This window comes from Amblyomma americanum, chromosome 7, assembly GCF_052857255.1.
Source record: "Amblyomma americanum isolate KBUSLIRL-KWMA chromosome 7, ASM5285725v1, whole genome shotgun sequence".
NCBI classification, from domain to species: Eukaryota; Metazoa; Arthropoda; class Arachnida; order Ixodida; family Ixodidae; genus Amblyomma; species Amblyomma americanum.
The window spans coordinates 44836456-44897403 of NC_135503.1; the positions used below are offsets into that span (position 1 = coordinate 44836456).

At 45.5% G+C, this 60948-nt stretch overlaps 1 protein-coding gene across 1 annotated transcript; it reads right to left on the reverse strand.

Annotated features, from left to right (window-relative positions):
- Positions 1-4458: 4458 nt before the first annotated feature.
- Positions 4459-40954, reverse strand: LOC144098998 (SEC14-like protein 3). Its single transcript, XM_077631988.1, has 12 exons — positions 40809-40954; positions 28753-28822; positions 27049-27092; positions 25450-25512; positions 24222-24315; positions 17806-17900; positions 16741-16819; positions 15085-15165; positions 11530-11616; positions 8335-8441; positions 6837-7125; positions 4459-5423 (listed from the first exon to the last, which is right to left on the reverse strand). Exons 1-12 carry the CDS (start codon positions 40845-40847, stop codon positions 5311-5313), a joined length of 1161 nt encoding a protein of 386 aa, XP_077488114.1. The 5' UTR covers positions 40848-40954; the 3' UTR covers positions 4459-5310.
- Positions 40955-60948: the final 19994 nt, after the last annotated feature.

Sequence of the window (60948 nt, forward strand, 5' to 3'; positions counted from 1 at the left end):
GGTGTGCCTCAGTTTAATCTCATTCATATCAATTCTAGTATACCAAACAGCTAACGCTCGTCACTTCAACGTCTTCCAGACGGTGGCGGCTTCTCTTTATCAGTATCCGTATTTGCTGGTTCGGATTCGGGTTCGGCGCGGTTCGGGTGTCCACTGATATATGTGAGACAGGCGTCATTTCCTTTCCTTAAATTGTCCAACGGGAGAGGCGTCGTGCCGAACAGGCGATGGCGTTCCGTGGAACCCTAAATAATAATAATAATAATAATAATAATAATAATAATAATTGGTTTTTTGGGGAAAGGAAATGACGCAGTATCTGTCTCATATATCTCTGGACACCTGAACCGCGCCGTAAGGGAAGGGATATAGGAGTGAGTGAAAGAAGAAAGGAATAATAGGTGCCATAATGGAGGGCTCCGGAATAATTTCGACCACCTGGGGATCTTTAACGTGCACTGACATCGCACAGCACACGGGCGCCTTAGCGTTTTTCCTCCATAAAAACGCAGCCGCAGAAAAAAAAAAAACTCCACCGTCTCTTCATAGCGTGGTAATCAGTCGATACAGGCCAAGTTCACTTTGTCGTCCGTTTCCCTTTAAACCGCCTTGCAGTCTGGACTGAATAAGTAACGCTGCACGAGTAGGAAACAGCTGCAGCACAGATCATCGGCCCAATATTGTTGGCAAAGACCCGGTCCTACAAAGGTCCAGCCTTTGCCGACACATTTCCAATATTGGGCCGATGACCTGTGCCGCTCATTCGTTGCGAATGCAGTACAAGGAGCGAGCGGCTTCAGGGGGTCAACGCCACCGCTGCCGCAGTGAGGGCGAACATTTGGTGCGGCACGGCAGAGACAAAGAGCATAAAAAAAAAACGAGAGCGCTTTCACCGGCGTCTAATACCTAGGTGCGGCCGCAGCGCAGCTCTTCGGCCTAATTACGTCACATTCCAGGAGCTCCTTTCTCGTTCTAATAATAATAATAATAATAATAATAATAATAATTGGTTTTGGGGGAAAGGAAATGACGCAGTATCTGTCTCATATATCGTTGGACACCTGAACCGCGCCGTAATGGAAGGGTAAAGGAGGGAGTGAAAGAAGAAAGGAAGAGAGATGTGCCGTAGTGGAGGGCTCCGGAATAATTTCGACCACCTGGGGATCTTTAACGTGCGCTGACATCGCACAGCACACGGGCGCCTTAGCGTTTTTCCTCCATAAAAACGCAGCCGCCGCGGTCGGGTTCGAACCCGGGAACTCCGGATCAGTAGTCGAGCGCCCTAATCACTGAGCCACCGCGGCGGGTCCTTTCCCGTTCTTCGGTTTTGTAACCGCGGCGGCACTAATCAGCGTGTACCGCTTTTAACTGGTCAGTGAACAAGGTAAGACCCCGTTCATCGACTGGCGAAGTGAGTGATGTTCGAGCGGAGTGCCTGCCACCTCAAAGCGCGTATGCGTTTCGGGTACTTTTCTCTGAATAGTGCTGTAGAAAAAGAGAAGTATTAAAGTGATCCAACTTACAAGGACATGTCTGCTAACATTCACAGTCATCGGTAAACGGGATTACAACAGAAGAGCTGTCTACGTTTGGGACCTTTCCATAAAGAAAGCAGTGCATTTCTGCTGGGCTCTTGAGTGCGCGTGCGGGCAGTGTATAATATATCCGGCTGATTGAGCGAAGGTGAACCAAAATGTTTAATATAGGCTTCTTCAGGTATGAAGGCTGCTTCTGCGGCACAATAATACCCGCCTTGGCAGAAATCATAAAACATGTAAATAATGTTAACTAGTTAGCCGCTTAACTAATTTCTCATCCTTAACTTTTGAATATAAGATTTAGGCTACTGGTTGCAATTAGAGACTTGTAGCCAGCCGTTTAGTAAAAGCCATATCAGTTTTTAGAATTTCGAAAACTCGATTACCCTCGCCGCTGTGGCTCGGCAAAATTTGGGTTTTTCGAAGAGTTACGTGCACTTACGTGCCTGCATACTTTTGAAAGCGCGTGTATTTTCGGACAATGCAGCCAAATTTTGATGCCCTTCGCTAATGAACATAAAACGAGAAGGTGATATCCCTCGTCCCTTCCTTGGCTTCAAAGCCTGTTGTTGTCTTCTTTAGAATATATACATGCAAATAAACGTAGAAATTTAGACTTAGTTCGCAATACCTGCGACCAAAATTCTTGCTGTGTGCGGTTGATGCCGTTACTTACTGTCACTTTGGTAGAAGTGGATGAGCATTTTTCAACCGATTCGATAAACTCGGCTGCACTGGCCGTCGCACTGCATCTTTTGCTTGTTTCTCGGCCTCGCTTACGGAGAAATAGAGCTGCCGTGTTAAGCAACTGCGCAGTCTGTTCTCGCGGCAGACAGAGGTATAATGGGTATCTATGTTCCCGTGAAGCATGTATTGCGTATTAGTTCTCCTTGTACCTCAAATGAACATCAATTAGCGCTTGCTTCCGCTCTTTTTGCTAAGGCCCCGTAGTTGAACCATGAAGGGTTCATTTACATTTCCCTGCATGCAGCGTGAAGGCTATTGGCGTAACGCCTGGGGCACGCGCAGGAGTCGTACAAGGAAATTGTCGCCCACCCGGTTACGCTTGGCAACCGCGCCACGGTCGTCGGCGCACCCTCCGTTGAAAGTCCTTCGGCGGAAGCATTCGTGTCTGACGACTTCGGCTGACTTGCACGGCAGGTTCGCTATCAAAACAACGTGTCGTCGCCCTACCGACCGGTTTTCTTTTCTTTATTTTTCCCTCTAATCCACGGACACGCTTAGCGAGTTGCGGTCGCACGCTAGTCTATTTTTGACGTCACGCATAATAGCTTGGCGATATATTTTATTAGTACACCTCGTTCAGTTTGCACATATCAAAACAGGGCCGAACAGTGAACGGCTTCCTTTTTCCTTTCTTTCTTTCTTTCTTTCTCTTTCTCTCTTTATTTCTTTCGCTCTGTCCTTCTTTCTTTCTTTCTTTCTTTCTTTCTTTCTTTCTTTCTTTCTTTCTTTCTTTCTTTCTTTCTTTCTTCCTTTCTTTCTCTTTCTTTCTCTCTGTCCTTTCTTCCTTTCTTTCTTTCTTTCTTTCTTCCTTTCTTTCTTTCTTTCTCTGTCCTTTCTTTCTTTCGCTCTTTTTCTCTCTCTGTCTCTTTATTTCTTTCTCTGTCCTTTCTTTCTTTCTCTCTGTCCTTCCTTTCTTTCTTTCTTTCTTTCTCTCTGTCCTTCTTTCTTTCTTTCTTTCTCTTTCTTTCTCTCTGTCCTTTCTTTCTTTCTCACTGTCCTTTCTTTCTTTCGCTCTCTTTCTTTCTTTCTCTCTCTCTTTCTTTCTCTCTGTCCTTCTTTCTTTCTTTCTTTCTTTCTCTCTGTCCTTTCTTTCTTTCTCTCTGTCCTTTCTTTCTTTCGCTCTCTTTCTTTCTCTCTCTCTTTCTTTCTTTCTCTCTGTCCTTCTTTCTTTCTCTCTGTCCTTCTTTCTTTCTCTCTTTCTTTCTGTTCGTTTCTTTCCTTCTTTCTTTCTGTTCGTTTCTTTCATTCTTTGTGTCCAAATGCGAAACCTTCGCTGTGAAAACACAGTATGCATGCAGTGAAGAAGCCAGTTGCTACGCACGTGCTTTTCGAGGGCACAACATCGAACATCAGAATGCCATTGAGAGGGGCAGTCCGTCGCCGATGTCAGTTTGCCGTCTTCTGCTGTTTAGATCACACAACCCGAAGCGATGAAGCCGCTATCTGCGGACGTACCTTTCAGGCCCACAACGTGAAACATCAGAACGCAATTGACATCGGCGATTCCTCGCCACTGTCAGTTAAGCGACCGCGGGAGCGGACAGGGTGGGTGAGGGAACAAACGCGCGGCATCCTAGTCGAAATCAAGAGGAAGAAATGGGCCTGGGCAGGGCATGCAATGCGAAGACAAGAAAACTGCTGGTCCTTAAGGGTAACGGAGGGGATTCTAAGAGAGAGTAAGCGTTGCAGGTGGCGGCAGAAGGTTAGGTGGGCGGATGAGATTAAGAAGTTTGCGGGGATATGGTGGCCGCAGCTGGCAAAGGACAGGGCTAATTGGAGAGACATGGAAGAGGCCTTTTCCCTGCAGTGGGCGTAGTCAGGCTGATGATGATGATAACGCAACGCACTGTGAAGAAGCCAGAATCTTTGCGCATTACCTTCAAGCGCAGACCATAAAACATTTGGACATCAGTGACAGTGGCGACTCTTCGACACTGACGAGTTGCCACTTTGTGCTGTGAGAATCGCACTACATTCTGCAAAGAAGCCGCGGTTGTGCACATTCTTTTCATGAGCAGAACGGCAAACAGAATATCCTTGATAGTTGCGGCTCCTCGCGCCTGACGGCTTGTCACTTTGTGCTGTGAAGGTCACACAGCACTATACCTTGAGCTTGGCGCTTGATGGCCTTAGTTGTCTATGTGCCATAAAACCCAACACATCACAAAAACATCACAGAACACTCGTTTAATAAGCTATTGGCAATGCAAATTCCTTTCAAGGGCAGAACATCAAACATTATAACAACGTTGACAGTGATGGTCGTTACTAGCCACTGTCAACTTTTTATTTTTTGCGGGAGGATCACAAAAGGTAGTGTGAAAAGGTCGACAGCTATGCACATGTTTTTCACGGGCAGAACATCAGAACATCGTTCACAGTGGTGATCTCTCGCCACTGACAACTGCTACTTTGTGGCGTGAAGCTCACACAGCAGACAGTGAAAAAGCCGCCGGTTATGCACATTCCTTTCAAGAGCACACCACCAAACATTACAGTGTTGTTGACAGTGGTGATTTCTCGCCACTGTCAACATAATACTCTTCGCTGCGAAGATCTCACAACATGATGTGAAGAAGCTGGTAGCTATGCACATTCTTTTTGAGGACGGAACATCATACATTAACGCTCCGCCACAGGGAGATCCTTGGACACTGACAGTTTGTCAGTCTGTAGTGTGGATATTGCACAGCGTTCTATAAACAAGCACCTTGAAATGCGCATGCTTTCAGAGGGCGCAGCAGCAAACACCACAACACATTGGCGTTAATGGTTTGAAACTGTTCGTTGCGCCCAAACATTGGGATGTCTGAAAATCACTCGCCGATCCTTTTTGAGAAACATCTCCGCACTCAATCGGGGACGAGCACTTCTACCCTTTATTGTTGCACGCAGACGATATTTAAACAAAATAAACGAAGAAGGAAAAAGAGAAATTACATTAAACGAGTCTACAAAACACTTCAGAGGCCGATACGGCCGAATATTTCTATACAGTGCCTGACTTCGGGCCAGGAGGCTTACATCAGCACCTGATGGTCTCTATGCTGCTGACGATGGTTTCATGGTGCACACGTATCACGTAGGATAGCTGCTTCCCATTAAACCAGCTGAACCTGTTGTCGAACGTGAAGGTGTCTGAAATGAAACAATAGTAACGGTCCAATGGTCACTTCATTTATAGATGCGTCAGGTAGCTGCGGCGCATTTACAAAAAGGGGAGACAGAAAGGCCAGTTCAAGCAGGTAACATAATTAATGGTCAATAATTGCTGATAAGAGAGTCAGAAGAGATACGGATGCTCACAGAAGTTGCAAGAACATCGGAGCCACGAAAAGAAAACAACATGTCCTCGCTTCTTCGAAGCGCAGAGTGACATGCAATGCAGGCTGAAGTGACTGTATCACGAAAACGTGGAACTTTGCATTTTGTTCAAGTAGCGTCACTGACAAGTGCGCTCAAGTTCATGCTCCTATGATCCGCGCTCTCCTAACCTGATATCAAATTTATTTGAAATGTTCTTATGTTTTTCTGCCCAAAGTCAGATCTCACAGCACACGGATGTTTTTACATTTCGGCTCCAGCGAATTACTGGCCACGGCGGCCGTGTTTCGGTGGAGGCGAAATACAAAAACTCCCATGTGCTGTACGACGTCAGTGCACATTAGAGAACCGCAGGTGGTCGAAACTAATCCGGAGCGCTCCACTACGGCGTCCCTCAGAGCGCGTGAGTGCTCCGGGACGTTAAACCCCGCAATTTACAAATTTACGCTAAGCTTCGAATTACCACACCATGTATATTTCTAAATCGCCCTATCCCACTAACAAGCTAGCTCGTTACACCAGCCCGCTTGAGGAAGCGAAACGCAAAAGGCGCCCGTGTGCTGTGCGATGTCAGTACACTTTAAAGATACCCAGGTGGTCGAAATTATTCCGGACCCCTTCACTACAGCACCTATTTCTCTTTCTTCTGCCGCCGCGGTGGCTCAGTGATTATGGCGCTCGGCAGTTGACCCGAAAGACGCAGGTTTGATCCCGGCCGCGGCGGCCGGATTTCGATGAAGGTGAAATTCTAGAGGCCCGTGTACTTTGCGATGCCAGTGCACGTTAAAGAACTCCAGTTGGTCGAAATTTCCGGAGCCCTTCACTGCGGCGTCCCTCATAGCCCGAGTTGCTTTGGGACGTTAAACCCCCATAAACCATAAACCATCCTCTTTCTTCTTTCACTCCCACCTTCCTCCCATCCCTGATGGCGCGGTTGAGGTGTCCACCAAGAAGTGAGACAGTTATTGCTCGATTTAATTTACTCAAAAAACTACTAATTTGTCGTAGCATATGAAAAAAGCTATGATTAAGCACGGTAGTGTTATCCTGGACTCCTAACGTGATAACTCATAACGTAGTGTTGATTAAATACGCTTCTTCGCTTTTTTTTCCGCACACCTTCACCACACCTTCACCCTCCTGCACCCACATCATTTTGCCATCCTGGAAGCCGCAGAGGGAATGAACGATAACAAATGTATAGGACCCTGAGCACAGAACACTCACAAGTCCCAGGCTCCTCGCAGTGCATCTGTCCGCACTCGGGGTCCTTATCGCAGGCGACCCTCCTGGGTGCCAGCAGCTGGACGCGGTCATCTCCACTGTTTCGCCACAGGGCGAAGGCCACGTCCCGAGCCTGGAACTGCCAGTGGAGCTTGGCGCCCGCCGCCTCGACTTGCACCGGAACCTCGAGGCAACGACCGCGTTCCAGGAAGCAGCTGATGGCGTCGGGGTCGGTGGCCAGCGCTCCGCCGCCGCGGGTAACGGCAGCCGGAAGCTCACCCGCGGGGCCGATCTGCAATGTCGATTGCAGAGACCCCTTTGTTAAGTTACCTCTGGCTGAGTGAGGCGGACCACCCGGAACCGCTTGTGATGTAACCTTATGAAACCCCCGATGCTATGGAGGCCATAACTAAAATAGTCTATAACAAAAGCCCGTATCTATACAGACTCCTTAGGCGCCATAAAACAGCTGAAAAGGGTGGCAAAGACACTATGTGTAGCTCAGGAGATCCATGCGCTCAATAAGAAAACAAATAAACATGCATCCATATACACTGAACACAAGACGATGCTGAGAACAGTGAGCAGAGAAAAGTAGACGAACTTACACACCAAGTTCCCAACACTTACGCATCCTCCACGAGGTTCCCTTTTGATGCCCGCTCCGCTCTCCCCATCTTAGCATCATCTTTAAGGAAATGCGCACGTGCCCTCAGACGCCGGAGTCCAGCGTGTCTTCTAGCCTTTTGGATTTCATGGTGCATGTGTCTGGGGATAGGGCCTGGGCGAAGGTGGGTGCGGACGGAGGCGCCTAAATAAGTGAGTCGCTTTGACGCGTGCAAGAACCATAACGGCAGGAAGTCATGACTAGCTAGGACCTCAAAATGAGAGGTACAACACAAGCTTCAATTCCGCGTAGTTTTCTTATGCTTAAACAGTTGCATTTGGAGAATTTCATGATGCTTACAGCTTACAGGTTGGAAATACGATTCTTTACGTTCAGAACTCAGCCTAACTTGATCTCTCCAAGCTTTGGTCTTACACCCACGGCAGGCTTACACCCACGGCAGGGCTCCTCACATCGCCTTACATACCTGCCCGGGCTGATATTTTTCAGTGTGTTTATATTCGTTTTCTTTTTGAATTGACATTTCTTATTCCCGTATTAAAAATGTGGAAAGATTCAGGGAAGCCAGAATTGAACACGCCCTTGTAAGTTTTTCTTCAAGTAACGTACGCTTGTATCCTGTATGACAACGAATACGTAAGTCAAACGCACTCTAAACAGCCGCTTCCATAAGTTGGAAGATATCTCTTAGTGGTCTGGACTGTTTTCTACGTACTTCTGGTATCCGAAACTACGAGTCTGTGACTGCACTCGTATTCTGATCGCAGTGTGCATGTACCATCGTACGAAATCACTCTACGAACACTTCAGCAATGAGCAGCCCTGTTGTAATTCCGACCGCAAGTCAAACTCCCAGCAGATGGGCACACGTACCACGTGAGTGCAGCGGGCGCCTCCCACTGGGTCCACGATTGTGCCTCCCCAGTGCGCCGGCAGCTGGCTGGGATCCACGTACTCCAGAAGAACAGGCAACCATCCTTCTACAAAGAGGAACAGGAGAGCCCTTGTGGTTAAGACTTTTATCTAGAAAAAGATACGTGCTCCACACACATGACAATTGCTAAATTTATCCAATATAGTGAACAACAGACAATAAGTTTAAGCGCACAACCAGACGAGCACGGTGAATAAAAACGGGGTGACACAGGTGACGCAGGTGACTGGTTGTGCGCTCAAACTTTCATGTCATGTCATACCAACACGCTCGAACTGCAATGTTAGTGAACAACGGAATCGCAGGCACGAGAGCCACGCAAGAAGGTTTAGCACCGCACAATGCCGCTTCTTGGCTACTTTTACAACCTGTGCTGCCATCTGGCGAATGCGGTCAGAGTCGCATCGTGTCCCTCCTCTTGGAGAGCTCTCAAAAAGTCGGCCGTCAACGGGAGCAAAATTTACGGCGGTGATCAAACAGCATTAAGCACATTCACGTGCACTTCGACACGCTGTACAGCTCTTCTAGGCACCTCTTGGCACTTGTAACAGTGAAAGCAACGCGTGAAAAACATACTTGAGCGACGAGGGCTGCAACTTTTGTGTGCTTGGGAAATTTGATATTGTACATTGGCCGACACGCAACCAAGAGTTCGAAATGCAGCGAAAAATATTTCAGTCGTCTTTCCGGACTCGAATCATCATGTACTGAATGTTTGAAAAGGATCGGTGAAAGAAAGAAAGCTCGCACCCCGGTGACCAGTTTTATAGCACCTTCACAATACTCCTTCGAATCATTTGATGGAATATTTTGTTGCAATAACTAAACGGTTCAGGCAGTGTTGGTGATTTTTGAGGTCGGATCGCTTCCTACACTGCTGTAGGTTTTTAAGTAGCGGGCATTAGCTGTACATCATGCCTCGTTAGCCCTGAAAGAGTTGTGGACAGAAACGGACGCTCCATCCGAATTCTGAGCTGATTTGACAAATAATGAAATGCAGTGCTTGCGGACCTACGCCCTGTGTCGTTAAGACGATGAAGCGCTTTGGAGATAATAGAGTCGCGGAATCAGGCGCCTAATTGACAAGCTACTTAAGTGCAAAAATAGTAGCCACTTAGTAGGCGCCCGGATGCTGACCAAGCGTTGCGGCAAACCGATGGCCAAATGTTTTTTTTTTCTTGTCCGAGCTGTTTCCGCGAGTTCTGTTCTCGATTAGCTGTTTGTTGTGCTCACGGTGGCAGGTTTTTGTGTGACATAGCTGTTGCTACAGACGGCCTGTTTTATGTAGAGCAATGACTTCTCGTAACCAGATGATGGGCAATTAAAGAAGAGAGCAGAGTCTTGTAGTTGTTGTTGTTGCTATGACCGCTCCGAAGCAGTGCCTCGTTTCTGCTTCGCAATGCACCTAAATAATTTTGCACACCTTCTTCTACGACGTGGAGTCCTGCCGAAAACTCCGCATCGGAATGTGCCTTCGTGTGTACTATCCTGTTTCGCGAAACGACCATGCAAGAAGTGATTCTGAAGACATAAAACTACGCAGGAGACAGGACAAAGAAAAGATGCAGACTGCATCTTTTCTTTGTCCTGTCTCCTGCGTAGTTTTATGTCTTCAGAATGTCTTACCAACTAGCCTCTCATCACACACTTCTAGAATGCAAGAAGTGAATAGAAGATTAGTAGAACTGGAGAAATTCGGAGCAACCAGACTGACCCCTCTGACGTTACAGCATCGTTATGTGGTTATACCCGTACCTGTGTGTCTGTGCGCGTGAGTTGCATCATCGCAAACTTTTGCACTCTACTTTATCTCTTTTCTGCACATTACTGCCTTTCAACGCCTTAAGGGTATGAAGCGTAGTGTTAATGGGTTAATGCCGATATATGCGGATTTGATCGTTCTCGACTTAACATTCGTAGATCGCTGGGGGTCCTCACACCCCTTTTGGCGCAGTGGTGTGGCGGTTGAAGGATGCGCCACTGCCCTGCGATGGCAGGTGCTCCCAGCGGTGGGCCTTGCACTACTCGCATGCTGTAATGCGCTCCAGGAACATGTGTTTTGATCTGAAGGATCAACATAAAATATCTACTTTGACAGCGTATACACACCAATTATAGTTACTCAGATTAGACCGGCCTATAAAGGTCTCACAATAAAGAGCTGAATTCAGTTTTTACGAGTTCTAAAAATTACAAACTGTCAAGACAGTGCACATAACAATAAAATAAATTTTCTCTCTCTGTTTTGGCAATGTTGAAAGTAACGTTCGCATGCCATTTTAGCAGGTGGCACAAGGTTGATCAGTGCTTTTCAGTATACCTTTAACACTGGATGAATGATGGCAAGCCTAGGCCAATATAGACAACTTTCTAGAATGGCACAGGCGATTCTGGCAAACAGTGGGGTAAACTCTGGTTAACATGTCCCATGATAGCCATGATTCTAGGATGGAACTGCCAGCAATGGTGTAAAGTGAGAGAATTCTGGCCAACATAGCCCAGGACATCCAGGATTTTATGACTGAATATCCAGTACTGGGAATGCAACGGACAACGAGGGCCATCGTTGGATGTGTGAATAATTGGCATATCGAGTATCAGGTACTCACTGGCAACTGTGGACCTACTTAGGGCCACTCTTTGCCAGCGGATTTCTAATATTGGCCCGCTGTCAAGTGCTGCTACCTCGGAAGTCACTTAGTCTTTCGCAACACCACAAGCACCATTACAGTACGCACACATTCGCCTTTGGAGCCTCTTTCTGAAGAGCGCTCCTCTACCCCCCCAGCCACGATATGCACCCGTCACATGACTCCACGGGCCAATCACAGGGTAGTGCAGACTTTCCACACGCTCCGACTGCTGCACATCTGACACCCCGCCAATCCCTCAACTCTGCGTGCCTGACGTCAAACATATCGCTCTCATTGGCTGACTGTGGAGTGACGTCACCTCTGCCGACCAATCCTGAAATAGTGTGACAACGCGCTCGGCTTTTCCTGCAAAGGTTAGCTCTAACACTATCGTGTTAATAAAACAAGAAAAATCAAGGGCCCTACAGCACAGTATGTTCATATTGTTCAACACGACGGCGTCCGAGTGCGTTTGATACGGATGCAACGAATAATGCTCACCTCGCGAGAAGATCTTGACCTTGCGCGATGTCCGCTCACTGAGGAAAGGTTTAATGAGCTTCCAGAACACAGGAAAGAAGCTGGGTGCTGAAACAAGAAAACGAACTTCGTGAGAGGATGAATGGGGTGTTTCACAAATAGACGACCAAGGTCGTCTTAGCCCGGGCGGCTTCACTTGCTAGCCTACGCTCAACATACATGTTTCTTCTGACGATCGTAAGTCTGGGTCTCAGTATGCTTCAAGTGATGTTGTCCTTGTAAGCGCCTCTTTCCGTCGCCACGCAGGCAAAAAAAAAAGCATGCGATAGTGCATGAAGTTAAAGCATCAGCATGTAACTACGTATACTGTAGCCTGTAGTTTACCTGTTATTCTACCGATTTCAGGAGGCGCTTTAATTTAATCTCAGATCTGGGTGTGGCTATCTGGAGCAGTGTCTCATCCCTATCCGAAGACTAAGAAAGCCTTCGGTTGACAAAAAATAGACATAATACGTAGCACCTGCTCGAGAGGAAAAAAATATTAGCACTTGGTAATACAATCGAACCCTCATATATCGAACTCTAATGGGATCGTGAAATAGTTCAATATATCGATAATTCGATATACAAAATGGAAGTAGATAAGCTTATCTGCAAGCTAGAACCAAAAATACTGTGCACCCACGCATTGACCGGCTTCTTGCACCAGGCAGCACAAGCCTGATAGGTGTTGGCAGGCCTAATCTGCTTTGTACACAAGCCGGAGAGCACTATTCTTTGCTACTAGCCACTGCCTGTTACCAGTGGCTAGTTCCTGTTGCCAGTAGACTATAAATAGAGTAATCGCGCATTAAAATTAAGATATCGTTGATTTCGACTACGACAACTGCCGCAATCCCGCTAGGCGAGAGCAGCCGTTAGGCTTTAGTTAGGTCGGCTGCACCACATGAAAGTAACGTTAAAGAGAGGGCCAGTTGGTTCCGCATATTTGTTGCAGCGCGCTACAATATAACAACACTGACGATGACACAGGCCAGGATATAGAAGTAAAAACAAAGCGCACCTTGTTTTTTCGGTCATGTCAGCGTCAGTTAGTGTTGAGTAGCAGCGCGCTCTAGCAAAGACGTATGGCAGTGCTGATATGTGAAATGAGTACACGAGACCGAAGGTCACCCTCAAGCACACCTCATGCTCACCTTGCCCTACGATTTCACAGCGCTAGCGATCGAAGAGCGTGATCGAAGAGAGTCGTTAGGAGAAGTGCCACTTGCAGAGGCGCGCCGCGTAGTTCGATATATATCGAATGACTTTCGGAATTGGAGTTGTATATACTACGCGACTTTCCTATAATTTTACACATGATTTTCAAGGGGGTATTTAATGTTCGATATAGCCAACAATTCGAAGTATCCACTTTCGATATATCCGTGCTTAACAGTACTGGCTTTTTTTTTTCTTCAGCCCTGCAATGGCTAAAAGAAGTGACAAGCGGCAGAGAACCAAGCGAACCGGTGCGATGGAAAGCAGTTAGAAGAAGGAAACCAGCGCAAAGACGAAGACACAGGAACAAGGAACACAGGACACCGCTGGACTATCGACTGTATTTATTTGAGACACGATCAGATTTATACCCTTCAGTTATCAAGCAAGCTTGCGCACACATGACAGATTAACAAGCCAAGGTAAATAGCAGCGTCACATACAACCGCGTGAGTTCATAAATCTAATTTCTTTATCAAATAGACTAACCGTCGTGTCACTTACACATAGATGTCTTTGATTAACGATATGGTATGCCTCTAGAATTTCACGTTGGCTCTTAGTTTTACCGCGTCCAAAAATCGTAGTCTTCTTGAAGAGCGGAATGCATTTGTGCTTTCTGCAATGTTTTGGCAAATTCGCCCCGTCATCTGTGGAAAGCAATCTTTCATGTTCTCTGAGCCGGGTGTTAAGACAGCGGCCAGTCTGCCCGATGTACACATTCCCGCAGGATAAAGGTAAGCAGTACACTACCTGGGTGGCACAGGTGACATATTTGAATTCGTGCTTGATCGTGCACTGTGAAGTTGTACTTTTCCTTTCGTCAATCCTTCTGCACAAACTGGCCAGTTTTCGCGGGGCTGAGAAGACTACATCAACACCGTGCCTACTTGCGACTTTCTTTATATTGTGTGAAAGTGCGTGCAAGTAAGGCATCACTTCACACTTGCTTTTGTCCTTCCTTCCTTCTGTCAATTTAGGTTTGGCTTTCATTTTTTTGAGAAGCTTTTCAGAGACACCTTTTCAGAGACACCAGAGAAGCTTTTCAGCTCCTACCACTCCAAACTTACCAAGAGGGCTATTGCAACCTTATGCCTCAGTAACGCGCTGGAGAAAAGCTGCTTCCATACAGTACAAGAAAGCTTTCTGCAACAACAGAAGAGACTAATAGAAGCAGGCTTTCCTACGCATGTTATGAAAGGTGTCTCTGAAAAGCTTCTCAAAAAAATGAAAGCCAAACCTAAATTGACAGAAGGAAGGAAGGACAAAAGCAAGTGTGAAGTGATGCCTTACTTGCACGCACTTTCACACAATATAAAGAAGGTCGCAAGTAGGCACGGTGTTGATGTAGTCTTCTCAGCCCCGCGAAAACTGGCCAGTTTGTGCAGAAGGATTGACGAAAGGAAAAGTACAACTTCACAGTGCACGATCAAGCACGAATTCAAATATGTCACCTGTGCCACCCAGGTAGTGTACTGCTTACCTTTATCCTGCGGGAATGTGTACATCGGGCAGACTGGCCGCTGTCTTAACACCCGGCTCAGAGAACATGAAAGATTGCTTTCCACAGATGACGGGGCGAATTTGGCAAAACATTGCAGAAAGCACAAATGCATTCCGCTCTTCAAGAAGACTACGATTTTTGGACGCGGTAAAACTAAGAGCCAACGTGAAATTCTAGAGGCATACCATACCGTTAATCAAAGACATCTATGTGTAAGTGACACGACGGTTAGTCTATTTGATAAAGAAATTAGATTTATGAACTCACGCGGTTGTATGTGACGCTGCTATTTACCTTGTCTTGCTAATCTGTCATGTGTGCGCAAGCTTGCTTGATAACTGAAGGGTATAAATGTGATCGTTTCTCAAATAAATACAGTCGATAGTCCAGCGGTGTCCTGTGTTCCTTGTTCCTGTGTCTTCGTCTTTGCGCTGGTTTCCTTCTTCAATCATGTACCGACTCGCCCAGCTCTCCACTCTAGGAAAGCAGTTAGTGCCGAAGACAGTGTTAGGCACCCTTAGTACGCTAAATAATAAAAAGAAAACAAGCATGTGGTCAAAAAACAGAAGAAATGCATGTTTCACCGCAACGGAAGCAGTTCAATATTATGCTTCAAAGAAGCGTTTATTGCTGTGTTAGAGAGGCAATAATGAATAGTTCGATTAGCAAGGACCGTCAGATTTGATACAGAAGAAAAAAAAATCGTTGAGGTCAAGCTTCCTCCAGAGAAACGTCTGTGCAACAAAAAATTGTGTACCTTTTCTCTGCATTGTTTTGTTCGTGTGTAAGCAATGATTAATTTACCAACTTACTGTTCACGAGGAGCGCAAGCTTCAGCGTCTCTGGATAGTAGTTCTCGTAGAGGCCGACCAACGCTCGAATGTAGTCCACGACTGCAAAGTGCGAAACACGGAATGCAGTTAGAGCACGCCATCACAAGCCGCATTTAACACAGTGCTGCATAAGCCGCAGTGAACAATAGCGGTGCACGTTACAAGCGTGGTACGGTATTTGTGGTTTAACGTTCACGATCTGCACATGTGCTATGAGAGCTGCCGTAGTGGAGGGCTCCGAATTAGCTTCTAATGTCCGGGCCTGACCGCCATCACACAGCACAGAGGCGATTTAGCAATTCATCTCAATCGAAATGTGGTAGCCGCGGGGCCGGGATTCGACCCCATGACCCTGAGCTCGGCAACCGCACGCCATATATCCACGCATATATACACTCAGACACCGTGGCGGATTACACCTTACAAGCCACCAAGAGCGCGAGAAACACCCGTACCACAGCCATTCCCTTCAGTGCGGCATCACTGGAGGGCGCCTTTTTTTTTTTTTAGTGACGGCCCTTTCGTGTTGTTTCGTGTACTTGTTAAAGATGAAATCATGTGAGTGCTTTCTTAGCGCTGTGAGAAGCATCCTGGTTGAAAAGCTTTAATAAACATCTTTTTTTTTTTTGAAAATTGCACACAGAAGCAATGTATACAACTGACAAGATGTTTCCCAGGCACTGATTATGTCACTGGTGTGGTATATATATTTTATGAGAGGCTCACAATAGATGACATTGATAATGTGCAGCTGGTCAGTTAATTTTTGTTCGCTCCAAGATGTGGCAAGGTGTAGTGGTTTCAAGTGCTCTGTAAAGTTCGGTTCCAAGGCGCTCGAAAATTGATATGAATATTTGAGGCACAGCTGTTGTTTGCTCCCTTTCTATGGAAACATGTCCTTCCTTGGGGAAAAGTTTTTGAGGGAGGGGAGGCGCTTTACCCCATGGTCAACTTCGGTTTCCGAAATAAAATATCCGGGCTACACAGAAAATGATTTAAGCAACTGCTGCACCATGTATGAAAATAATTCTTGCACTTAAAGGAAAAGAACTTAACGACTGCCAAACGCAGAACATCAACTTAAGTTGCCGATTCAGTGTTTTAAAACACGGAACTCAAAATATTATCACACAGAATCGCGGTTTCTGAAAGTTCGAAACATTTTCTGGCTCTGCAACCACTACGTTTCGACTGTGCTTGTCTATTTCGACTCATAAACATACATTAGTGTTTGTTCGGTAATAACGTTCTATTGTACTCTATATTTGTACGGTGACATGTAATATGCAATAATAATATGCAATATGTATATGCACTATGTAATATGTAATAATATGTAATATATAATATATGTACACTGTACAACGCTATCTGTACCTGAACGTGGTTTACGACAGAAAGACACAGTGATGAGTTGCTGGCTGTCTTTGTACTTCAGTGGCAGTGCAAGAGTATTTAAAATTAGCGCTGCGAACTTAAGACACGTCGGTATGCACTGCAGATATGAATTGGAGGCCTTTTGCTCAGATTAAAGCGTGGGTAACTACAATGCTTTAAAGACGTGGGCTTTCTTGAGCTCCCCAACTTGACACACTAGCATGCCTGTAGGCCGGTCAGCACCAGCAATCGACTCGCCTTGCCACGAGTAGACCTGCTTCAGGCTGAAGTTGTCCCAGTCAAAGAGCATGACGGACGTGTCCAAGTGCTTCCCGAGCTGCACGCAGAAAACAAAGGGTTGGACAGAACACGGAGTAAATTATTCCGCTGGTTTGCCTTGTGTATGGTGCGGAATCACCATCAATGATACTCCGAATTTACAGTATGCAACATAAAATATACCAAAGTTCCTTTTTAATCATACGCAGCACCAAGCAGATAGATAACCTAAGTTTCTCCAGATTAACTTGATTGAGAAAATACATCATTGTATATGAGAGTTTCTTGAAGAGCGCTCCAGCCAGAGCAGGTATGCGGGCAATTTTAACTTTGTGTTTGGATCGGCTTAGTGTTTAATCAAAAACGTAAAATCGGTAACATAATAATAGCTGCTACGTGATTCAGTCTATATTACACAGCTTAAACACTATGTTCAGCGCTATGCGCGTAGTGCCGTGCGCAAACGCATATGAATTTTTTTTGGTTCCCGGGTGTTCGAGCTTCTTTTTGAACCAGTCCAAGATTGCGAGCTATAGAACTGCTTGCACATATGTGAGCCTCTACTGTCTTTCATACTGCGCCCTTTCATCCGCTCTTAATTCTGAGTCAGTTCAAATCATTCCTTCTGCAGTTTGTTAATAATTATTTCAATTACTTTTACGCTATGGACGAGACTATTACCATTAATGATGCACCGTCACAACCACTACCACCACCACCCAGTTAGGGCTATGTCCGCAGCATTAGAACATCAGGAGCCACGCATCTCTGAATCGTCCAACAGGTCTCTAACATATTGTTCAACGTGTATAGTGCGGATGACAACTCCTGTCGCTACACGCCAGATCCAGAGCAGCAACAAAAGGGCGTTCATGAATGTTTCGGTGCCGTAACGGATCTCTCACAAGCGCGGCCATCGGCCTCTCCATGGAGAAAGGAACACGCATTCGTAGCGGAAGCTGGAAACGGCAGTTTCACACCGTATAGGCTAATGAGAAGCGAGAGAGCAAAGGGTCAGGGCTGTTGTCGGGATGGAAGACATACCTTTCGTGACTGGCTTTCCCTCTCGTGCTGAAGCCGTTCGAGCATGTAGACCACGTGCATCACCATCTCTTCCTTGGACTGGCACTGGAGCATACCTGCGCGATCACCCCGTGCCCGTACGTAATGCTGGCACTCAAGCTGTATGGCTATGCTTTGCGACACGACAGAAAATCGGCATCAATGCTTGCGTAGCAAAGCACAAAGCAACGAAAAGTAGAGCGAGACGATTCCAGAAACTCAACCTTTCTTTTGGAGAAATTCTGCCTTGGTCACTGGAACGGTATACTCATTGGAGTGTTAGTGTCGTTCGCTTAATTACTGGAGCACTATATCTCAGCGCACATTTCATTGTTTAGCATTATCGTTTCCATAGCCTATACTAAGTGCTTTGAGGGTAAGAAAAACGGACAGTGGAACTGCCACCGGACCACTGTTCAACTCGCACATCTTGAGAACAAAAGTCATTGATTTCTCACTGCGAGTTAACACGTCTCCTCTCCTTTTCTAGACGGCACGATACGTTTGGGTTGTGTTAAAGGGATACTAAACCACTTTCCGTCCAAGGTGCCTTTCGATCTTTGCCCTATAGGTTTCGCTAGGACTTTCAGTGGCGGCAGCTGGCGTAACCACCGTATTCATCAGTAACATCGCGTGGAGGAATGGTTAAGCGACGAGATAAAGCAGTAAATCACAGCATCTATCACGGTCACCAGGTAATTTTTTGTCTACATCCTCCGTTGTTTTGTAATCGTTTCGAGGTCAGGTTACCTCTCAGAAAAGTGCTCCTTTCTTGTAGCTCTTTCTAATGTAGCTCTGTTGCTATCTACAGTGCAGAGATTTCTGTTATTTTGACGGGGACACCCCTCTCACCCCCCTCACCTGTTTTGCTTCACATTCAATTCACCCCGTTCTCACCAGGAACGTTAAGCTTTGTTTGGTTCTGTTGTATATTTCTTTGTTAATTGGAATACTGACGATTCGTTATCGGCTTTCTCGGCGCTTTGATAGCACTTTGTTTTGTTTTTCGGTGACGCATACCATATTTAACCGCTCAATGAACGCACGTTTTTCCACCATAAAGATGACTCAGTATTTGAAGGGTGCATGCATTATGTGGGATAAAGCATTCAGAAAAAATTTTAAGTGATAAAAACGACACAAAAAGTACAGCTGGTGAATAAATACTTTATCCGGTGTTACTTAACCTCTAAATAAATAAAACGCACTCTCCGGTATACTTTCCGTGTTCGAGAACATAATAAAGAGCATTTGTCTTGAACTCGCACGTATGACTCACGTAGCGGCGCGAGATACTGTCCAAACAGAACACAGCTATAGAGTTCACTCTAGCACAGCTCACACCGTTCAACGTGAAGCTTAACCGCAAGAAGCAGTTACAATCCTTAACATGGCACATCTAAGAGAGAAACCCTTTGTGACCAGGCGTGGTTTCTATTTAATCTCGTATTGCTCGCGGAGCATTCTTATCGGCAGTTTGTCCCGGGAGGTAAGGCATATAAGTCTTGACATGTGGCAGATGGCGTGGTTGGATCGGAGTTCAAAAGAGGTCGCCTGCTAACATTTACTATCAACATAAACAAACTACATGCCAAAAGAATGGGGTGCATTCATTAATAGGCGGAAAATAAATTCTATTTTTTGGCAGCCAAAGTATGGAGCGCGTTCATTATGCGAGTAAATGCGGTATTTATTCTTTGATGGAATCGATTTCAGCGGAAAGAAAGCCTCGACGCATGGAGGACGACAGTGAGGAAAGCAAAAAGAGCGAAAGAAAGGAACGACAGTTAAATGCTCACAGAAGTGTTTGAAAGCCTGTTAAGCATTTAATTTGTACTCTGTCACTGTAGGCGTTGGAGGAGAAAGGGGTAAGGGGTTTGCATAGTGAAGCGGGCAAAGGTGTTTTTCTGCCGACAAAAAAAGAACATCGCAGGCTGAACGACACGGAGTTTCCTCCTCTTGTAAAGAGGAAGAAAACACCATCTTTCCTCAGCGGCAGCACCCAAACAACTTGTTTGCCTCTTCAGTATTTCGCACGCTCACTTCTCTTTCGCTCGTTAGATGGCTCTAGTGTTGCACGGACAATGCAGGAAGGTGTACATGGTAGTGCACAGTTCACCCTTCGTTTGCTTCCTGGTAGTGCTCGAAGGGGCAGAGTAGGCAGCAACGGCAACGCGAAGCGAATATGTTGGCGACAGCACTTGTAAAAAAAAAAAGGAAGAAAAGAAATTTAGCGATGGAAATAAGCGGCAGCGGCAGACCGAAGCGATAAGTCGACACAGTAAGCGAAGACCGCAATGCATTGTGCGCACGGTCGTCCGTTTCTGCTTTTAACGAATGTATCGGGGAGTTTGCCTCTTTATTCTTGTAGACCACTGCGCTTCAGTGACACAGAGAGCTAAAAAAAAGCTTGATCTGGCGCCAAATCAAGCACCGAGAAAGTCTAAGAATATGCAGAAACATTTTATTAACATACATGACGGAGGCCAGAAGTCACTGAAAGCAAAGAGCATAGGGGATTTTTTTTTTAATTTGTGGTGTTCGCATAGAACGATCAAATAAGACGCAGCAAGAAATCTATCGGGAATGAATTTTTTTTGGTGCCTGTTACAAGCGGCGTAGGTATAAGTTCTATTCCATTCCTTTAGACTGTCCGGGAGGAAAAACATTTGCGCCAACTGCTCACATATTTGCGTCTGCTGAAGTTGGGCTTTCTATCTGCCCCAGGAAAAAAAGTAGTGCTCAGTGCAGGCGCATGTATTCTGGATCTCGAGTAATAGTTACTGAAAAAAAAAAGAAATACGGAAAACGAAGTAAGTAGAAATGGTAGTCCGAAGCGATTAGTCGACAAACCATGCATGGACTATTCGATCGACGTTGTTTTATTCATTCTCATATCAAGAAAATCACACCGGCCACTCTAAGTGACGGTTCCCGTTCCTCAAGATAAGCTGTGCCTGCTATGTTAAATATCTGTGTATGCTTTATTTTGGTGCATAAGCTATATAAGTACATATTGGTGCTTTATACGGGGTGTTTTTTAACTTTTACAGATTTTTGTTTTAAAGATTGTGAGAGATACGCCGGGGCAGTCTGCTGGCTGGATTGTAAATCAAGGCGGTCATTATGTACCTCATATGAATCAGTATTAGACGATTAATGAAATTAAATTATCTATAAACTTTCTTCATTTTGATTTCAGGCGGAAAGGTTATATTGCGAAATTGATAGCCATAAAAATCGAAGGTGAGACCTGTTTTTTAATCTTCTCAGTCGGCAACGGGGTTTGAAATATCGAACGTTAGATATAACGAATTTTGAAGCTTGTGGAGTTGGCTTTTCCGCAATACCTTATGATAAAATTGCGTCTTGCGTGTGGTATCGTCGGCGAAATCAAGTTAACTTTTTTTCACCTTCAAATGCACCAGCTGCGCCAGTATTTGATGCACAAGAAGTGAGAGAGAGGCCATTTTATAAATAATAAATCCGGGAAAGCCAACTCAACCAGTTATCAAGTGCGTATTTTTGACGTCCGATATTTTGAACCCCAATGCCGATTAAGAATATTTAAAAACAGCTCACCTTTGACTTGACGGCTATCGTTTTCTCATTTTAACCTTGCCCCCTAAAATCAAAAGTAAGAAAGCTTATTAGTACTTTTATTTAATAATTGTTTTTTTTAGTGATTCCTATGAGGTACATAATCTCCGTATTGCTGCACAATCCAGCTCAACAGATCGCACTGACGTATCTCTCACACTTTTTAAAATAAAAATTTGTATAGGTTAAAAAAAAATCACCCCGTGTAGTGTGATGGCACAGCGTTTATTAAAGCTCGAAAACATAAGGTATATAAACGCCTCTTCAGGGTGCATAAAGTTGTTTTCAATTACCGGCTACAATTATATACACGTTATAAGTGTAGCGGCTTGTAAATATTACAATACACAAATACGTGCCATCACGAAAGCCACATAAAATACTCTGGGCCTCTTGCAGTTCGTGGCCCTATACTATGAGCGAGAAATGCGGAAATCGAGGCAGACGGTCGTTTTTATGAAAATTGTAGTTGCTAGCCCGGCTTGCGGCCTCGCTTTAAAATGAGGATAGAAGGCAGGTATGTGACACAATTCTGCAGCGCGCACAACAACAACCGCAGCAGCACACACGAGACAGTTATTTGTGGAACGCAGTCAAAGCCTGTGTCCTCCATGAACAGACAGAGATCCCACGAACAGAGAACATGAACAGAGAGATAACACGGAGCACTTAAACCGACCATCAGCTAACTGACGTGGTGCATGCCATACGAAAGCTTTGTTTTTCGGAAAAGATTAATATTTTTGACCCTCACTTTTTTTTAGCTACTTCTTAGAATATCAGCGAAAAAGTCGGCTCCAACAAGTGGGCAGCGCCCAAGGTACACTGAAGCACTTACAGGTGCTTATATGCGTCGCTAAGGCGACAGTTTGCTTTGACAAGAATTCCAAAAATACAATTTCTTCATCTTGCAAAAGCGTATGTTATATATCCTTATATGTAGCGATGCTAACTGCACGCGCCATTTTTCTCGGAAAGTAGATGTGCAACCAGCGAGTCCTAGTAACCTTGCACACTCTGTGTTTCCATTTATTACACGCGGCTGTAGTATCTGAATGCAACCACAACAGGTAGGCAAAACCGTCACATTCATCAGCTAAAGTAACGAAAGCAGCCACAGCAGCGACTTGTGCGCGGCTCTTCAGTACCGGAATAGGCCTCACTTAAAATGAACTCCGGTTAACACGAATTATTAAAACCTGAAGCCAGGGGACAGTCTTTATGTTACGTCTGCGCTTCTGCATCATCTAAAACGAGCCACGAGTAAAATTAGGTATTAAAATCTGAAGATAAGGAACTTCATTTACATGCTACTCTTCAGCGACGAATTCAGTCTCGTTTTTGAAAGAACTTCGATTAAAATAAAGTACTGTATTTTGATAGTTGATGACTCCCGGCCGTGGTAAACAGGAGTTCGGCTAATGAAAGAACACCTCAGGTTGGTAGCGACCGGTGGACCTTGCACAAATGCACCATTCGTATTTGACATGGTACGCCCCTTTGGTAAATTTAAAGGTGTGTTCTTGCACTCACCAGACGTGAAATTAGATGTTTCGAATGCCCAAGGCGCGCATTGCGAGTGCTCAGTACGAAGGTCAAATACGGGAAAATAGAGAAAAGTCAGTGGAGCCAACCTATTCCGCTGTCGAAATCAATGTGCGCTGAGCATAACAGTGACGTCACAACATCGCCGCTGAGGTTGCGTGAGCGCAATGGCAACAGTGAAGGGTTGTTTTGTCAGAGGCCGCTTCGCTCACGGTCGCACATGTATGACCTCGCAGCCCGTATTAGCGATCGGAAAAACAAGGAAATTCGTGACGGGACTGCAGCGGGAGAGGATTGATGTTGCAACGCTGCGAGGGCGCAGACCAGGAAGTAGAGCCGCTCTTCGTTTGTGTTTAGCGCCGTCCCGCCATTTTTCGTCATGAATTACTGGCGAGACCAAGACGGCAGCACTGTCTACCTTCCAAAGGCCAGCGCCTAGCACACGGTGATGAGCACCTAATTTTTGAAAATTTTCTTACAAGCTTACGCGAATTTAATTCCGAGCGGCTTAAAGAAATTTCTCGCACGGTTCTTGCTATGTATGTGCTTTTGTTTGCGCTCATATTTGTTGACGTGCAGAAGCGGTGTTTTTTGCGCTGTCTAGAAAATGCAGTCTTCGGCAGATGTCAAGAAGCCACTGGACATGTACGACAAAAGCTGGCACCAGACCGATGTATTCGGTTCTATGTGGCATTATGGATCTATAGAGACTAAAGGGTGCTCTTGTCAGGGCACATAGTTTCTTAATGATCTAGAAGTCCGATGCCAATCTTCCAGGGTTCAGTGACTCTTATATTTGCAATACGAACTACACAAACGTTTACGAAACGACATTCTCGTAAGTTTTCATCGGTGTTTCATTGTTATGAAGCTCGCATATATAGCCAGCATGCGGCGGAATGGTAGCCACTTGAAGGTTTCGGACTGCCAATCCGATTGCGACAGCGGTTAAACATTACTGCAACACTTGCTTCAATGTTCAACACTTGCTTCAATGTTCAGAACTTTCTCTAGCCTGGTTGGTTATTACAACTGAACATATTTTCTTAGCGCATACTAGGGAGAAATGTGTTGCGCACTGCTACGTGTTCTTAGTTTGCGGAAAATACGTTGAATCAAAGTAAATTTCCACAATTCTTCAACGAGACTGTCCCCTGTTTTAGAAAACAAGAAAAAAAACGCACTCTACAATACGTTGCGCGCGATGTCAGCGCTTTCATAAACCAGAGTATGGTCGAAATGGCTCCGCTCACCTTTGAAGTCGCCGTTCCCGATTGGAATGTAGTATACGGGGCTGCCATCCCTGTCATGGTTGAATATTCCGCCCGGAAAGTATTGCTTCAAGATCTGCGACCAAAGAACAAATATTAGGTTGGGGCAACCTAAAAAAATTGAAAAATAATAAGCCACTGCCTGTACAGTACGCACTATTGCCAAAGCGATTCTAGCCTCGACGAGCCCTTGATATCGACGCTGTGAGCGCAAAGGGGCTCAATGCCCGCAAGGCTGTCGAGTGTGACACCATGAAGTGCGTTTGACTGCAGGCAGGTCTGCTAGCAGATGCGGGAACTAATTAGACATCAGTCCTGGCTAGGCTATCAGAGGCGAAATCGCAACAAGGCTCTGTCATGATGCGTGCAAGCTGGCGTAATGAAAGTTATGCAAGTTAATTTTGTTACTCAACCTTAGATTACTGAACCTTAAATGAGGTGAGCTAATTGAGGTGACGGGTCAAAAGGCAAATGACTTCTGCCTGACGAGGCCCCGCCACCCGTACTCTGCTCAGCAGGATGACATAACAGTACCATAACCATAAATTCTGGGCAAAAGCATTTTTGAACGGGAAACCATTTTTAAACACTCATATAATGCAAGATTCCACTATGACAATCAACATAATCTGCAGATCCCCCGACGGCACTCTTCATTTTTTTCTTCTTTTAACGTTTTTGCTATCGTCAATAGTGTTCCTCCATTGGTTTCCTAAGAAACTTCTCGATGCGACTGATGAAAACAGTTTAAGAGAAAGATTTTTCTACATATCAGAATAATAGTTCATTACCTTCAATATTACCGTAAAAATATCTTAGAATTTTGCAATTTTCAAAATTTTTGTCCGAAATTGCTGGACATGTTTGCAATACGACATACAATTTATACACAAGTAAACAATGATGCACGAAGCAGGAAATTAGACAAAATCGTCGTATACTATTACATCTTTAGAAGAAACAAAAGCAAGAAACAGAGCCAATAACATTTCAACGCAAACAAAAAGGTAATACGTATTTGTGGAGAAGAAAATGCAGAAAGGGATTATGGGAAACATGTACCGACGTCACAGTGGCGGCCATTTTGTGATGCAAGTAGCGTGGAGAAAGGCTGCAGGCATATCTAATCGGCTTATCGCCACCTGCTGTAGCTGCTCGATGTACCACAAAATGGCGCCCGTTACGTCATTTGAATACTTCAGATACTCACAGGGTGCCACTCATACCGCTCGATTATGGTGTCGATCTTATTCTCTTCTCTCCAAAGCAGGTTCTGTCGAGAGAGCAACAGACAGTTTTTTCTGTGCGTATTCGATCAAATACAATTCTATGCGACCAGACAAAAATGATACATTATATTCGTTCATTATTTTTAAGACACCCCAATTCAGTAATGTTGACGTAAACAGATAGGCTTACTGGATTCTGTCCTCGCGCATTTATTCCTGTTATCGAAGTCTGAGCAGCATGTGTTGCTTTGCTGCTGGCAAAACTGCAGCTGTACAAAAGCGCTGATTATCTCTCAGGTCATCTCTCTAGTTGCTTTTGGCCTGCACCTTTCTGTATTCTCTAGTTCTGTGCCATGGATTTCAATGTTCAACTGGTTCTTCATGGTAGAGCAGTAGCGTTATTTTCTTCAGGCAGGGCCCTTATACCGGGTGTTACAAGGAAGACTAAGTAATTTTCAAAAATAGGATTTTTGATGTATAAATATGGGTTTCATGGCATGGTTATGCTAGGGTTGGCGGGCACCAGAAAACAGGTGAATCATATTAACTAGTAAGCTGGTTAACAACTTCCAGTAGTTAACTTTCTAACTATTGGAGATAGGCGCCTCTAGCTGTTCGCAATCGCAAGCTGACGTCCGCAGGTCAGCACAAACATTACAGGGCGTTGCTGATAGCATCACTGCATTTTTCATAACACGCGAATGATCATACGCCGCCGAAACCATACAGCCACCAAGCAATGCATTCTGCGTCTCAAGAAATTCCGGGCAGGGTGATTTAATCGTTAAACTTTGTTTAGTTTTACCAAGGCCGAGAAAAGCGACTGTTAGATCCGATACGTCGAGAAACGACATCGCACGCTGATCCATTCTTCCATCGATTGTCCCTATGTCACACTAGACCTGACTCTTTCAAAGCACTAGACTAACATAACTAGACATAATTTGACGGTATAGAAAGATGAGATCCTTGACAATAGAAAACAAAGTGAGCAAGGGTTACTGACGATGAACTACAGCTACAGGCGATGAACAGACTTCAATAATGGACATGCTTAAGCAGCAGCAATCTCAGCGCGTTATCTGTACTTGACTGAGTGCTTCGTTAGTGTATGTTCTACTGCAATAAATGCACTGCATCTCGGCTAGTTCGCGTACTAAAGAAAGTAAGCCAGATTTGCACTGAAAGCTTGAACCTCTGTCCTGGGCGCATCAAGTGCAAAGTTTAACTTCGCGAAGTCAATAATTATTCCCGTGTTCATCAAAATAAAAATAAAAACGAAACTATCCCGTCTTTTTCCCTTTGCTCTTAGATATACTGACCTCAAAAACCACTTTTTTTTTTCCTTTTGGACAAATCAAGGCGTTTAACAACAACAACCTCGAATAAGCGATACGAATATTTCTGCGAATAACCTCGGCTACAAGAAAACGAAAGGTCGATTGCAGAAATCTCTACGGTGAAGTTGCTTCGGCAGTGTAAGGGTTCCCTCAAGGGCGCGGAAGTTTTACGTACAGGGACACCGCGAGCGCCAGTTCCGGCATTCCCTCCTCTCCCTCGTTTCCCTCACCCCTCCTCACCTTGCGCAGCAGGTCTCCGGCCTTGGCCACGTCGAGGTCTCGGGCTGCGAACGGCACGAACCAATTAGGAAGCCATCCACGTGGACGTTTGTCTCGTGCACTTATTTCCGAGTCTGCTTTCGGCGGCTTTGTTCGGAGCACTCTTTCGTAACTCATAGCCCGCTCATAGACGTCGCCAAGCAGCTGCTTTGAACCAGGTCTACGCATTGTCTCACAACGCCTCGCACAGTTCCAAGGCAGCCTTCACCGAGCAAACTAAACAATACATTTGCGAGTTCGGAAGCTGAACTTGTGTTTACGAGTATGAAAGTTTCGGATAGTTTGTCTAACATGATTCTATTAAAGGACTATAGACACCTAATTTTATTGCGCTTTTTTTCCTTCAGACGATGCGTTAGACATTATAATACATGGATTACCGGTTGGTATTTGCTAACAACAACTTAATAATTACTAATTTAATTTCTTCTCTCATGCTGTTTCGGTTCCGGTTTCATCGACCGAACGACAACTGTGACATCAAGTTGGCATTTTGGTCACGTGATGCACTATAAAAACTGTAATATAATTGCTGATATATAGTTTTAATTCACTATAACATTTAATCCAGCCTCTTTCAAGACCTGGAATAACAAAAATATGACATGTCAGCGATTATATTACAGTTTTTCTAGTGGATCACGTGACCAAAACATCAGCTTGACATGACAGTCGTCGATCGGTCGATGAAACCGAAACCGAAACACCGTCGAGAACAAATTCAGCTATAAATTAGTTAGCGGTCGTACACGAATACCGTAGGGAGCTTAATGTATAAGAATGTATAACGCATCGTTCGAAAGAAGAAAGCGCGCAAGCAAAAATTTGGTGGCTTTTGTCCTTTAATAAAGGATCGTGGCGAGACAGACAAGGGGGTATGGAGGACATAGACCAAGAGCTAACTTTATTTTTAGTAGCCCAACCGTAGCCTCTTCGATGTTTCTGCGCGTTGCCATTGTGCAAAAACCGAAGAGCGAGGATTGAACAAGCCGTGATAAAAGCAAACCACGAAAAAGGGGCAAAGTCGTGCGCAGTAAGAAGTATTAAGCCAGTAAGTCACAGCACAGGACGCGAAAACAAAATGAACTTAACTCGAGAGCACTACGCAGTTATTATCGGTGAGGAGCAACGTCATTGTCAAAGGGTTAAAGCGAGCTCCTAAACCAAGTGCTCCCGAACTTATTCACACTCAAGCTGAAACTCATGGAGATTTCCAGCATCGCAGAGGGCAAGGGAAAGTATGTTTAGACCATGATAACGTAAGCAAATGCCCTAAAATCCACGTTAACTGGTTTCAACTAATTTCTTTAGTCAGTTCATAACGCAACTAAAGTCGCCCTTTTTTACCGTAGGCAACCATCGTCAATGCCGCATCGACGTGAAAGCAACCTAAATGTTCAGGTTTTTACGTTCGTATTCTCGGAGCCTTCGTACACGGCAGCAGTATGTTTTCGTCCTATAGCAGAGGGAATGCGTCTTTGAGGAACGCAGTTTCCTTACACGGTGGCGGCATAACAATTCATTATTCAGACGGCGTCCTAGCAGCAAGGTCAATTTTCACTCAGCCTTGTTTCTAAGCCCACTATTTCTTTCCTGCCTTTCGCGCGATATGTATGCGGTAGGCGCGTTGACTAACTTGACTTGTAAGAAACAAGCTTTACTCACCTCGGAGCCATCGCAGCAGATAGGCGTCAGTGAACTGCTCTTGCCACACATCTTGCAAGGTCACCTTCAGCTGCGTAAGCCAAGAAGAAATCTCTAATAATTAGTAAAGGGTGGAGACGGAAACATCAGTGAATAGCAGTCAGAAGATGCTTTTGCCAGGGTCATTTGCTCGTGCGTAAATTGAGCGATAACTTCGTAACTACAACTTGCTTTCCTTATGCACCTTAACCAGCATCTTGCTATGCAGCTTAAAATACTTATTGTTTTAATGTGATGATTCGGAAGTAGTGCTTTAATTAGCTATGTGGAATTGAGCATCGCTTCGCTTTTGGGCGGATCGCGAATGCTTCGCGGACGACTTAAGTAGCCGTTGGGAGCTTATAGTGCTTAGCTTATCATGTTAACGACCCCCTATCTGATTGGTGCACCTGCGACTGACGTCATAAGGCAAGAGACAGCCTGCGCTGTAATGACACATTCTTCATCCCGTCGCTTTCGATTCTTGTTTCAACTTTCTCGAGAATGGGTTCGCAAGGATCGGATTATACTCTCGTGTACATAACGCGTGTGTGTTTGCGGCGCGGTGCACAAGGTGTTACACATGATAATCTTTGCGCAACTAAAATATGGCCTGGAGTGCGTGGACCACGTAGATTTTCCTCCAACTTCAAGATTTCTAGATGTTTCCTTCAGCAATGAGCACGGGCCGAGCTTAAACCGGGCATTCTTGTGTTTTGACTTTGACTTGAGGCGGTCGCAGAGGCCAAGGGAAATAACTGTCTGGAACACAGTCTCCAGGTGCGAATTCCATGATTCGAAATCACTTCCCCAGGTTTACATTTTTTATGTTTAATTTTGGATGTGCGTGTGGTCTCCTCGCTTGAGACGCGGAAACAAACATTTTAGTGCTTTATGCCGCGCTACGATTTCCTCCTCATTATGACGTAAACGAGGTTGAAGTGAGTGATCCGGAAAGCAGCACAGATGCTGCTAATATCTGAAGCGTTACCAGTTTTGGATAGTAAAGAAAGAAGTCGGAAGCGGGCGAAACGACGAAGAAGAGATTCTAGGATCGGCAGCTTATTAAAATGATGACTAGCTAACAACAAATCACAGACTATGTTGCGTTCTTGAACTGTTCCAAGTAGGAACGCTACAGTATTTCTGGCGCAGCCAACAGGATTTGAGCCGGCGCGGGAAAATTTGACTTCGATACATTTTGACTACCATCAATTCTCTTTTTTCTTCCTACTGTCTCTTTAGCAGCGTCCTAGTGAATGTGCTCCCAAACATAATCCCTTTCGCCAGGACACCGACTATTGTAGCGCTGGGTATACCTCCGGCAAAGCCGTGACGGTAGCGTAAATGCCAACGGAGGCCGCACGATAACGTAACCTCCGGCAGCGAAGGGCGTCCTCGAGGAAAGTAATGGCAGTGTTTTCTTTGCTCGGCTGCTTCGTTTCACCTTCGGAATACCGGATTTACTCCAGGCTGACAGCAGTCAATGAAAACCTCGGCTCCTGGGCGGAACGATAAAAGCGCTCCAGAAGGAGAAATTTGCACTTTCGATCTCTATTCAGGGTAGCGTACTTGGGCCTATTCACGGTACGTTGCCTTCCACGGGGAGTGTGATAACGGAGGACAACGATTAATGAACGATGTCGATCTTGTGTCCTCTACGGGCTCAGTGGTGAATGAGGAGGACCAGAAATGGATGACTGACTTTAAGCGGAGTGGTACTATGCACTATCGGCGACTATGTCAACCATGTTTTTAAACTGAAAGAAGGAAAATATTGTGAGCTATTTTAAGTGGCCTTAAAATCAACTATGTGTGCGTGTGTGGTCAACCAAGTGCTTTTCTCACGCACTTTTTGTAAGGTCGCGCAATTCATTTTATAAATTATCTCGACTCCTTTGTAAGGTCGCGCAATTCATTTTATAAATTATCTCGACTCGTCCACTTGCGATAACTGACGCTACGCTACTCGAAATGCTGAAATTTTTATTTACACACAGTGTGCATGCTGCAGACTTGTGAAGTAGATTTCTAGGTGGAACATTATTTAAGTTCGTAGGGAAACGCACATGACATTCATTCTGCACAAAAGCTGCGCCTGTCACTATACTAACCTATGTCGTAAGGAAACCCTTTTTAGAAGAATATGGAACATACGGACAAAGTATATTTATTTTCCAAGTCGTTCAAAACACGCAAGTCATCTAAATGGCTTCTATTCTGTGTCGGCCTTTTTCTACATTCTGAATTATTTGAAGCTAAGAGCGCTTATTTGTTGCACACTGGTGTGGTCCCTCCCTATACAAAGCTGTAGCTCTCTCAGGTCGTTTTCGTTCAATGGCGCTTCTTATTTAAAACTCTGCAACATTGCTTGTTGAAAACGGCGCATGCGGCAATGGGAGTTTGGCCTGCGTGCCACAATGATCGCTAGCTCGCAAGTCCGATGTTAAAACAAACTGTGCGTGCTGTTTCGAGTGCAGAGTATCACCAGCTTTCAAACCTAATGTTACCGCGATGAGAATTGAAGTAGCACGCTAAGAAGCAGTATACTGCAGTTTGTTTGCAACGAAGGAATTATGCATGCAACACAGAATCACCTTTCTCCAGAGCATTTCTGCGAATCAATAAATCAACAAATCAATCAATCAATCAATCAATCAAATTAACAAGCGAGTAATCATATATTCAATCATTTTATTTTAATATTTAATAAATTCGGTCATTTGAGCAGATGACTCATCAGCTGAGAGAGCGGTGAGCTTCAGGATCGTGTAGCACAAAAATAATGTCACATAGAGAGAGAGAGAGAGAGAGAGAGAGAGAGAGAGAGAAAATAAGCCATTTCCGACGTTTTATTAGTTTTTACATACTGCATTCGTAACTTTGCAAATATTTATTCACCCTGTCTTTAATATCTGTTACCAGCTCAGCTTACATATACTCGACGTAAACAATTTGCGAAACTATAGACAAGAAGTACGCCATTTGTATATTCCTAACAGAATTTTAGCGACCTGGTTACTTTAATAGCTCACTGCTGTTTTCGGCCCCACATTTTCAGTGATCGCCGTGCGCATGGAGGCAGTAGCGTGGCCTAATTTCACGCACCAGGAGAGGCCCTCTACCAGGCAAATAAAACAATATGTTTATCAGATTCCAAGTCGAAATACAAGTTGAATCAACATCAAAGGCAATATTTTCATGGCCTTATGGCCGAAAAGAGATTAAAGTAATTTGGTCCTTGAGTACGAGTTAAAAGCTTTCATCCATGCGAGTATACACTGTTAGTACGTGTGCATCCTTAGCACTAGGCATCGGCTAAAAAGAGAAGAGAATGACATTTCTTAAGCCAAGTAAAGTGTGACTAAAACAATGTATTAGTCTGGAACTGCGGGCTGTTGGAACTGTTTAGCAAGGTTCCACTTAAATGGTACAGCTGAGCTTTTACCTGCGTGTGCTGGGTTTCTTGTTCGTGCTTGGCGTAAAAAAAACAACAACAACCGGAGCGCAAAAGCAGGGACGTAGAGAGAAGGCAGGACTGCCGTAGTCCTGCCTCCTCTCTGTGTCCTTGTCATTGGTTTGCACCTTTCTTTCTTGTCACAAAGGTATACCTGCAGCCCGTATACTAGAGCAACAAGCCTCTGCAGTGAGTCGCACAAAAAAGAGCATTACACAGTTAATGGGAAGAAATAAAATGCGACGAAAATTACAGGGTTGTGAAGAGAGCTTCATACAGTTGCAAAACAATTGAACTGTCGATGACGCGAAGCACAAGCTGCCACAGCTTACGGGTAGCTGGAGTGTAGCGGTAGCGCTTCTTTTTTTTATTTTATTGCGGCAGCATACCTTCTGGCATTAAGAAGTACAGGTGGCCGCAGAGGGCCAATACGAAACACGGGAGTTGTGAAAAAGCCGTTTGCACTTTGCTCTCGGCGTCCTTGTTACGAAAGGCTCCGCCGTAGGCTGAGATTTCGAAAGACGCGTGAAGTGACAACACACTGAAGCAGCTCGGGAAAAATGCATTCAGCTCGTAAAAGTGGTGCCTTGCATGGACGCGAATTTCCACGTTCACGTTACACGTCTGGAAAAAAAAAAAACAGCGCACCTTTAGACACGGACTGAGGCAGATATAACGACACAGCGTCTGCCTCAGTCCGTGTCTAAAGGTGCGCTGTTTTTTTTTTCTCCAAATATGAGCTACCAACTAGCCCGTTTGACCACCCTTGCACGTTAAACGTTGCACGTTATGTGCGCGTGCAAAGTTTAAACGCCGGGGTTGGATCCCCAGTGCCGCCGGGTACCCACCGGTGATACAAAGTGGGTATAAGCTTTCCCGTGGCCTGGTGCTCGGCTTCTTTAGGGTGAAAATGCTTGGGAAATGGGTCTTTGACCCCACCTTGATAAATGGAAAATACCTGGTGCCATGGCGCTCTATGGCCGTAGATGCCCTTGCGCCATAAAAACCGATAGTCATCATAATCATCAACGTTTAAACGCGGCAAGGTACAGGCTAGAAGGAAACCACAAAACGATGACGCCGCCTCATTCTTGTTTACGAGATTGTCCCCGCCGCGCCGGCCTTTGTCAACTTAAGTTATCGGCAAGACACGGAAGACCATAACGGACGTGTGAGATACACTCCCAGGCAGGTCATATGATATTGCGCTGCCCTTACGCTGAGGGGAAGGACAGTCTCATATCTTCTTCCGTATCGTCACTGGCTGTCCTCTTTTTTTACTAGCCCAGAATGGAGATACGACGTCTGCTGCCCCGACTTCGGTGGCCAGATGCGTTGCGACATCATGGCTCGCCATTATGGAATCAAGACACTCGCTCTGGAAGGTAGGCGCAGACGCCATTCCAGACTGCCCAAGACCACACGGATGACAAGGCTGGGGATTCCCCGATCTGATTAGATGCACTTTACGCCCAAATAACACTCATTAGCGCGACGTCACTGAGTGGTATGCGATGTATGTCGTGGTCACCTAAATCCTTGGAAGAATTCCGTCACACAACAATCATTATTATTATGGGTATACGTCGGCACTTGAAGAAGGAAAGTCGTTCAAGTACAGTAGATAGGGAGCCTCAGCAGCTAAAATAAACTGCTTCATTCTATGAAGGAGTATATGAAAGAGACGTTATTCCGCGTTTATTATTTTCGTTAAACAATTGCAGTCGTCCGCTTCGCGAATGTCCAAAGTATTCATCAGTGCCGGGCATTTGCGACGTCCAACTCCAGCGAAACTTCACCGGCCGGCCACAAAGGGAAGCAATATTTCGCTAGTGGCCACGACAAATTCTCGGGCAAATTTCCTTCATTCGGCGTTGCTGGAACTTATCATTATGCAGATCCATGAGGCCACCAGCTAATGCACTGAAATTGTCGCAAATATATCTATAGGGCATGCCTGCACACAGGACTTATCGGCGTATTGCTTTCTCGTGCTCGTCTGCCGGGACCGCTCGATGCGATGCATGCAGATCGGCTGTTCCACGCTTGCAATTAAGCGCATAGCGTGAAAGAGTAGGAAATAACATAGGATAAGCTGGGAAGGACGGCCGACCGAGCAAGGAGGAGGAAAGCTACGTGCGCACCGCGAACAGTCAAAAGCACATACACAGCCGCTGAAGAAAACCCCGCTTGCATAAGGTCAGCTCCTCGTCTAGCATATGCATAGACGGTGGCGCCGTGTGCTAAGAGCGAAGACGATAACCCAGCTGACGACGGAGATTAAGTGACAAAGGTAGGAAACCACGAAAGGCGAAACCGGCTCGAGCAACGAGCTTAGCGCACTTGGAAAACGAGAGGACAGGGGCGGGCAAGCTTGGGGGATGTTTGTTTTTCGATTCGCAAGCGGGACATAATAATAATAATAATAATAATAATAATAATAATAATAATAATAATAATAATAATAATAATAATAATAATAATAATAATAATAATAATAATAGTAATAATAATAATAATAATAATAATAATAATAATAATAATAATTGGTTTTGGGGGAAAGGAAATGGCGCAGTATCTGTCTCATATATCGTTGGACACCCGAACCGCGCCGTAAGGGAAGGGATAAAGGAGGGAGTGAAAGAAGAAAGGGAGAAGGAGGTGCCGTAGTGGAGGGCTCCGGAATAATTTCGACAACCTGGGGATCCTTAACGTGCACTGACATCGCACAGCACACGGGCGCCTTATCGTTTTTCCTCCATAAAAACGCAGCCGCCGCGGTCGGGACATCTGCTGTTCACTGTTTCCTGGTAGAAGATGGTGGGCACTGCCGAGCGCTAATAAACTCAGTGTAGTAAATGAGGCGTGACTCCTTGGTCCTCGAAGACCACTGCCCTAAGTGCAGGAACGCATCGCTGTCATGCATGATGGCACGCGCAGCCTTTTCAGCTGTGACTCATGTTGAAGGACTGCTTCGCTGCGCGTAATGAATACGGCGTGTTTCATCAGCCGATTCTTGTCGTTGCCTGAGACCACAACTGTGATGACGAGGTTACGCCTATCTTAAATAACCAGGCTCGAATTAGTGCTGGCGCGTCACAAATACTGTTTTGAGCGAAAATTTACATGCCTTTTTGTTTACTGAATAGAGGACGTGAGGACGCTGCGTTAGATGCCCAGTCCAGCACGTTGTACTTAAGAGGGTGCTTACATCGTGGTTTTGACAAAATGGTGAAGCTTCGATAAAGAGAATCGTCAGAGCTATGTGTTAATAAACTTCGAGTCTTTCTGCTTTCGCCGGCTGAAGTTACAGCTCATTGCACAGTGTAAGCAGCACTAAGTCTCAGTGGTCTAGAGCTAGACTTTGGTCATATTTATTGGCAAGAACTGGCGAATGTGTCTCTACGATCTGTGTTTCGGTGACCGCTCCACACCGTAAACTACGGACACTGAACCTAGAAGAATTATCGATGTGACAATAATAAAAAGCGAACAATACTAGAACAACCACTGTCACCGTGGGCTCGGGAAAGTAATCAGTGCGAAGTCTAGGGCATCTACTTATAGTAGAGCTCATAGTTACGCTTGATAGCCCGTTATCGGTGTTTCTACTCGGCTGCGGAAATTTATTATATCGAATTTTGATACAATAGAATCGGAGTTTAATTTGAATCAAGCTTTAAGATTCTTAGCAGAACGGGTGCACAGACCGCAAAACCACACTGGAGTCAATAGAGACAGCGGTACTTCACCACACAGCACAACTGGCATTTTCTTCTCATTCTTGTCGGTGGAATAATTAGGCACTGTACCTATGCGCCTGCGGTGTGCATTCTGCCTACTTCCCTGTGAAATTTTCAAAAATACAGTTCATGGGATAGTTAATAAAATGCTTACAGACTTTCTATACACTGCCTAAAGAAATTAATTGGAGTGATGGCAGCAAGACCCGATTTGCTGGTATTTTGTAGGCAGTGTCGTCTTATGGCATTGATGACAGTTTCCACTAAAAAAAACATTACACACGCAGAAGGTTATTGACATTACATCTGTTTAAATTAAGCTTGAACTGATCACAATGAATTATGATTCTTAGACAGTCGCTGCTTAGCGATAGTAGGCGCAAAGTGTAGGAACAGGCACAATCTGCACGAGACACACGCATGCGCAAGAGCTTTAAGCACCACCCAATCCTGAACGGGTTTCATTTGTAATGTATTTATTTCAATATAAGAAAAGTGGCTTCCTTTCCGAATGCTGTACATATGGAGTCGGCGACCGAGTTCTGGCAGTAATATGCTATATATAAAACGTATTACGGTGCTTACTGGGCGTCCGAAGATGGAGTTTTTTCGTTTCGAGCCAGCAACCCTGTGCATTAACGATGCAGTGCTGCCGCGTAGTGAGTGCGAGCGCGTAGTGGAAGACCGACTCCACATCACCACAGCTCTTTGTTTCCATACACACTTTTGAGCTGCAGAACCACGAGATTAACGAAATACAGTTTTTTTTTTCTTTGCTATGCTTACACAGGGTGAAAGGAATGCTGCGACAGCAAAAATAAATGAGCAGAAAGCGCGAAGCACGAAGGTATGAAGGACGTAGCAATGCATTTGTGTCATTCCGAGCACATCTTCGGAAGCAGCTGCGGATAGCTACTACATGTTTTTCTTCTGCAGGTTTAGGGAAACAATCAGTATTCAAGCGGTGATCGTCTAAAGGCGAGGTTGATTCTAAGGTTGATTCTAACCCTTGGGGATGTGTCTGAATGGCAACCGTACAATTTACAGCAGAGGAAAAATACATTGAGTAAGCTGCCAAAAATGCCATTATAGAGGCATGTGTCTAAGCAAGCTCATAAGAAATGTGAATGGCGCAGAGGAGCGAAAACTAGGAGACAGAAAGAGAGTGAAAACCTCATGCGTCAAAACAGCGCTCACAATACAGCACAGCGACAAAACAGCACAGGGAAAAAAGAGCACGCGTCAAAACAGCACGTCGGACAAAACGACTCAGTGACAAAACAGCACAGCGGAAAAACAGAATGATAAGTGTGTTTCCAACGTCCACCCAGGAGCTCAACTTTGCATTTCCGAGGTCTTTTAGTTTAACTTCAATCTAGCTATTGGTCCACTTGCCAATTTGAAAATAAATTTCAGCGTGCTTCTGCGTCAGCTGCATGGGTCAAATCCAGCTTTCGTTATGGTGCACATTTGCAGCACTTTCCTTCAGAATAATAATAATTGGTTTTTGGGGGAAAGGAAATGGCGCAGTATCTGTCTCATATATCGTTGGACACCTGAACCGCGCCGTAAGGGAAGGGATAAAGGAGGGAGTGAAAGCAGAAATGAAGGAAGAGGTGCCGTAGTGGAGGGCTCCGGAATAATTTCGACCACCTGGTGATCTTTAACGTCCACTGACATCGCACAGCACACGGGCGCCTTAGCGTTTTTCCTCCATAAAAACGCAGACGCCGCGGTCGGGTTCGAACCCGGGAACTCCGGATCAGTAGTCGAGCGCCCTAACCACTGAGCCACCACGGCGGGGTCCTTCAGAACCAGATCAAAGGTTGTAACTTAAAGCCAGCGCTCACCGAACATTCCAAACACACTACCGCACACGTGCCATTGTTCTCAGGATGACAGAAATTGCTGCCCAGTCACTAGCAGCGGGACTTTAATCGCCTGTACGAGAAAATTCACGTCGTCCGCTGCTCTGGCGAACGTCGAAGGTACAACACACTTTGGAGCGCGGGTAGGTAACTACGAATGCCGTTGCTATGCTCCGAAACAACGGCATCGGTGATCCAGTGGTCCTGGCACTGGGCTGCTGACCACAACGTCCCAGGATAGAACTCCAGCCAAGGCACCAGCGTTTCGATGGAGGCAAAGCGTAAGAGGCGCCCGTGCGGTGTGCGATGTCAGCGCACGTCAAAGAGCCCCAGGTGTTCGCATTACTTTTCTCCTTTCCTTCTTTCACTGCCTTCTTCAAACCTCCCCTCACTGCTCGGTTTAGGTGCCCACCGAGAGCGCGACAATCATAATTGGTTCTTGGGGAAAGGAAATGGCGCCGTATCTGTCTCATATATCGGCGGACACCTGAACCGCACTGTAAGGGAAGGGATAAAGGAGGGAATGAAAGAAGAAAGAAAAAAAAGAGGTGCCGTAGTGGAGGGCTCCGGAATAATTTAGACCACCCGGGGATCTTTAACGTGCACTGACATCGGACAGCACACGGGAGCCTTAGCGTTTTGCCTCCATAAAAAAGCAGCCGCCGCGGTCGGGTTCGAACCCGGGAACTCCGGATCAGTAGCCAAGCGCCCTAACCACTGAGCCAACGCGGCGGGGCGACAATCACTGCCGATTTCATTTTCTCGTAAAATGTTTGCATTTTTTGTTTTACATTCAAACCCCATAGAACCCTAACAGAGCTCCATCTCTCTCTGATATCTCACAAATGCGTAGCGTTCGTAGGGAATCGGGCAGTGCACAACATTTTGCAGTGGAATGAAAGGTGTGAGTGCGAGGCGAAGCCTTCCAGATGTGAACGTGTGGTAGACTCGAGGACGCGTGAGTAGCGCGCTTGTGAGAGTCATCGCTTCGAGCTCGTATCCTTTCCACTCAACTGCGTGAAGTTAAGAGGAGAGGTATACAAGGAAAACTGCGGCATGTGCGCTCTTTAAATGCACACCAGATGAGTATTTCACACCCCGTCTGCCTTGCCAGAAGTCGAGCCCGCGCCAGAGACGCGTCGCTGGGCCGGATATTCTCGCGTTCCCTCCGAGATTAGACGACCGGCAGAAACCACCACCGCAAAGGTCCGGATAGCGTGCTCCTACACGACTCATTGCTCGTACGGGGCTGTGCAGGCAGAGTTTCCTGAGCCGCTATTGCAGCTAATTATACAAATGTTATTAATGATCAAACTGTCGAGGTATAGCTGCAGTTGCTTAGACATGCGGGTGTCACGAAATCAGTTCACTGTGCGTTCACTGTGGAAGAATTAACGCTATACAAGAAAACGGCTGTGCATCATCATCATCATAATCATCATCCTGACTACACCCACTGCTAGGCAAAGGACTCTCCCATTTCCCTCCAATTAACCCTGTCATTTGCCGGCTGCGGCCACCATATCCCCGCAAACTTCTTAATCTCATCTGCCCACCTAACTTTCTGCCACCCCCTGCTACGCTTGCCTTCTCTTGGAATCCACTCCGTTACCCTTAAGGACCAGCGGTTGTCTTGCCTTCGCATTACGTGGCCTGCCCAGGCCCATTTCTTCCTCTTGATTTCGACTATGATGTCATTAACACGCGTTTGTTCCGTAACCCACCCTGTCCGCTTCCGGTCTCTTAACGTTACAGCAATCATTTTTCTTTCCATGGCTCGCTGCGTTGCCCGTAACTTAAGCTGAACCCTTTTCGTTAAGGACAACACAGCTTTACGTCACAGGTCTAATATCGGCATCGCTATCAATCTCTCTCTGGCGCCTGACGTCCGTCACGAAAGTGTTAAAGGCCGGCCCCATTGAAAAGAAAGAAAAAAGAAAGAGAGAAGGAAAGAAAGAAATAAAGAAAGAAGGAAAGAAAGAAAGAAAGAAAAGAAAAGGCTTCGCCATACACATGCTTGAGCGGAAACGATCACCGAATTCCATCGAATTCCACGAATGCCTGCTGTGCTCACCGACGGGCCTAAATAATTCTCCGGCGACGATTAAACAACTGTCACGGTGGAGAGGCAACAGTGATGTACAGCATATCTGCTACGGAAATGCCACGCTTACACGCGCTCATATGGGCCACGTTCTTCGCGTGTTCTTCGAGCTGTGATGATCCGCCGCAGTGGAGCGCCGACCTGCTTACATTTGATCGCTTGATCGTACAAATGAGATGTTGCCAGTAGTTCAGTCCCTTTCGAGGATGCTCAGTCGCTTTCCTGCCCATTACAGGCCGGGGCACTGCACTCTGCGTCACGAATATTGGAGGCGCGGGGCAGTTCTCTTTGCCTCTCCATGCACATATGAATCGTTGACAGTTTCACTTTCAAACACTAAACTCGCCCTTTCAATAGCATTCCCCGTCTGATGTCTTAATATACGTCTTAACACACGTACGCATGTCTTTTCAGTTCATCTCGTTCCCGCTAGGCTTTGCTATCATGGTCATAGCGCGAAAGTAGTCGACGCTAGCAAAGAAACAATACTTTTTCCTGTGTTTGCTATAGCACCGACGCTTTTTGTGCTCTAGCGGCGACCACTCTTGTACCGAGTCGCCAAACAGTTAGTTAGTTTGTTAGTTATATTAAGTTTAATGGCGCAAAAGCAGCTAAGGCTATGATGTGCCAAGCACAGGCTTCGAGTGTCCTGTGGATAATGTACAGTTTTTAATACCTACAATTTGTTTAAAGCGCTAGCTTCCTTGAGAAATTTAAACAAAGAAGTTCTGCACTCTACTCACTGCGTCGCACGAGCGAACAAAGCTATATTCTTTCGTTTGATGTCACACAACATTCGTCCGGCATTCCAATGCTGCTTGCTAGAACCGATCGTTGTCGTCCGTATCGAAGCCCCCAAAACTCACCTGTTCGAGAGCGCGCGCCTCCTCCGCGTCGGCAGCCATGTCCGCTACTTGTGGCGTTGTTGTTATGACTGCCACACGCTGCGATACGACTTTAAGGGGGCAACGCCACTGCCGTTGCGACTCTGAGCGCGTCCTCCCCTCCTCTCCTCAAACGTGTTCCCGACGGCGTCCCTTTCGTCTCCTTGGCAGCGCGCGCCGCTCGTCGGCCGAGCGGAGAAACGCGACAACGCACGGTTCAAGGCTGGCCTCCACTGTTGTGCTGCAGGGCGTTTTCGGTGACGTGCCTGTCCGCGGCAATAACTTGACACGCTGAGTGGTCTGTAAATAGGAGGACGGGAAGGGGGGGGGGGGGGCAGCCCAGTGGAGAAAACGAAAAACATCCCGGTTCTTATGCAGTCGTTTCATTGATACACTTCGTTTTTTTCTCTCTTTAGTTGTAGCTATTTTATTCTTTCTGAGAGGGGGGGGGGGGGGGGACTTTCAAATTCTTTGAAAATTCCTCTACGTTTCCTGTCCTGCTTACGCTTTAGTTTTCTTTTTTTTTTCAGCGCACTTATCGGTGAAAACGCGCGGTCAAGGAGATGAGAAGGAAAACAAAATAAGCAGGAGACGTGCACCTGACGGTGCAGAGCGCCGGAGATAGTTGTCAGCTGCGCTGTACGTGCTTTCTTACCTTGTGAAGTTTTGTCGCACTGTTCGCAGGCATTTCCCAACTGCGAGCTATAAGTGCAGGTCTTTGAATGTATGAAACAGATTAAACGTGCATATTTTTCAGCTGTCGACATTCACGATGTCCGTAATTTTTCGTGTCCCCTTTTCCTGTGAGCGCGTATATTTGTATGTTCATGTATCAGCACTTGCCCCCTACAGAAATCGTATCTGTGGTGTTCTTAGTATGAATAATCTACAGGAAACGCGCATAATGCGGTGCGTCACTGTTTAGTTCTGCGGAGATTCTTATCTCTTCGTTATCAGCCGCAGAAAGAAAACCACAATGTTTGTTGTTTAAGTGAAGGAGCTGCACCACCACCATGTTGTAAAGTGACCGCCTGCTACCGAAGACTAGCCATTAAACGCATTATCCAAATAAGATTCATGATCTTCAGCGCCACAGTGTAAGTTTAGCAATTATCTTTTTTTTTTTTTGCAAAAATGATTTGCACCAGATAGCTCGTCCTTAATGGGGTCACTTCGGCCACCACTACTCTCGAGAGGTTGGTGTAATAGTGATTCTTAGCTGTTGTAATACTGTCATTTAATTTGGTTCGATAAGTTTTGTATTCCATCATGTGAGCAAGAATTTCTTGTTGGATAAACGTCAAGAGAAGCTTAAATATTTCCTTGAATGCGATGCTATAATGGCAGTGAATTATGCGGCATTATTTTCCCGCTTTCTCACTTCTAAACCGATATGAAATGGTTTTATACAGTAGCGTGAACATGAGCAAAAAGTGTAAAGTGAGTAATCGGGAATAGTAGCAGCGGCGTAGGACAAATGTCATCCTATGTCACAGTTTCTACTGCGCTATAGAAGCGTAGTAGTAGTAGTAGTAGTAGTAGTAGTAGTAGTAGTAGTAGTAGTAACAGTAGCAGTAGTGGTGGTGGGGTGGTGGTGGTGGTAGTGGTAGTGGTAGTAGAAGTAGTAGTAGTAGTAGCAGTGGTAGTGGTAGCAGAAAAGTAGTCGTAGTAGCAGTAGAGGTATAATAGTCGTAGTAGCAGTAGATGTATAATAGTCGTAATCGTAGTAGCAGTATACTACTACTACTACTACTACTACTACTACTACTACTACCACCACTACTACTACTACTACCACCACTACTACTACTACTACTACTACTGTCACCACTACCACTACTACTACTACTACTACTACCACTGCTACCTGCTACTACTACTACTACTACTACTACTACTACTACTACTACTACTACTACTACTACTACTACTACAACAACTACTACTGCGCTATAGAAGCGGCCAAATCTATTTTGCGCGAATGATTGGTGGCAATAGACTCTATTGAGTTCTTTACATCACGCCTTTCTGCAAACAAGTCCGCATACTGTGAATGATTTCTTAACAATTATTACAGCAGTTTTCGTTCGAGATGCGTCGAAATTAGTTATAGAAACTTGCGGCAATGTCAATTCTAGCGATATAGTGCGAGATGGTAATAATTTTTAAGGAACAACGTCAGGAGAGAATAACTTGAATGATAGTTTCAATAGTATTGCATAAAATGCCATTATTAAGATAATGATACCAAACGACATTTTAAATATTATCATTGGCAAATTTAAACACCCGGTTTACAAACGCCAGTAAGGTTGTGTGATGCCACGAGGAGGACGATAAAAACATATATTAAGGTTCAGTGTCGAGAGAATGTTCGGGATTTTTTTTTAATTGGTTTTTGGGGGAAAGGAAATGGCGCAGTATCTGTCTCATATATCGTTGGACACCTGAACCGCGCCGTAAGGGAAGGGATAAAGGAGGGAGTGAAAGAAGAAAGGAAGAAAGAGGTGCCGTAGTGGAGGACTCCGGAATCATTTCGACCACCTGGGGATCTTTAACGTGCACTGACATCGCACAGCACACGGGCGCCTTAGCGTTTTTCCTCCATAAAAACGCAGCCGCCGCGGTCGGGTTCGAACCCGGGAACTCCGGATCAGTAGTCGAGCACTTAGGGATTCAAAGCAATTTTGTAATTCAGTTTCGTTCGCTCATAACGATTCGCATTTTATTGCCCCATTCACTAACACAGGCACACTACAAATACCAACATATACGCCCAGGAAAAAGAAAACGTTTATATGAAGGTACCTTACACCTGCGAACCTTCAATTACCATTTCTCTTATATACTAGAAACATAAAAATTGAAAGAAAAAAATGGCCAGCATTTCAGCAAAGTTATCAGATTTCATACAAGGAGATCGGGAATTGATGAGAAGACATTTTAAGGGGGAGCCAAAGTCAGGGTTGGATTTAAAGTCTTAAAGTTACGGCGAAAGAAATTCCGGTACTTGCTTAAGTTATCGATGGTGGCCTCAGTTTTTTTCGCCGGCTGCCTAGTTTCAGAGCGTTAAGAGGTCATTACCACACATTTTGAAGCGGTACATAATGCTTCATACGATTTTGGCTCGCCTTGGAAGTATTTCCCCATTGCTTGGTTCAAACCAACACTCGTTCGACCCATTTCACACTCGTAATGGCCGCCACCAACTGTCATTTATTTATTGCAGCAAAGTGTCCACTTAGGGCCGAAGGACAAACGCTGCGATTCGCTCTAATCCGCCTCGATCCACGCCCTAGAAATGAAAATGAAAATTGGGTTTTTTGGGGAAAGGAAATTTCGCAGTATCTGTCTCGCACCTCGGCGGACACCTGAACCGCGACGTAAGGCAGGGAATAATGGAGGGAGTGAAAGAAGAAAGAGCTGCCGTATGGGGGGGCTCCGGAATAATTTCGACTACCTGGGTGTCTTTAACGCGCACTGACATCGCACAGCACGCGGGCGCCTTAGCGTTTTTCCTCCATAAAAACGCAGCCGCTGCGGTCGGGTTCGAACCCGGGAACTCCGGATCAGTAGCCGAGCGCGCTAACCACTGAGCCACCGCGGCGGGTCCACGCCCTTAATAATAATAATAATAATAATAATAATAATAATAATAATAATAATAATAATAATAATAATAATAATAATAATAATAATAATAATAATAATAATAATAATAATAATAATAATAATAATAATAATTGCTTTTTTGGGGGAAAGGAAATGGCGCAGTATCTGTCTCATATAACGTTGGACACCTGAACCACGCCCTTGGCGGAGAGTAAAATTCTTGGACGAAGGCCGCAGCGACCGTCAGTTGGGAAGGTATCTGTTTCGACTCGTTAGTGTACCGTACTTCGCAGCACGCTGGGTATTACCTGACGTCCTTGCTTCTTACCCCATTGCTTTCTTTCCTCCTACCCTTTCATTTCGAGGGAGGCGAAATGCAAGAGGGCCGTGTACTCTGCGATGCAAGTGCACGTTAAAGAGCCCCAGGTGGCCAAAATAATCCGGAGCACTCTACTACGGCGTCCTTCATAGTCTTAGTTGCCTTTAGACGTTAAAGCCCATAAAATAAAAAAAGAATTCTTCCCTGTCACATCCAGTCTTCCCTTTTTTGCAGTGCAAGGCAGCCAACCGGAACTTGCTTCAGATTAACCTCCCTGCGTTACCTCGTCCTTGATCTTTTTTAGTTTAAAAGTACTGGATTTCCTTGGCCTTCAGATTCCATAATAACAATAATTATCAAGGGGCTTAGTCGGCTTATCCGTGTCTTTGATTTGTTACTGCGCTTCGCTTTGACCGACGCGTAATTAAAATGTTTATATGCTTGATTTTAGACTCGTCACCTCGTCACCTTTATACTGACGATGAGTTGCATGGCTTGACTAAACTTGATGTCGATTTTATCTTTGCTGCCTTGTTGTCGAGTAGAGAAATATAAGCACCAGGAAGAAAAACAATTAGGATTATTGTTTGCTCCTTGGTTGGTGTGCGTGCTGCTAATTCTGTTTGCCATACAGGACACATTGCTGCTGTAGGTGTCTGCTTGTATGCGGGCTTGACTGATAAAAGTATCAACAAGAGCTGTTACCTCTTCATCTCACAGCAACTAGCTGTGCCGACCAAACAGAGTTTCTGTAGGATTTTTTGGCTGCTTGAATATACACCTGCAAGCTGTTCGTCCGTGTCTCACTGGTTGCCTTGACCTAAGCGACGTCATCACACTCATCACACGTATCGGCCGGATAATCTCTTGATTTTGTTGTTGATCGATCTTTGTTATTGTTCTAGTTCTTCACCTTAGCTTTCCGTTCAGTTTGTCCATGTTTCCGCTGCAGTTTAGAATTGTGTGTCAGTTCTTTTATGCCATTCTCCATCCCTACTACATTGTTACGAGAGTGTCTGAGTAAAATTTAAAGCTGTGTATAGAAGAGTGCATCAAAAACGCATCTCTCTTCGCAATTTATCAGGTTGTTTACGTTGCAATTTCACCTCCTTTAGCATCAGTGAAGCATTGCAAAGTCCTACATAAACGGGCAACAGAAACAGAAGTAAGGGGGAGGGGGCTGTTCAGCAGCGCTACACACCGCAAAAAAAAAAAAGAATTTAGAAGCAGGTTAACCCCGCCGCGGTGGCTCAGTGGTTAGGGCGCCCGACTACTGATCCGGAGTTCCCGGGTTCGAACCCGACCGCGGCGGCCGCGTTTTTATGGAGGAAAAACGCTAAGGCGCCCGTGTGCTGTGCGATGTCAGTGCACGTTAAAGATCCCCAGGTGGTCGAAATTATTCCGGGGCCCTCCACTACGGCACATCTTCCTTTCTTCTTTCACTCCCTCCTTTATTCCTTCCCTTACGGCGCGGTTCAGGTGTCCAACGATATATGAGACAGATACTGCGTCATTTCTTTTCCCCCCCCAAAAAAACAATTATTAGCAGGTTAAAGGAACTGTGCTCACCTGCAAAATCAGGAATAGAGACTCAGATGTGCCCTCGCGGTTTACCGCCAATGGATAGAGCTGGCCGATTGGCCGTTTTCCGCTTTCACAAAGGCAACGGGGACACAGCGGTACAAATGCTATTAACCGCAGTATGCACAGCTGGACTGTACGAACACATTATTGCTCCAGACAGCTGTGGCGAGCCAGCGTGACTCTGCAGCGGTCGCACGGCATTGTGATTGTTCACACGCAACGCATTTAGGGGTTGCTATCCGCAGTTCCCTGTCCAGTGTTCTCGAAAGGAAAATCTTTGAAGTTGAAGTATCGGCACTTTGGACCCGTGTTGGAAAAGGAGTGCATCTAGAAAGCAGTATTTTGCCTTTATGTAATGTTTTATCACGTGGCTACTAAATGATGCAACCTTCAAGTCGCTAATTGCACTTGTTCGTAAAGTTCACTCAATCCGGTCCTCAAATTCTCGTTCGTCCAGTGATTTCACTTGGCTTATATACTTTGACAGGCTGTTTAAGGCTGGCAGCGAAATGATTCGGCGCACTCACTTTCCCCCTTGCCTCTCACTCTCTACGTTTGTCGCTGCGCGTTGTTTCTTGGAGCGACCGCTTAGGGGAGCTTCGGACGCGCCTGGTTTCTCCTCATCTGCTGTCTTCCCGCTCTTCCCGTCTTTCCCTCTCTTCTTGCCCACTTCAGGAGAACTGCATCATGCATGCAGTAAACGGATTCAGTGGGAGCGAACCGGACTTTATGTTTTCATGGAGTATACTTTCAAACCATTAACTTGGATTTTTGCAGGAGTGGGCAAAACGAAAGGTAGCCGAAACCGCGAAAATTCCAGTTATACTATAGGCAGGGTACGGTAAAAGCGCCAACGCCACCATAAACATACCCTCAGCAAGCTCGATAAACTCGAGGTCTATCGGTCGCGTCGTAGTTGATGATCCATTATGTTTCACTCACGCATATGCTCCGAAAAGAAAAAAGTAAGTAGAAAGTATTAACTTTTGTCGTGTGGTTTGCTGTTCCTCTTTGTTAGTTGAGGCACAAGGCACGTACGGGTAAGAAAACTGCAGAAGCTGCAAACTGGCTTCGGATGTGCGTTCTTGTGCACCACTGTAAAGCTATGCCATCTGTGAACATGTGCTACAATCTGAACAGAGGGTAGTAAAAAGCGAGTAAGTTGTCTCCAGCGCATTCATTTTCGTAAAAGGGAGTGGGCTAGCGGACTGGTTGTTCCTTTTTTACTCCCGAATAGGAGTATTCGTCCTAATTGTGTAGGTCGGCGTGGAGGAAAGCGAGATGGGACGAAGAAGAGGGGAGATTAACAAGAAGAAAGTACTGCTAGTATCTGCTACTCTAAATTATGGAAATGGGACATCAAGGGGAAGCACAGTCCTTACTTCAGTCTTTTCTATACTTCACTGCTAACTCAGCTCTACATTTTCCTTCGGCGTGCGAATCTTGTGATCTTGCGTGTGGTCCGTTACAGCTATCGTCACGGGCGGATTAATGGCCAAGCCGATCTTAAAGGATGGGGAAAGGTCAGGAGACGTGGTGGTCCTGTTTGCACGGTGTAGGTCTTGAACTTTCTTCGCCGGAAAAATAGGGCTATGCAAGATTTCCCGCACAGGGGTCCCCTGCCCCTTCTTTAAATCTGACCCTTCTGATTACTTCGCTTTTGCGGATAACGACAAATGTGCGAGTTATTTTGTTTCTCTTTTTTATTTCCGTGCTCTTTTTTGTTTTTAACTACTCATTACTCTCGTTACGACAGTGTAAGGGCTATACGTAGCTAGCCGTGCATTCACAGTGCGCTATTTCTGAGAATCCTTGCTCCAGCGAAATTTTTTAATTGTAGCGAAAGCATTGAGGGTCATAAAGAATAAATACGAAAAATGCAGCAGCACGCATCAGGATTTGTATAAAACCTGGCAGTCTAGAGTAGTGTACATGGTCCTAACAAATGTCTGATACAGTCTGACACACCTGTCAAACGGTCCTTAGCACATGTCGCAGTAAGTTCTGTTACCTGTCATTGCGAGTTTTGGAAATGAATCGACAGCATTTGTGTGGAAATATGCAGTTCTTAAAACACGACATATTGTTTCTTGACGATTTTTTTATTTTAAGCGAGAAAAGATTGCCAACGAAATTAACGTAACGCGACGTTTCGGAACATGCTCAGTTCTTTCATAAGGCGTGACTGTGGGCAAGATGCAGCTTGTCTCTTTAGGCCAACGTATAGTCGACCGCCGGGTCACTGAACGTAAACAGTAGTTGTAAGAAGAAGCAAGTGTTCCGAGGTAGCGGTTAACATTCTTCTGAGTCTGCTGAATGCGTCATGACCCAAACAGTAGCCTCCTGCGCGGGTGTGTCTCGGTCTCGAGCATGTTAACCACTCCCTTCGAACATTTCTCTCTTCCTATTCCCCCGGTTTGTCTTCAGTGACCCGGTGGTTGACTGTACAAGGGCTTAAAATCCAAGCTGAAAATACCCCCCGTCACATCTGATGAGTGAACAAAGTAGCTTCCGAGACGTCGTGCTATCTTAAAATGTTTGGTGTTCTTTTCTCACTTAAATTGAATTTGCTTTCATAACCAGACAGACCTCTCTCGAATGGATTCTCTTGTCTTATTTTTCAATGTATATTCACCTGTTAAGTAGACTATAACAACTGGACAATTGTGTCCTAGAGAGAAAGAGGGCGTGTGCGCAAAACACCTATAAGATTGCTTGGCGACGGCATGACTTCTCTCGGGGCGCTGGACAGAAGCATTCGCCGATCCTTCTGTACAACAGAAATATAGAATGACCCTGCGTTCATGCATGTAGGAAAAGGAATAGAGGAGGAAGGAAAAGAAGCTCTCTCTCTCTCTCTCTCTCTCTCTCTCTCTCTCTCTCTCTCTCTATATATATATATATATATATATATATATATATATATATATATATATATATATATATATATATATATATATATATATATATATATATATATATATATATATACACCATAGGTACACGGACAGACAGGTACCAGAACCGTGTTTGTAACCAAAAGGGGGCGCACACGGACGCGGGAGGCAGCGGAGGGCTGGGGAATAATCTGCTACAGTGCGCGGTTCGCTTATTGTGCCGTTTGAGAATTCATTTTCATGTAGTTGTCTAGACTGTCTAGTTTGAACGATTGCTTATTGTTTCAGTGAGAAAATGAAGCGCACGTGGTAGCATGTGGCACTGTACACATTTATCATGTCGTTTCAAAAATACAACTGCAAAATGAACTTGTATACTTTGCAGCACCCACCCCCAAAGTATTCTCCGGATGTTAACAAACGGACGCTTCCACGGGGGCTTTGTGAAACGAGAAAAATATATAGTGTCTCACTCGGACCTTTGTGGATTCAGCGTTTGTGGAATCAGCTTTGGGAGGCGCGTCTTCGTTTCATTTCTCAGTGCGCAACCTGCGTCGAGGTCGGACGCTCACGATGACACACTAATGCTTTCGACTTCACAGCACGTAATTAGTCCTAAGTGTCCTCGAAATTTTTGTTTGCATGTGTTTCTGCAACGCGCTTCTGCAACGTAACCCCAGCCAGGGTTCACCCCACGTTCAAGTATTGCGGTGTTTTAAGAATACATTGGCTTCGAAATGTCAATATCATACCTTCACAATCTGTTCTAGGATGTACTCGGCTTTTTTTCGCGAAGGGACGACGTCGTAGGTTCGCTGTGAAATCAGGAAACTGCTTTGAAAACCTTCGTTTGCATCTATGCTTATGAGGCGTAATCCGAGCTTTTACTCCCCAACGAGCGACAGCAGCGCCACTGCATCTTGCTGAAGTCATGAATCTGTGTTGGTGTATACCTTGTGAAGAAACTTGCTGCACTTAGCCCAACTCTTTTCAACACTCTATAGCAAGCGAATCTGGAGTAGAAGCTGCTTTGCACAGAAATGCTACAGCTATCTTCCCCTAGCAAGCCTATTCTCCTCCTCAAAGCAATGAATAAGCAAAAGCGCGAGCTATGGAACCCGCGACGAAGGTGCTTCCTTTCAAAATTCAGCAACCTTAATTGAGTAAGTCATCATGCATGCATGGTGATAGGCTATGTAAATAAAGTTTCACTTTTTCAAGACAGATCGCTGCAGCTGCATGCAAGTGAGGTAAAACCTGAGTTCACAATGGCGTGGAGCAATATATGCGTACTGGTCTGAGCGCTCAGTTGGTTGACAAACGCGTCAGGATGCTGTCGTCTCTGCAGCTGGTCATTCGTCGACGTTTTGGCGACTCGCGTAGAAACGGTACTTCCTACTATTCACCATTAGTGTCGTCATCTGGCACAGTGATAGCCGCGCTGCTTGCCGGTCTACCCGAGCCTATTAATCTGATTTTGTCTTTTATAAGCTGTTTGCTTCTTTCCAACATTGCCGTAGCGTCGACAGTGCAAAGCCGCCAAACAGGCGAGCCGTACAAACCGGTCTACCGAATAAGGGCGCTGATTGCAGAAGCGAAATCGCGCAGAGGCTTTCGCTTTTCAAAGTCGTCTCACACGGGTCGGGAAGGCCAGAAATTTGCCGAAGCGAGGCCGCCATATAGTGAGGCCCCCGCTTTCATCTTTGAAGCGAAATCGACTCGGCGGAAACTTTAAATAAAAAGAAAGGCAAAGGCGCGTGTGTAGTGTACAGGAGGTCACATCGAGGTTGATGCGTTCAATGACACATGAGATCAAAGAAAAATAGCTGCTGCGGCACTCCGTCATTCAGATGATCTTTAGTGCTGCCGGTCGCGCGAATGCCGCGTTTTTTAGGTATCCATGGTAAGCCGTTCCGCACGGGCTCCGACAAGCGACATGTCTGGACCACGCCTCGTGTTTCTGCAAGGGTTCGACCAACGGACGTGTATGCGGCGGTTCCTCACGATAAACTGCAAGCAAATGTCACCGTCCGTTTTAAACCGTATGTTTTCTTGTTTGTCAGCGAAATAACGTCCGAGATCCGCTCATGCGACACTTTTATGCTCGTTCCCCACTGTCATAAAGTTGATTTTCAAAGCGCTGACACTCATTGGCTAGTTTAGTTAGCATTGTTTAGTATGTTGTCGACGGACTGCAGGTGGCAGGCACGCGGATCTCAGTTTCGAAATAACGCACCTGCCACCGTATGCAACGTGTTCTACTCTTCCGAACTGTAGCGATACTACACACTGAGTTTTAAGGGCTGCGGCTTTTGTAGATAAGTTTGTGGGCCTAAAAGTAATTTACGGGATACTACGGCGCACTTCCTCCGCTGCCGCGGTAGATTTCGACGCAGTTCTTAGAACCTTCCCGAGAGGGCGCCACCAGCTGCGTAATTTCATGCGCAATGCTAGTTTTCCGCCCACCCAGCTTCTAGCACGAAGCTGAAATTTACGCGATAGGCGCGTACGGCGGCACGCCTCCACCGACGCCACGGTATATTTCGACGTAGTTCATAGGACCTTCGAGAGAGGACGCCACCGTCCGCGCCATTTCATGCGCAATGCTGACATTCCGCCGACAGTGGGAGAGGTTTTTATCACTTCCCCCTCCACTGCCACAATCCCATTTTGTTCTACCTGGAAAACGAGGTTCTCGTCCATTCGCAGTTCTTACCTTCGCAAAGCTTCATTATACACTACTATTCCCTCACCGCCGCTGCTTGTTTTCGTTACTTTACGCCTAGAGGTACAGAGCGCCGCAGCATTGACGGACGAGAATGAGGAAACACTGAATGAGAACCAACGTCAATTTCCCACTCAGCGAAACGTGAGTGTGAAGACTACAAAAAGAAAGCATCCCAATCCCCCTCCTTCTCCTCTACAGGTTTGTCGACTAGGTTGCTTTACTGGCTATGGCTGCCAGATTTACACTGTAGTTTCAATTTCTCATCTCCATGTGCCCCCTGTTTTGCGTCCTCAGTGCCTACGGCTCTCAACCTTTTTTCTTTCGGTTTTCGTACAGGTAGCGATTCACAGTCGGCGTTGTTTAGAAATGGGCCGGATATATGTACTACACGGGCTCTGGGGTCAGCTATAACCCGCCCTTCTTCAACCCGCTCGTTCGGTTTCCTGTGTTCTTGCCTGTTTTCTCGTCTTTCATGTCCTGCAATTATATATCCTCTATTCCATTTCATGTTTCCTGTGTTCCAAATAAACGTTGCTTGACAGTTGACGTTTTCTGTATGTCCTGTGGCCTCCGCTCTCGCTTAGCTCCCGTTGTGCGCCTGTAAATGCCCTTCACATATACTAATTGAAGTTGATCTCTACAGCTTGCGTCTACTTAGACAGGGCTGCTCACCACCGTTGCCACCTGTGGGGTGCAGGGCTTCAGTTTACCCAGTGCCGCCTGCTTGTCGTTTAGGCTGTTTTTGGCTTGCAAGCTTCCTCTGCTTTTCGCACAGGCTACGCGGTGCAGCCGATCATTATACAGCCGGCATTGTTTACGAATGGGCTGCTTCTGGCCGATGTTTTACAGCACAGCTGTTAATGACCCATTCCAGTGGCGAGCGGTGTCTGTACGGTGTAATCACTAGTCCCGTGACGACGCCTACCGCGTGAGTCGCGCTGCAGTGCAGTGAGAGAGAGAGATATCAAGAGGAAGAAGGAAGGCAGGGATGTTGAACAGAAGGGTGTCCCGGTTGACTACCCTGCACTGGGGAGGAGGGATGGGAGCATTGAAAAGAGAAATAGAGAAGAGGTGAGGAGCACAGTGCAAGGTTTGTCATTCAAGCCAGTCGCTCTCACGAATGGTGTAGTATGGGCATGTTCAGATAAGAACGGTAATCGAGGTCCCATGACCATTTTTTGTTTTCAATTATATTTTTATATGTGATGGGTAAATGTGTCCACAAAAAGGAATGAACCTTAGTTTTGCAAGGAACTTTGTAGTTTTCTCGGAAAAAAATCGTATGTCACAAGAGGTGGAGAATGTCGTTTTTGCCACTTCTCAAAGTTGCAAGTTTGGAGCATCACTGCATGCACAATAAGTTGTTTTCGCGCATAATTATTTTTTCAGTACTTTATTACAACTTGTACTATACGAAGAAATAAAAAAAACGTTTTCTTTCTCTGTCAATCTTCTGAGTAAAAAATCGCAAATTTCGCTTCCGGAGCTGTGCGGTGCCAAAAAGGCACTTTTCAGGGCAGCCTTAGGGCAAGATGCGTAAAGATCTCACGGCTGAATCTTTTTCTCTGTATTTTTCAGCTACTTTTAATCATTTCAGGCAAGTTTTGCAGCTCTACACTTGACCTATGTTTTTCAATATGGCCTCAAAATTGGCAGAAGTTCAAAAACGTCAAAAAAGTGACAACTTTGACTTGAATTTAAAAAAAAACATCATCGAATTTTATTAAAAAATGCCCTAATAATACTCAATACTCGATAATTTTAAAACACCAAAAAAGTGTTGCATTATTTTGTTTTAAAGTATAAAAATAAATGCAAAACTGAGTTCATGTTTTTGTTACCTAGAATTGCTTATTACTGCCTCTTAGAAATAGTAACTGTCAGAAATTTGATTTAGCACTCACTGAACGTGGTTACATTTCAATTACCACAATATGCGAACCATCCTGAATGTTTGTACAGCTTCTACTCGCTTGTTAGCGGCGTTCTTAATGCGTCAAAATGGGAATAAATTTGTTATTTCACCTGATGAACTGACTGCTGGCGGTCAAACGTTTTTTTTTGTATTCTCTAATTTATCATCGTAAGGTACATTGGTATGTAATCGATTTTTTAAAAATATTAGATAATTTGTGGGTTCCTAGAAAAAATTTTATATATAAAACTTTATATTAATGTATTTCTGAAGCCGACGTTTCCGTACCTGCATCTGTTTACCTCTGTGTTCAAAGGTTCTACAGGGCAATGTCAGGAGACAGAACGTCGTCTTCTGAGAGGAACAATTTATCTGCGTGATTTTTAATCAGGAGGAGTTTTAATAGGAACGCAATTTACAAATGGGATGCCGCTTTATATGCAGATTGCAATTAAGAAAATCGTAACAAGAAATTAACGGCAGCAGTTGAAGTCGGTATGCGCACAGTATATTGTCCAGCACGAAGCACAAACCAGATCACAGTCTCTTCCATTCCGAAGCAGCGGTGGAGGCCACGTAGGATGCACTGCCTTCATTTGTTTGAACGTACTTCTACATATGGAGCGTCTGAACTCCAGGCACTTTCTTTGCCATTTTCCATTCTTCCTTCTTCGTTTCGCGAAAGTCTGCAAGCTCCCTCTGTGGGAGCTCCAGAATGGTGATGTTCTTTAGCGTTCCTTTAATTGCGTCTACGAAGCCGCTGGCTGTTTGTATGGACTCACTTGCAGGCTTCCGCAAGTTGTGGTGTGATGCTCGATGTTTGACAAGCCCACCAACGCCGTCGCAAGCATTTTTGCCGTGTCCAGTGGCCGAAAACATCCATTTCGTCTCTCGACATTCACTGCGTTGTAGCTCATGAAACTGATATTTATTCTTGAAGTGAGCGGGAGCCCCGTCGCTCACATATGTTATCTTGGTGTAGACTGGCGCGTTGTCTTCGAGGTGTGCTTTGATTTTTGACAGAGCCAAGCATGCATGAGCTGAATCATGAGACATATCGTCGGAAATTACGGCGTAGTTCCGAGTCGATTTTCTTGACGTGACAACGCAGGTAAACACGGTCACCTGCTTTTTCTGCCAATGGTAAGCTTGTACTGCGTCTGGAAGCACAACTGTCCAGTTTTCGGTGAAATCAAAATGCAAAACAATTGCTCCTCTCTTGCAGCTGTGTTTTTCTTCATGTATTGCCCTTGCTTGCACAGATCTAATATAGTTGTGGGGAATCCATTTCATGGTCATTCTTAGACATTCTCTCATAAATGATGAAGCGGTCAGAGTCTTTTTAACGAGCTCACCGTATTCCCATGAAGCAATCAACACCTCGTCCTCGCTGCTCATTTCAAAATTTTCCGAAGTGAAAATGCCATCTTGTGGACAGTGCTCACAATTCCTAAGGAAACACGACGCAGTAGGTTCCTGGCATACGCAGAGGCTCTGCATATCTTCGGGAGAAAGCGACCTTCCGGACGCGTTCTGCAGTCCCACGAGGCACAACTGAAAGTTTGCACAGCACACACAAACACACACTTGCCACTGTGGCGAGCATTTCACCCACTTAGGACGCAAGGATATGAATTTTGTGAGGCCAACCTGGGAGGCAGGGTGAGCTTGCTTGTAGAGGCGGAATGCTTCTCGCAAGGACCGCGTCATGAAGCGTTTAGGTATCCATTCTTTCTCTCCTTCCTTATCGATTCTCACAACATCCTTTTTGTTCGGAGTCTGTCTAGAGCAATCGAGTTCATCCATGGCGTAATATTCTAAAACGGTGGTAATGTCTTCCTGTTGTAGTTTACATCTTGTATATATCTCCTGTGTTGACCATACGCCTTCCTCATCCACCATCTTCTTCGATTTTTGGATAACGTACCTCGTTGCCTCTGGAATAACTTCCTGCACATATTTCACGGTTAGGTTGCGTGGTAGCAGTGTCAGCAGCTGGCAACGCTCTTGAAAGGACGTGCACCTATTGTAGGCAGCATGTAGGTTGTCCTCCCAACTGCTGCATTGCGCACACTTTTCTTCTGACGCACGCGAAGTCTCTGGGACATTATATGCTGCCTGTATCCCCGATCGTATTTTCGTCACCATAGCTCTTGCCACCTCTTCCTGCTTTCGCTTTGCATAGGAAAGTCTGAGGCGTTTTTTTAGAGCGCTCGGTGGCTTTAGGGGCGAGATTTCGGAGGTAAGGCTGACACTTGAATTTAAATTTTCTACGATTTCTTCCCCAGGGCGGAATTCTTCTAATGTTTCGGTTGACTCTGCCTGCATATTATCTATGTCTTCCTTGAACCGACGGTAACAATTCTGACAGATGAAGTCACTTTCTCGTACTCGGAGAGCTTCTTCGGGAAGTAGGACTTTTTTGAGAGCAGCGACATTGAGTGTCTTTACACTGCGAAAATTACGTCCTTTTTCAATTCTCTGTTTGTGCCTTTTTGAGTAGTCGGCACAAAACGTTCGCCGCGGAAATCTCTTCATGAATGCAAAAGCTCACCGCTTCCGGAGATTATCGCGAGACAGAAGAGCAGGTGACGGATGCAGGGCCCAGAGCTGCTTTTCCAAAAAGAGGAGATGGACAGATGAATGGATTTTTAACACAGGCTGCCCACCGTCGACACTGATGTTCTTTCGGTCTGGCGTACGAGCTGAGACTGATATACCAAGTATGCTTGTCGAGGGAGCGCTCCAGCGCAGAGAAAACACGTGAGTACAGAAAACGACCCCACCGGGTCTACCAGGCCTGGAAAACGACACACAAAATTCGAGATCCGAACAACATCCGCTCACAAGGGTTATCTCGGTCGAAGGTCGAAGGCTGAGGCATAACTGCTAGGCGTTCGGTGCGTTGCGATGAAAAGATGATAGCGGCGGCTAAAGCCTCGGTGCGGCGGCGGCACACATGATGCTGTGAATTTCAGGGTCGCGCCGGGCGTTATATAGCTATAGGAGCGGCTGCAAAGCGCGGTTCATCCCTGGAGCGGCGGTAGGAGTTAAAGTCACCTTGAAAGTGCGACGGGTGCATTAATTGTTTGCATAAACTACTCCTACACACACGTCACTCCAAAATAACGTGTTGGAATATGCTTACAGTAATTTAGGTCCCACCGTTAGAACAGTACGAAAGCGAATAGGAGCTTTAGACCTTTGATTGTAATTGAAAAAAATGCTTACAAATTACACTTATGAACTCAGCAACTGTAGCGTTTAAAATTTACTTACAAAATACCAATACTAAAACCAGCTTCTGACGATTGCGCATTCTAAGAGGGAATACTGAGCAGTCGTAGGGATTGAAATCATAAAGTTCGTTTTGTATTTATTTCCATACTTTGAAACAATATAATGCAATACTTTTTTAAACATTAGAATTATGAAATGTTGAGTATTATTAGGGCAAATTTTAATAAAATTCGATGATGATGTTTTTTTTTTTAAATTCAAGTCAAAGTTGTCACTTTTTTGACGTTTTTGAACTTCTGCCAATTTTGAGGCCATATTGAAAAACATACGTCAAGTGTAGAGCTACAAAACTTGCCTGAAGTGATTAAAAGTAGCTGAAAAATACAGAGAAAAAGATTCAGCCGGGAGATCTTTACGCATCTTGCCCTAAGGCTGCCCTGAAAAGTGCCTTTTTGGCACCGCACAGCTCCGGAAGCGAAATTTGCGATTTTTTACTCAGAAGATTGACAAAGAAAGAAAACGTTTTTTATTTCTTCGTATAGTACAAGTTGTAATAAAGTTCTGAAAAAATAATTATGTGCGAAAACAACTTATTGTGCATGCAGTGATGCTCCAAACTTGCAACTTTGAGAAGTGGCAAAAACGACATTCTCCACCTCTTGTGACATACGATTTTTTTCCGAGAAAACTACAAAGTTCCTTGCAAAACTAAGGTTCATTCCTTTGTGTGGACACATTTACCCATCACATATAAAAATATAATTGAAAACAAAAAATGGTCATGGGACCTCGATTACCGTTCTTATCTGAACATGCCCAGTAGGCCTTGAGAGCAGTCGACTGCTGCAGCTCGTTCCGAGGATCTTAACCTCTGTTAACGGATAGTGAGCAGCATGCTGCTTTTGCAGCGCTCTTCTCACAGGTGTCACGCTTGAACCTTGAGAGCAGCCCGCGCTGAAAAATTTTACTGGACGACTATGGTACTCTGTAATGCGAAAATGTGAGCGCAGCTGTTGAGATTTTTGAACGATAGGTGATCGCAGTGCCGAAAAGCGGAGGCGCTTGGCCTCGGCTTCGGCGGCGGGCGGCGGGTTTCGAAGTAGGCACTGCAGACGGAGTGTGCCACAAGTAAAGAGATTGAAAAAAGAAAACGTTTTGGAACCTTCTTGGCCACAGCCATCACTCTCGCAGTATCCACTTCCTTCGCTTTCATCCTCGCGCTCTTTTTGCCATCACCGTACTCTCATCCTTGCTACAGAGCCTGGATTGAACCCGCCCACGGCGGCCGTGTTTCGATGGAGGTGAAATGCAAAAGGCTTTCGCGTGTTGTGCTATTTCAGTGCACCTTAAATATCCCCAGATGGTCGAAGCTGCTCCGGAGGCGGAAAACAAGGTGCGACTTCTCAGTGAGTGCAGGTGCAACCAAGGGGTTCCAATGACAGTTTCGCGACAACTCATTTGGACGCGCATGTTCTCTATATGACCGCCCGAACGCGGACCTCATTCAGTTTAGCCTTGACATAGGAACGCACTACACAGCTTCGCTGGTTAAACGTCATAATGAGAAATCATAATCGCAGCCCAATTTTTTACTGTGACATCAGTAGTAGGACAATTCGGCAGAAATGCCGACGTCAGGGTATGACAGCAAAGGAGTGAAGCCTCTACTCTCTAGAAGCCCCAGCTCTTCACCCCACCTTTAGCCTTCACCACCTACACCCTTTAGACGTCACCATCCAGCAGAAAGGAGCCCATGCGGAGAGCCCTCTACCTACCAATCTCCACTCTACACCCACCTCCGCCCCCCAGAAGCCTCGACCGTCTAGAAGCTCATGACAGGCACCCACCACCCACCTCCGCCCTCCAGAAGCCTCGACCGTCTAGAAGCTCATGACAGGCACCCACCACCCACACCCACCTCCGCCCTCCATAAGCCTCGACCGTATAGAAGGTCATGAGAGGAACCCACCACCCACACCCACCTCCTCCGCCCTCCAGAAGCCTCCACCACCAGACGCCCTCTGCTGTCGCAGCTTCGCCGCAATGTGAAATACTATCGCTATAAAAAAAAATTAACAGCGGGAAGATAAGGGATCGAACCAGAAACCGAAAGCAAAACTAGAAGTTTATTTTCAAAATTTGGGTTGCACAGAAACCGAAATATTTGAGGGCAAAAAAAAAAAAGGGGCGAAAGTAGCAGAGGAGCCACACATACACTTGCCTCTCTTATGCAAGTGGAAACAACCCTTTGTTTCAGGTCACCTTCAAGCCACAATATCTCTTATCTGGGTGTGGTTATTGCAAGCCTATTTGTTGCTTGCGACACACCGCTCACATTTTCGAACGGGCTTGCCACTCCAGATCTCTCTCGGCGCTAATGCGAGTACTACCAGAGCTCTTCATAGCTACGGACAGGCTGTGTGCACCTACAGAGAAAACGTTTATCGAAGTGCAAACCACACGAGTACAGAAATGTGGAAAAAGGTTTTATTGTCAAAACAAAACACATTCATACAAAAAGCACAAGAAGTTTCACCAAAGAATTCCTTACTGCCATTCAAAAACACTGTGTGCTATAAATTCGCGGAACAACCGGACCATACCTGCTTTTACTGCTGTTACGGTGCTGTAAGAATAAGATTTCATTGCACTTACATCTACCTCCTAATTTTTCAGAGAAGAAAGTCTTGCTTGTGCAGCATTATAAACCAGCTTGTGGAAGGTCTGCGCTATGATACTAACTCTCAGGAATAAGTGTTCGAAGATGCACTCTGCGACACACTCTTTGGCAGTGCTAGGTGCGGTCGTCCAGACATCTGTCTAGAGTCCTCGAACAGTGGGCTCTGTTCTGCATTTATGACAGTCGTTACTGCCTGGCGGAACCGACATAGCTTTTAAAGAGATGACTATTTAACCGCGATCAATGGGTATTGATACACATGCACGGTAAAGTATTGTTTCGAGCCCTAGGCAACTCGTAAATTACGAAAGTGTTTCTCCCGTTGCGCGGTTCGAGAGCGTTCTAGAGAGGTGTGTGGGTGACTCTACTCTTTCATGCATGCGCTGTGTCTGTTCGTTATTTAGCCGCAAGATGGGGCGCCTTCTCGGCTTCCGTCGGCACGCGCGTCGTCTTGGCGCCGCGGTTTTCGAGTGATGAGACCGCTCGAGTGACGCGTTGCGCTGTTGACTAGAGAAATTTTTGCTTCCCATCAAGCGACACCTTGACACCGGCTGGTAAGCAAGCGCTCAACTACAGAGCGTTAATGAGAGAGATGTTTGAAAATGTTATGCATTTGCTTTAACGAATCAAAGAGCTACCGCCCACCGCGAATCACTCGAATGTTACCTCCTGTGAAACTGCCATGCGCCGCATCTCTGCGTTGCACTTTCTTTTTGCATCACATCGCCTGTTTATGTAACATTTATGTTCTCGGAACACTCGCTGCACACCTGACTTCTGTAGCACTTGCGTAAGTGTTTGTGAAACCATGCATAACTAAAATTCCTTATAGAAACGCGATGCAGGACGCTAAACGCCTCAAAATATTGCGAGGCACATGTGACGTATGGTCGAGGACAGAGAGAGGCACAAGCGAAAATGAAAGATTTTAACTGTTTAATAACGCATGGTGTATGCGTCCGGCAGGTAAGGCAACACACAGAACACTGCGGGAGAGAGACTGCCAGAGTGCTCCGCTCGGGAAAGAAGTGTGAAGTGCACATACACGAAATAGAGGCAACATCGCGGTGCAAGGTGCGAGAAAGAAGTTGCCCACCAGGAACTGCAAGGATACTGCAACAAAGCGACGCATAGCCACAATCCATGA

Coding starts and splice junctions, on each gene's coding strand:
- LOC144098998 (XM_077631988.1), bottom strand. CDS start 40,847: ATGGCTGCCGACGCGGAGGAGGCGCGCGCTCTCGAACAG. Junction 16,820..17,805: donor GGGAAAGCCAGTCACGAAAG/GTATGTCTTCCA, acceptor TTCTGCGTGCAG/CTCGGGAAGCACTTGGACAC. Junction 11,617..15,084: donor GCTTGCGCTCCTCGTGAACA/GTAAGTTGGTAA, acceptor TTCTTGTTTCAG/CACCCAGCTTCTTTCCTGTG.